The 72,089-nt window shown below is 37.7% G+C and overlaps 1 protein-coding gene across 1 annotated transcript; it reads right to left on the reverse strand.

Moving 5' to 3' along the window:
* Positions 1-6,685: 6,685 nt before the first annotated feature.
* LOC149528017 (uncharacterized) lies at positions 6,686-41,692 on the reverse strand. The gene is made up of 3 exons (XM_089810956.1): positions 40,142-41,692; positions 7,178-7,262; positions 6,686-7,053 (listed from the first exon to the last, which is right to left on the reverse strand). The coding sequence occupies exon 1, from the start codon at positions 41,377-41,379 to the stop codon at positions 40,564-40,566; it is 816 nt and encodes a 271-aa protein (XP_089667082.1). The 5' UTR covers positions 41,380-41,692; the 3' UTR covers positions 6,686-7,053; positions 7,178-7,262; positions 40,142-40,563.
* Between the last annotated feature and the right edge of the window lie 30,397 nt (positions 41,693-72,089).

The raw sequence follows: 72,089 nt of genomic DNA on the forward strand, positions 1-72,089 counted from the left end.
CAGGTACCACGGAAGCCTCCTCTTCCTTGTCCACGTCCTCTACCTCTTCCTCTTTGATTTCCAAAGTCTTGATCATGGGAGCGGTTGAAACCCTCATTCCTCTAGTTCCTGCTAGTACCCACATCTTCATTTTTCTTTTGGGTTTCATTGCGGCCTCCAGATGACCTACCGCTTCCCCTTCCTCCTTGACCATGCCCTCTTTGTCTTCCTTCAAACCTTTTATTCAACTTCTCTTCGACTCGTAGGGAAAATTGGTATGCCTCTTCAACACTGGTCATTCTTACCTGACTTAATTCCTCCTAGATGCTAGGTCGCAACCCACTGATATAACGAGCAACCTTCTCCTTATTTGCTTCTGCATGGCCCACTCTAATCAAGGGTCGGTAAAATTCCTCTGTATATTCTTGGATTGATCTTCCTGCTTGCTTTAACCCATGCATCTTCTTAAACAAATCAAGCTCGTAGTCCACAGGAATGAACTGCTTCTTCAATTTGTCCACCATGCGATCCCATCTTGTGATCTTCTCCTTTCCTCTTCTATTTCTTTCCAATTGGACCTCTTGCCACCAGATTTTGGCATGGCCTTTCAATTTGGCCTTTGCAAACTTAACCCTATCTAGGTCCCTGATATCCTCATACTCAAAGTATTCTTCCAGTTCATTGATCCAATCGATCAACTCATCTGGTTTCAGATTTCCTGAAAATACACCCACTTCAATTGTAGGTCTTTTCCCAAACTTAGTAATGGCCCTAAAAAGCCTTTCCTCTGCATGATTCAGAACTTTCCCGTCAAATTCCCCTTCTAGTCCCATTACTTCTTCTTCATTTCATCCTCGCTGTCATCACCTGCGGCAACATTTTCTCCTCTACGGAGCTCCTCTTGCAATGCCTGTACATGCCTTTGGAGGGCCCTAACCTCCTCAGGATTAATAGCTCTGGCCCTTCCACCACACTCTCTTCGTGGAGGCATCTTCTAACTCAAACCCACAACCACACAGTCCTGGTGCAAACTGCCTCACAGTCGGCGCTCTGTCTACACACTCAGGAAAACCGGCTCTGATACCACTTGATGGGGACACAACCCAAGAACCAAATAGTCACAACAGAAAAGGGAAAATTATATTAACTGAGAAAATAAGCTAGTATAAACAGTACAGGGAAATAAACTTCAAAACATGCCCTAAGGGCTTACAATAGCATAAATCTGGAGATAATTTCTCCTTTCAGTACCTCCTCTCAAACTCCACCCCGAACTGCCTTTTACAATGCCAAAAATCTCCTTAAATAGACCCCAGAGGGTTAAGGACTAGGAGTACATTCTAGAAAGTGCTAGTAGGCATCCACCGACCAAATAGAAGGTTCCAGAAGCTGCGTTAGAAGTTGGTGCAAATCTATTAGAATCCAGAAACGGTAACCGAACTTCCGGGAGGCATAACTTTTGAACCGTAGCTCCGATTGACGAACCGTTTACATTTTTGGAAAGCTCTCGAAGCGCTCTATAGTCCTATGGACAAGCTTTTCTCGTCCCCCATTTTTTGGCCCTTTTTGAGGTGATTTAATGCCCCTAACCTGACTTTGAAGCATTCTTAGGAGGTCTCCAAAATTCGAAAAAACTGCAATAACTTTCAAACCGTGGGGCTTTTTGACTTGATTCTTTTTCTAGAATGCTCTAAATCACAATTACATTCATCTGGCCAATTCACACCTTCTAGGTCACCAAAATGATGGCCAAATTGCATGCTCCTATTTTTTCAAGATTTTCTAGCACACTGATAGTTGAACTGTGAGAGTTGGAACCTTTATTTGACCCAAATGGGTGTCCAAAAATGAAAACACATGAAACAGAAACTAAGTCTAAGTACATTTTTTTGGGTGACACAGGATTGCCCTTATACCTCTGGATGCTCCTGCATCAATTTCTTCTTGTTAGAGCTCTAATTTTGATTCTTCACTCGTCATCTTTAATTATGAGTGATTCAACATCTCATGCTTCTCTCTTCACTACTTTAGGCATCTCTTAAAGTATGACTTTCTACACCAACTTGTAAGATATTCTGATCAACACATTTGATGCAGAGCTCCATCTTTTCTTAAATAACCTCGGCTAGGATAATCACCCTTGATTTTTCTCTTAGATACTCATGTGCATCCTTAGATAAAGCCTTGGCGAAAATATCAACTATTTTCTCTTTAGTGTTCAGTTACTCCAATCGTACTTCTTTATCTCAAACTAGTTCCCTCAAGTAGTAATACTTGATAGCAATATGATTGGTCTTTGTGTGCACACAAGGTTCTTTGATATATTTGTAGCGCTTGTGTTATCACAATAAATAACAACTAGATCAGTGATCTCTTCCTTCATTCCTTTCAACAATTCCTTGATGGTACTCCTTTGGGGGAGTATCTTATGCAATGCTAGCACAGTTGGGGAGATTGTTAGCATGAATGACATGTTGCATTCCCAACTATTTATTTCATTGATGTCAACATAGTATGTTTCTATAAAGACTAGCAAAGTAGCACATATAGAACGAGGTCATACAAACTGTGTATTGATGATGATGTCAAGTGTAGTTGGGGATATGTTCTACAGTATATCCTGATGATGTGGACAAGTGCACGTATAGAAAGTCAAAGATATGTGAAAGTTATTTGTAATTTATAGAAGACAATGTTGAGACAAAGTACCTGAGAAGTGGTTTTTGATGTTTGGATTGTATCCTTTAACAAGGATAGAATCATGATGAGTGAAGTTATATAGTGACAATCGAAAACCTAATGATGATGTCAGCAAGTGCACAAGGTTCAAGAACACATGTGAAAAGTTACAATTATTGTATGTTTTCTAATTGTGAAAAGATGTAATGAATTGTATTATCTTAATGAGGTCCTATTATAATTAATTGTGAAAGCCTCAAGGCCAACTCAGAAAATTATTTTGAGGACATAGTATAAAGGAAGGTTATTTTCCTTGTGATGACAAGTGAGTGAATGTCTATAAGTGCAAATTGGGTAAATGATATGCAAGGTTGATAAATGCAAGTACATGATCAAAGGGATTAATGTGATGCGAATTTGAAGGTATGGTATTAAGACCTGAAAGGTATTTGGTGCAGTATTGGCACATTAAGAGTTCAAGTTGTGAAGTTCAATTTCATCTCTATTATTTTGAAAGAAATAATACAGAGGCCAATTGGACAATGAGTTTGATTGTTTTTCCCCTGAATTTGTTTGAATAATGCGTCCATCTATCTTCTATAACTCCTAACAGGGACTGATATGTACTGAATGTATTTCATTGGCTCCTAATAAAGTCCATTCTCTTATAAGGGACTTATATATTAGTACATCATTTTGTGGGTACTATCCCCACCTCGGTTTTCCCTTTGATCAAGGGTTTCCCTAGTTAACATGTCTAGTATTATTATATATGTGTATCTTCTTATGGTTGTTGATTATATTGTTCACATGTTTAAACTTTAATAAGTTTGATAAAAAGATATATTGATCTAATAACTAGGTCATAAACCCTCCTTAAATAAATGTTTGGGTGAACCTTCTAGATCCAAGTCAATGATCTAGAATCAATCCTTTTGTCGCTTAGTCCATGCATTTTTTTAATCGGTGGATTGCCTCACATAGGGATTAATGATTTTCCTTTGAACATGCAATCACCTCCTTGATTATCTCCTCAACCTTCAAAACATGCTTCCAACTCAATAAAAATATTTTACATAAGATTTTGTGCCACTCTAAACAAATATGTTGAACTATGTTACTCAAGACTTACATCACATTAACACTTGACATAAATTGTTCCTTCATGTTGTCCCTCAGCCTTAACTATGTTCATCATAAAATGAATTACTCAGCCTTTGCATCACTCGATGTCAACTACTATCCCTAATAAACTCAACAATCACTGGAGTACTCAACGACCATTAACTCACTCGGAAATAAGTACTGCCCGACACATGACTTAAAATATTTACAAGTCTCCAATAGTTAGCTTGGCCTATATAGGATGACTCGGTCACAGTGATGACTGAATAACCCTGCCTTGTGAATGACTTAGAGATCAACATTATGATCCCATTTAGAAAATTCCATGAAGCACTTTGTAATGCTTGATTGTGCAAACTCCAGTCAACTGAGATTTGACCCTTTTTTCGAGCCTCTAAAATATTCAAAACTGACTGTAAATTTTTTATACCTTACTACTAATACCAAAAATTCTCAATAACTTCACAAATAGACTTTATATTGCAATGAAACTTTACTATCAAATTGAACCTACAGGGCTGAAATCAAAACATTTTGAGCTCAAATGACCAATTGATTAAAAATAGTAACCCTCAAGAAATAGTAACAATGCACTGAGATAACCCTTATTGAAAGACACATCATAAATATTTTTGTGTGATGTGAAATTGCCCTTACACCTAGGATACTCCTATATTAGGAGACTTGGTGAAATTGTTTCCATAATGCTATCACGTAATTGATGATTCATTGTTGGTCAACTCATGGAAGATTACTTAATATTTCTTTGGATAGTTGCTTGGTTTCTTCAAATTCCTCTATTAGATTAGATTCCATTTCATGTTAAGTAGAAGTTGGAGTAGATGAATAAAATATATTGTTGAATGGTGATTAATGTCTATACCATTTGGTACTTACTAACTATGATTAACAAGGTTAGTTTGGGCCTAAATCACTAGTGTTTAACTTTTATTGGAGAAGTTCAATTAGATTGCTCTATCATGAGTTATTTAGATGAATATTGACAATGTGAAAACTATTCCTACATCCATAGAAGCTAGCACTCTCCTATGCCTAGTTGATATGACAAAGAAAAGATTGGTTAGAGGCTCATCTCATCATCATCTTACATTTATAGAATTCAATAGAATTTCCATTTCAAGTTGTGTGGTTGGAAGCTGTTTGATTTGAAAACATCGAAAGAGTTTATTTCAGTTGAATGAATGGCATAAGGCCCTTTGTGATAAGCAACATATCACATCATTAAAACTGAGAAAAGACCACAATTAAGTAGGAAACTTGAGGTCATCATATTTGATCACACAATTCATCTACATTGTTTAACATATGATCATACTTATTCAAGAGAGAGTTGGAGATTTGGTGTTTCATCTCAAAAGATTAAGTATTTGATTCTATATGTTGTAGTTGAACAAATCATACATCAACACTCCCATTTTATGTTGAAAGAGTCAAATGGTCATCCATTTTGTGGCCAGCATAGAGTTTCATCATAATGTATACCCCCTTTTGAAGCATAACCTTTTGCAACATGTTGGGTTGTTTGTTTTCCAATTTAACCATTTTCTTTTTATTTGTTTCTAAAGAACCCCTTGCAACCAATAGGTTCAGAAACAAATGGAGTATCCACCAATTCCATTTACCATTTTTAAAAAGAGTGTCATACTCATTTTGCATATCTTTCCTTCACTAATAGATCAATCTCCATACTTCATGAGAATTTCTTGAGAAACCATTTTGCCTTTTTTGTTGGGTCTCAAATCTTTCAAAGCTTGGACTTGTTTTGGTCAATTATAAGGAGACTCTAGTTGGACCGAAGTTTTTTCCATTTCTTTGAAAAAAGCTCCATTAGTGGCTAATTGTTGTGAAGTCCCTTGTTCATCAAAATAATGGAAATCATTATTAGAGCAAGTTTTTTCTTTTAGACCTAGAGATGGAGCACCTTGATTTGGAACACCTTGGGATAGAGATTCTATATATGAATCCAACATAAGTAGTTCAGTATGTCATACAAAAGCATCATACAATGAGGTATGAAATGTATTATAAAATTTGAAACATAAAGACATGTTGATTATTTTATTTTATCTTTTTATTTATATTAATTTTCTATCTTATCCCATGAGAGTCTACATTAATGAGCTTCAAGACTACCCTTTCAACCAAACCATTTACAATACAACTATTAATTTGATTGTTGTGTGAGAATGACCTTTGCCAATACAGCTCTTCCTCTATTCTTCCATTGATCTCTACCCTTTCCTTTATAACTATGACCACCACTAAAAGAGCTCTTAGAAGCTTCCCTCTTTGGTGAGCAAGAGAAACATCAATACCAATCTTGCCAATTCTTCTTCCAAAACCTTTCATACATTCTACCAACTTTTCATCCATTGATCACAAGTGATGGTCTTCAATCGGCTACTTGCTTGAAGAGACTCAAAATAAGTGAAATATATTGGAAGAACTATCTTTATCAACATCTCGTTTCATGGCTCCAATTTTGAAAACCATACTCACGACATGTTCATTCTTCAATTTAAGGTTAAATAGATTCAAATGTAACTAAATAAATTCTAATTTAGAATGAGAATTAGAAATCTCTCATATTTTTAAGGGAATCAACATTTTACGTGTCTAAGCACAATAAACATATCCCATTGTCTAAAGCTCTTATCAAGGCCAAGGTTTTCTAATTTATATATTTCCATGTCTTTCTCTTTAATAGTAGCTGGTCCTGTAGGTTGAACTACAAATATTACAACATAGATGAGTGAAAATGTGTCAATTTTCTCTTTGCTATACTATTTTATACAAGTCATTTTTTCTACTTTAAATTTCTCCAATCATTAATACAATAAGATTGGATCGTGAATTGCCAAAAAAAATTACACAGTATAAAGATTCAAGACTGTTTCTTAATTCTTAAATTTGTAATATAAAAGAAAAGTAAAGAATCTCTGTGACGAGATGAATAACAGTAGATCAAATAGATTTCACCATCTATTTTAGATTTGCTTGTCTTCATAAGCAATTTCAATCTTTAGATTTGCTCGTCTTCATAAGCATCTGCAAGAAGCCTCGTATAAATAGAAAAGAAACAGAAAAAATGTGTGCCAATTAAAAATGGAGAATATATTTGAATGCAGCGAGACACAAAAAACAGAGAAAAAAACAACAATCGTGGCTAAATTGTGATTGTGAACTGTTATCTTCTTTGGAATCTCAAACTTGGAAGGTAGAAATTAGTAGGAAAGTGCGACTCCAAACCTGGAAAAAATAGTACAATTACACTTCAAAGGGTGGCAAAATCACCATGTTAATAAATGTCATACAAACAGAGGACAAATCAATGACATAGTTCACAATTTCAACAACATTTTTCCATACTAACCTCTTTTCTTCATTAATGAATATTGTAAAGCGTGCACAACCATAGTATATAGAAGAAAATAAGAGAGTTGAAACTTCTCTGCTTCCTGAAATACAAAAATCATATTAATTAACGAACCTGTATCACTCTAGAAATTCGGAGTCCAGACCATATTAAAAATGAAATAGACCAAGTAACTGCACAGGTACACTTAGCTTAGAGTATGACAAAATGAAGATTAAAGCACATCTCTAAGTTCAACTCAAACAGATAGGAACTTGTGATGTGAATATCAGGATTTAACTATGTGATTTTGAGTCAAACTCGATAACCCATGTTTCATGAGTAGTGATTCAACATGAATCCATCTCTCATGAGAATAAATGGAACACTTAGCACTCATTGGATCTAGGTGATGCTCACAGGGGTGAAGCACCGGGACTTCCCGGGAGGTCACCCATCCCAGTACTACTCCAGCCTGAGCGCGCTTAACTACGGAGTTTCCTCCACAGTTAAACCCAAAGCTTGCAACCCCATTTGCAAAACCTTCACCAAGTGTTGTGCCTTATGAACCATTCATTAGAAAGCCCCTTAAGCTCATCAATTGATAAGTAGGACATGATTTCCACAGCTAGTCAAATTGTGATGTGAATATCAGGATTTAACTATGTAATTTTGAGTCAAACTCGATGACCCATGTTTCATGAGTAGTGATTCAACATGAATCCATCTCTCATGAGAATAAATGGAACACTTAGCACTCATTGGATCTAGGTGATGCTCACAGGGGTGAAGCACCGGGACTTCCCGGGAGGTCACCCATCCCAGTACTACTCCAGCCTGAGCGCGCTTAACTACGGAGTTTCCTCCACAGTTAAACCCAAAGCTTGCAACCCCATTTGCAAAAACTTCACCAAGTGTTGTGCCTTATGAACCATTCATTAGAAAGCCCCTTAAGCTCATCAATTGATAAGTAGGACATGATTTCCACAGCTAGTCAAATTGTGATGTGAATATCAGGATTTAACTATGTGATTTTGAGTCAAACTCGATGACCCATGTTTCATGAGTAGTGATTCAACATGAATCCATCTCTCATGAGAATAAATGGAACACTTAGCACTCATTGGATCTAGGTGATGTAGGAAAAAAATGTTTGTAACTTAGATAATTGTAATGAATTAAGTAACAAACTCTTGAACATCCATTAACAGAATCAAAGGCACCTATCATACGAGAAATTTGAGCAATTACTCTAAACTAGTCCAGGATTGTTATCAAGAGAATGACTTGGATTAAGGGGAATTGTTGATGTCATCCCATGAAAATATATTCGTTTTTGGCAACTTTAAGTACTATTAACCGAGGCAACAAATGACACCCAGTGAAGCAATTAAATCTTGTGAATTTATTGTTCTTAATAATTCTTTTATGCTACTGATCAATGTAATATCAAGGCTGTAGATAAGAAGTAATTTCCTAACTGGGGCAATTAGTTCTCACATATGTTATTAGCATATCGCTTGCTTAATATTAGCATGTATATTGAAAACCATGCTTCCAAACGTGTTCAAACATATAATATGTGTTTGGGGCATATAGTTGATGTTTTGTCTTCCTGAAGCTTGTTATTTGCATTGTGTTCAAGGCTAATAAATCCTCTTGAACCTCATTTAGCTCAGAGGGAGCTTTGTCTGAATATAATGAAGGAAAAAACCATGCAGTTCAAATGTTGCTTGTAGTTACCACGATTGGTTTTCTGAATATCAATGTATTCATACTGTCTTTTCATAGTTGAACATTCTCCATGTCAGTCTGAAGGCATTCTTTTATATATTTTTGAATACAAAATGTTAAAATGGATCCGTGTTATGTTCATTTAGGAAGGAGTGACGTGAATCGTGAACAGCTTATTAAATCAAATTCATACTCCTATTACTTCAAAAGCAAGCAACCAGAATTATGTTTTATGATCATCTACTGGTGTCAGTGAAGATTGTGTTGAAGTGAAAAAAAAATTTCTGGAGCTTCTTCGAGTTTGAACCTGTAGGAGGATTTGAATTTAAGGAGCTAAGATCTAAACTACCTAAATCAGTCATTATTTTAATGCATTTAATTTCATAAATACCATCTTAGTGAGATTAAACAGCATTTGGAAGATCCCTTGAGTAGTAATCTCCAGCAGGTTTTCGATAAAGAATGTCTTGAAGTCTTTAAGACTAATGCAAGTGGAAAGGAATCAGCAGTTAATTTTGTCTATTATATACAGAAGTGAAATATGTGCCGAGGACAAATCTTGTTAATGGTACTGCAAAAGGGTGGGTAAGAAACTAATTGAATTGAAATCATCATTATAAATAGTCTTGTTGGGTCTCTGCTTATTTTGATTATGATTCAGAACAGAGCATATTCGGCCGTGTTTAATATAATTAGTTTAAGCTTATTTCTGAACAGTTTGTCACGTTCCTTAGGCAATACAACAAGAGGCATGGATCATATGAAGGAGTGAGGCAACAAGAAGTATTGTAGCAAAGATTATCTTCTATTGCAGAGCATCTTCATTAAACTTATAATTTCCATGATCTCTCACTTGCATAGGCTCCATATTTTGCGGACATTGTTTTACTATTTTGATGTAGCTCTAACTTCAGACCTGCAACCTTCAAAAATTCTTCACAACAGCACTCTATCTCTAAAGCCCAATCAACTAAATTGAGGACTCTACCCTTCTACAGCAAAGGCATATACAGAAGTAAAAGTAAAAGAGCTCAGAAATTGGACACTAACTTCTTATATTCAGGTAGTATCACCAAAAAAAAAAAGTCATTACATGGAACAGTCCACACAAATAAACAAAGCTGAGAAGTATCTGAGACTTCTGTCTACATATCCCCTTTTTCGGTCTCCAGAAAAACTCCTAAAATTTATCTCTCTTTCTCAAATTCTATGTAACCTCCTCGTTACTCCCACAAATTGTTAAAAGACGCTAAACCAACTCAACTAAAAAAACAAACTAGAGACCCTTTTTCCCTCTCTATAAAAACCCCTAAGATTTATTTCTGTCTTTCTCCAATCCTATGTAAACTCCTCGTTACTCCCCCAAATTGTTAAAGACTCTAAACTAACTCAACTAAAAAAAAAAAACTAGAGACCCTTTTAAAAATACAAACAGAATAGTCATTAGTTCATGCATCAAAGTAGAAACAGTCATGAACTGTCAATCATGAAAAAGCATTAAACTACTCAAACCTGAAGTCTAAAAAGCATATGGATCAGTCTTGAAAGACTGATCTATTCACAACCGATTGGACGTATAAAGGGAGCTCTTAATGCTCCACATTCTTATGGATCAGTCTTGAAAGACTGATCTATTCACAACCGATTGGACATATAAAGGGAGCTCTTAATGCTCCACATTCTTATGGCTGTTAATGCTCTGCATCATCCTTTCTTGCTCTAAAAAGAAGATGGGGATCTCTTGTCCCTTCTGATTCTGGTGCATGAGGTGGGCAAGAATTGCTATACTTAAGTAAGTCAGCTTCTGAAACCCAAGAGTTGGAAGGCTGTGGTTCCATGAGCACCCGCTTCCTTAAAAATAGCGCAGGTGCCACTGAGATTTTTTATGAATATTTAAAAAGAAGCAGTCCCAGGAAATTTATATGTGATTCCCCTTTAAAAAATCAAGCTCCTAAGTTCAAAGAAGCTGGTGGTCCCATGAATTTAAGAGTTAAATCAGCTTAAGATTACAAATTTATGGTAACATTATTTTATTACAATCATTCAAATTTTTTATTTTATAATATGCTACTTTGCATATATAATAAGCAAATTGCTGACACACATCAATATTTTCTCCTAAGCTGGTGGGGCTCTTTCCAGACACACCCCTTTTTCACCTGCTCAAAATAAAACATCTAAAATGTAAGAGCTCCTATCTTTTATGAAGAGATTCCAAATAAAGCTGTAGCCCCCTCCAAAAAAATTCATGGGACCTCTTGTTCCTTAAATATAGAGCTCAAGCCCCCTCTATGGGATCCCTGCCTATGAATAAGGCAGACCCTCCCATTTAAAAAATTACAACTTATACGAACTGGGTTGGGTAGCCACCAATTTGGCATCTAGTACTCAATCAATCTGCTCTTTTTTCTTCAATCTCAAATGCTTGGCCCAATTGTTACTTTCCAACTCATTTTTCTCATCTTTCAACTGTCTTTCACTGGTTTTAGCATAGTGTGAATAGAGGTTAAGAAATTCAATTTGATATATATTGTCATTTATCCTATTAAAGATTTTTCAAGGTCCAATTTTCTTGGGCTTCAACTTTTCGTAGGCACCTTGGGGGTACCTTTACCATGATCAATTCTCCTTCTTGAAAGACTTTTCTTCTTCGATGCAAATCAGCTTTTATTTTATATCATTCATTCATGGACTGCAACTTGAGCCTAACTTGCTGAGCTATATCTTGAACATTCTCTAAAGATTATGTAGCTTATTGTTTATCATGTGGACTTTGTTAGAAACAATAGTCCACCAAGGTAACTAGGGGGTGAATCAGTTATCCAGTAATTAAAACATTTAACCACCTTAACTAATCTTAACCATTCAACCAAAGTAAACAACAAGCATACAAAGATGAACATACACAATTACACCAGATCTGTTAACTAGGGAAACCCTTGAACAGAGGGAAAACCCCGGTGGGAATGATGCCCACAAGAGGATGTACTAATATAAATATTCCTTGTTAGAGGATGGACCCTGTTAGGAGCCTATTACAACATTTAGTACATATGAGTCCTTATTAGGAGACTCTGAATCCTTGTTAGAAGATTCAAACCTTGTTAGGAGTTGTGTCAAACCTATTAGGAGTTGTAGAAGACAAAAGGACCCACTGTCCAAATAGCTTCTAGGGCAAGATCACCAAACTCACTGTCCAACTAATCTCTCAACTATTCTTTGCAGAATAATTGTATGTATTGTACTTTAACTCTTTTCCTTTGTCCTATCAACCGGACCAATCACTGCCAGACCTTGTAGATCAGGTCACAAACCTCAGATCCAAGTATCAAACTTCGGATCATACAATAAAACCTCGACAATGAAGTTTCCTTCACCTTCACTCTTCTTTGCTTATCTTCGCATTCCGCTCCTCGTGCTACTTACAATCATTTTCTTTTCTCCATATATGATAAAGTAACATGTCCTCCCTTTATACCGAATCCATACAATGATTCCCTAAATCAGCTATTACACCTTTTCAATTAATTATTATAGGACCTCATTAAGAACACATTACACTTAGTGATAACATTAATCTTTTGCCTTGTAACTTGAATAGCTTTCCATACACGTAACATTATGACAAGTGAGCTTAGTTACGTCATCTCCAGAATGTCTTCTTCACATACTTAACTTCGGCTTCTCAGAATAACAACTCTGATAAGAGATATAACAAATTTACCAGAACATGCCTTTATAAACTCTATCTCATAACAGTCTTTACCGAAATTTGCATAACTTCTTCCAGACTTAATATCTTATGTTTTCGAGATTAGTTGCGTATACTAGACACTTAGTAGTATCTCCCTTTAACCTCGCTTAGTGAAAATTCTCAATTGATTATCCGTACCAACTTGATCTTTCCGTTGTTCTTCTGTCAGATGCCATAGAAAACTGCTATGTTGACATCAGCGACAAATATAGTCATGAATGTAACATATCATCATGATAATGATCTAATCATGTTTCTACAATACTCCCCCATAGGAATATCATCAGCATTCATGCTTCCAACAAACTTTTGGTAAATTAACTAAGTTCACAAGTCCTTTAGGATTTGCACCATATACAACTTGAAAAGGAGACTTACCTATTGATCTACTTATGCTAAAGCTATAAAAAAACTCAGCTTGAGGTATCACCAAATCTTGCCAAGGATTCTCTCCAATGAAACACCTCAATATATTAAGGCTTCTATTCACCACCTCTGTTTGACCATCAGTTTCATGATGGTATGCAAAGCTGAAGTGCAAGCTACTATCCAACTTCTTTCATAAGACCCTCCAAAAGTAACTTAAGAACGTGGTATCCCTATCACTTGTTATTGTTTTTGGAACACCATGCAACCTCACATCTTTGAAAAACAAATATGCCACTTGACTTGCATCATTGGTCTTCTAACATGGTACGAATTATTTTGGGTCATTTCGAATGAGATATTCCAGGAATTACAAAGAGAAGAAATAGATGAATGGGATGAAGATGAAGACATAATTGAGTTTGATGGAACAATTCAGTTGTGTTTCCCCAAAGAAGGGAAAGGCATTGCACATTGCAATGCATAAAGTGAAGAATAAGAAGCTTACAATAAGAAAGAATGCAACCTGTAACAAGAGGAGGCCCAAAATGTTGTAACAGTGGAAACAATCCCTACTAGAGAGGAAGTTGCAACAAAGATAGAGATCTTTGGGAGCCCCATGTTGGGACTCAAAATTGAAGCCCTAATTTTGAGTACCATCCTAAAAATTGAGCCCTATAAGCGCATCTTAATGCATGATTATCCGGCTGTCGTTTTAAGGTCTAAGAGGTGTTTTATGTTTCTAATACCTTGTATTCAGCATATCCATACGTCCCGTGAAGGTAAATTGTCATTTCGAGTCATTCAGTGAAGTCTCGTTTTGAGCAATGTCCAAATCTGCATTTTTGCCCAAGTGTCAAACAATGACAGGTAGCCTAGTTTGCATTTGAATATCTCACACCCAATAATGTTCCATGACTCGTCATTTTGGGAATGTTTGGTACGCATATCAAAGAACCTATGTTTCAGATTTCAAGTCGTTTAGACATGTTTTGACTAGGTTGTTGAATTCCTCGAAGTCGGTTGTTTACTGTTGTCATGTTGATGCTAATTGTTCAAAATTCTGGGAGGCCCTATTTGACCAATTATAACTTTGACCTAGTTAACCAAAATGAGAAAATTCCTTTTGCATTACATTCTAGAGGTCAGAGACTTATTATGTTTCAGATTTGAGCTTATGACAAATCTGTTTGATCAGTTTTCAAATGTGATTCTAAATGCAATTTCTAAAGTTTTGCTAGTGTCAAGAAATGTAGATTGATTAGTACCCTTGTTCGAGATGCCATAACTCTAAATCCGTGATAGGTGAGATCAAATGGATTGTACCATTGTGTTCTACTCTGAAAATTCTTCTAGTGTGTCAATTTGCAAGTCTTGACGAATCCATCTGCACACTTTCCTGGGTCTTTTCCATTTGCAAAAATCACTTTTCTGCCAGTGTCTAGTTTTGCAAATCCAAGTAGCCCACTTTGACCTCTCGCCAAATGCGCCTAGGTATTCGTCATGAGCCCAAATCACAGACTTATACTCACCTCGCGACACTAAACTAACACCCCATTTTTCCTTCCCCCAAATGTAAGTTTGACCTGTTTCCAAAGCCAAAAATGAACGTGTTTTACTATTTTCTAACATGTTTGCTTGCAAGAAGTTTCACAAATGCAACTTTAACGGTTGATATCTTTTGACCCCAAAGTCATCATGGGACGAGATCTGACAGGGCAAGAGATTGTTGAACAAAGAATCAATATGTTTGATTTCAAGGCCCAGTCATGTATTTCAATTAGTTTTTAAGGTCGATCAAAAGACCTCTTGGTACAAAATTTGCAATTGGCAAGGAAGATTAAAAATGAGTCTTGAGTTGATTCAATGTTTCAAAATGTTTTCAATTTGCGAGGTGAACTCGTTGGATCAACTTTATATGTCATTTGTTTGAAAACAAATTTATTTTTAGCCGGACCCACTTTGGGGCCCGGCTAATTCTGTCAAACTAATAAGATCTTGGGGAATGAGGGTGTTTTGGTATATGAGCATAATTATTGCAAATCAGATTGATTCATGGGAATAATAAAAAAAGACATAAAAGGAGATGATTTTTAGTTTGACATGATGTTTCTTTTTACATCATCATATACCAGTGATCATCTTGTTATGGAAAGGGTTGTCCGTTGCCCAAACTGACTGATTTTAGCTCAAAGAATATTGTCAAACACTTGTATGCTGATAATAGTGATGCCCAAGAATGGAAATGAATCAAACATAAATACTGTAGCGCAGCATCGTGCATGCATACTGTAGTAGCCAAAATGTATTCTCCAATTTAAGCACAAATAGAACTCCAGAATGAAGCTCTCCCGAATGCCAAATTCAGTGGATATTTCACCACCTCAAATAGTTGCAACACTGAAGAGTTGGCATTCTCCAATGGCTGACTGAAATCAGAAACCTTAGTTTCTTCTCCCAAGTTTATATCAAATGCAATTCACAATAATCGGATGATAAACAATGAAGCTCTCAGCTCTATTTATTCTTTTCCTTCACCCTTCTAGAAGGAAATAAAATATTATTTAATTGTATTCTCTAGAAACTTCCCCCTTTCCAATACAATAATTAGTTGTATTTCTAGAAAATGCCCTCTAAAAGCTTCTCCCTTACAATACAATAATTAAGTGCTTCTAGAAAATTAAATTAATTAAATATAAAGTCACCTTTTTATTTTAATTTATTTAATGACTTTATAAGAAATTAATTTAATCAATTTCTCCTTATTTCTCCACTTAGCCTTCGGCGAATGTCTAGGCTAATAACTCCACTGAAATGCTAAAAAGATGGGGACATTACAGTACGCCCTCCCTGAAATTGTTTGTCCTCGAGCAACTTCAAGTCTAGATGCTGCAAAATCTTCTCATTCTCTCATGTTGAATCCTTTACTGGTAGGTCCTTCCATTTCACCAAATACTCCCTTATAGTGCGTCGCCTCAAGTTCCTTTCTCTGAAATCAATGATAGCCTCTGGCACCAATACCAATTTTCCCTCATCATCCAAGGGTGGAAGCATTGTAGAAGGAACAATATGATGTCCTAGTGTCTTCTTGAGGTGTGACACATGAAAAACATCGTGCACCTTGCTCTCCGCTGGCAAATCTAACTCATAAGCCACCTCTCCCACTTTCCTAATAACCCTGAATGGACCATAGTATTGTGGCTTAAGTTTCTCAGCACCACTCTTTTTGAGGGTGGATTGACGATAAGGCTGCAACATAAGATACACCATATCTCCAACCTCAAAAGTCCATGCAATCCTCTTCTGGTCTACATACTGGTTCTGCTGATTCTGTGCTTTGGTTATATTATCCTTGAGAGTCTTAACAATGTCTTGACTCTCCTGTAACAAATCACTTGCACTAGGCACTCTACTGTCACTCAAAAGAAGATCCATAAAATTGGGTGCCTCATACCCATATAGGGCCATAAAGGGTGGCATCTGAATAAACATGTGATAAGTGGTATTGTAGCAATACTCACAGAGATAAATCCACTTTACCCATGTCGTATGTTGCCCTACTATATAATTCTTGAGATATCCCTCCACCCATTTATTTACTATCTCCATCTGACAATCTGTCTGAGGGTGGTAGCTAGTACTCGGAGTGAGCTCTATTGCACACAACCTGAATAGCGCCTACCAAAAATGACTCATAAACTTGTTGTCTTTGTCACTCACAATGCTCTGAGGTAAACCATGTAATATGAATATCTCCTTGAAGAACAACTCAGCCACCTGTGTAGCAATGTATGTAGCAGTGATCGGAAAGAAGTGTGCAAACTTCATAAGGCGATCCACAACCACATATATGCAGTCCCTGCCTTGGGCTCTAGGCATTCCTGTGATGAAGTCCATAGATAAACACTCCCACTTTCTATTAAGAATCAGAAGTGACTGAAGTAAACCAGCTGGAAAAGGAGTGTTCCTACTTATTCTACTGGCAAGTGGGACACTCACTAACATATTGGAAGTACCTCTGCTTTGAGCCCTTTCCATGTGAAGTACTCTCTAATCTGTCGGTATGTCTTGTAGAAACCAGGATCTCCTACCATAGGTGAATCATGAAAAGATTTCAGAACCATCCTCCTCATTGTTGAGCCTGGAACCAAAAATATTCGCCCTTTGTAAATGATGAGCTCATTCACAAGGGTGTATCTACTGTCCTGAATAGTTTCATCTATGAATCCGACGGTCCACACATCTTTTGCATACTCTGCAAGGATCAAGTGTCTCCAATCCTCTAATATATCTATCAATAAACTCAAATGGGGCCTACATGATAAAGCATCAGCAACTACATTCTATGTCCCCTTAAAATATTTAATATCAAAGTCATAGGACTGCAACTTGCTCACCCACTATTGCTGCCTATCATTGAGATCTCGCTGCCCCAAAAAGTGTTTTAGGCTATTATGGTCGGTTTTGATACAAAATTTGCTACCTACTAGATATTGCCTAAATTTAGCCAAAGCATGCATAATGGCTAACATCTCCATATCATATATGTTGAAGCTCCGCTCTGGCCCTCTTAATTTCCTGCTGTCATAAGCAATAGGGTGCTTCTCCTACATAAGAACCGCTCCAATGCCCTCTCTGGAAGCATCATAGTGTAGCTCAAAAGGTTTGCTGAAATCTGGTAATGCTTATACTGGACAGGAATTCATCAACTCCTTAAATTTCTCAAAACACTCCTGTGCTTTAGGAGTCTACAAGAAAGCTCCCTTTCTCATCAAATCTATCAAGGGTGCTACATGCCTGGAATATCCATCCACAAACCTCTTGTAGAAACCACATAATCCTAGAAATCCCCTCAACTGTGTAAGGTTTACCGTTGAAGGCCACTCCACAATGGCACGAATCTTTTCAGGATCCATGCGTACGCCTTCTATACTGATGATGTGACCCAAATACAACAACTCTGTCATACCCAAATTGTTTACCGCATGGGGTAAATAGATTAATGCATACAGACAATAGATAAGAACAGCAAAACTCCTTATATTATTCGCATATGCCAAAAGATTGCATTATGCTTTTGACGATTTACAATGATCCCAAATAGGGTATAAATACTTTCCGTCAAACCTTCCCGAAGGGGTCCATAGGCTACATAACAATACTAATCTACCCGTCGGCTACAAAATCTTTACCGACAACATCAACCTGTCGGCTACACAATTTCTACCAATGACGTCAACCCGTCGGCTACACAATATTTACCGATGACATCATCCCCCCCAAAAAAAAAAGTCGTCTTCGGACGACAATTACAAAATATCTGAGACAAATTAACAAAAAAAATACATTAACTGACTCACTAAAACAAGATAAATCTGCTTCTGTCACATCACTTTCTCATTCATCCCGTGCCTACACCAAACTGGTCTCCAACCCACGTTGCATCTGTAGCCTCTACTAACACAATACTATCTCTTTAATCAAGTTGACCTTGATAGTCACTCGTGCCGCTTTCTCTGCTTCCAACTCTTGGGTACCCTAAGCAAAGTGTCGTTGTACTGCCTCCAATTGGATGATCAGCTCCTCCCGAGCCTCACGTCCAAAACCTACTCCAAGATGCTGTCTGTAAATGGAATTGGAAACGGATCCTTGATTGTGACTGCATTCAGGCATCTGAAATCAACACATCCGGATCTGGGTGGTGTCCTTTAGTGAGATTACTATGGGCGACCCCCATTCACTGGTCTGCACCTTGAAGATAATGTCGGCATCCAGCATCCGGTTGATTTTCTCCGTAACCCTTGCCGCATAGTTCATGTTCATCCTGTAGGGCCTCTTCCGTACAAGTACTGCTCCTTCGATCAACGGGATGCAGTGCACACACAACTCCGGCGGTACTCCTTTCAAGTCCTTGTATGTCCATTCAAACACATCCTTATATTCCAAGAATATCTTGAATGTCGCTGCCTTCAATACTGGATCCTAGTTATCTCCCACCAGTATGTTTCGTGGTTCGGCTTCGTCTCCCAGATTCATAGTCTGCAGCGTGGCTTTATTATATTTGATAGGCTCCCCCTCAATGAATGCATCGGCGGGTGTCTCATCCAGTGGCGCATCCCCCTTTTTTATTTCTCTGAATTCTCTTGGAAACTCATCTCCATTGTGGCCTTCCTCTATTGTCAGTACATTGCAGCTCTGGAACAATTCATAGTTCTCTATTTGCCAGTGGTAGAGACCGTTGACCGAATCCAAATCATCGTCTGTTAATCCTCCTTCCAATCGCAGGACTCCCTCCTGATCCAGTTCCATACGTTGTCTTCCTTCATCTTCTTCAGAATCTGATGACAGAGCTTCTTCCCCCACCATCTAGGTGTGCAAATCAATGATGAATTTCTTCCCTTTGCTTTCAAGTGATAAGATGTTTTTTTTCCAATCATGTTTAATTTTGGCTTGAATAAGCCATCTGCGGCCCAGAATGGCGTCGTATCCTTTTCTTTTCAACGGGATCATGACAAAGTCAAGCGGGAACCGCTGTGTGCCAATTGTCACCAGTTGTGCCATCAAGACGCCAAGAGGTTTTATGCCATGTCGATCTGCTATCAACAATTGGAATGTAGGTGGCCACAGCGTCGGTTGTCCCAACCTCTTTCAGGTATCCTCGAGTAAGACGTTCACATCGGACCCTCCATCAACAATTGTGTCTGTCAGCACACTTCTGAGAATCGCCATCTCGATGACCACTGGATGTTGTCCGAATGTGAGGGCTAACAACATTGGGTCTTCTCCACCTGCAGCAATTTCCTTCCCTCTTCCTGGTTCTCCTGGTAACTTGGCAGTTGGTGCAATATTTGTGAGTGCAGACCGGAGCTGAGGCATTGTGATCAACAAATTGTTGATTTTGACAAGTACCTCCATTTGTAGTATCTATTGTACAATGTTCTGCTCAACGCAATTCCTTGGTGAGGTGCCCGTGGTGTCCTTCAACTGAGATGTCTCGACGTGTGTTGCTTTCTCGATTTCCTTCCGTACTTCTTCTAGCCTCTTCTTTTCTTCTGCAGGGTCAGGGTATAATTTTGCTTGTTTTCGTGTGATTGCCAACACTTCTTCGTTTGTCCCAATGGTGATCAGATTTACTCAAGACTTCGGGCACTTGGCATCTTCATGATCGTCGGGTCCGCACCATCTGCATAATAATTTTGGTGTGTTTGCCATTGTACAATCCCTAGCAAAGTGGCCCCACAAATTACAAGCTCGGCATTGAACGATCGGTCACCCGTTCGCATCGTACTGAATTCGACTCCGGCTACCATTGTTATTGTTATTGTTTGCATTGTTGTTGTTCTACCCACATCTATTATTTCTGTACCCTTCCAACGTGGCACCCTCCATACTTGTGTTCCTGCTCCCTCCAGATGTGGAGGCCTCCTGTGTTAGGAACACTTGTTGAGGTCCTCTGGTTTTCATGTTGAAGGGGCATTCTTTTGTGGAATATCCCATGATCTGGTAGATCTTGCAGAACTGGTACTTTGGACAGGATCCTTTTGTGTGACCTTCTGCCTTACATTTCGTGCACTATAGCTCACTTCCCTTTGTTTCTTTTTGCATGTTCTTAAATTCCTTTATCATCCAGATCATGTCCTTCTGGAGAGCTCGGACCTTCCTGCTGCTGTTTTCATCATCGCTGCTCTCTTCTTCCGAAGACGCATCACCATCTGACTCGGACGAGCTACTCTTCTTCTTTGTTTTCTGCTCACTTTCCAAGTTCATCGCCCGATTGTATGCTACAGTGTATGATGACGGCGGCACAATCTTCATCTTCTTCCTCAACTTCGACCGGAGACCTTCAACGAACCATCTTTTTTGTAGCCCATCTGCCAGCTTATTTTTCATTTTATTTATTAAGTCTTCTAATTTGTTGGCGTATATTCGGACAGTTTCATTCTTCCCCTATTTGGTGTTGTATATCTCTGCTACGATCTCATTGCCGTCGCGCAACAATTGAAATTCTGTGATAAACTCCTTAAATGTTGTCCCAACTGGTTAACTTTTGGGGATCTGTATCAGCAAACCAATCAATTGCAACACCCCATAGGGTTGCCGGAAATTGCATAACCCATTCGTTTGTATCTGTTATGCCATTTGTCGTCCAAATCATTTCGCATGTTTTACAATGTCGGATCGGATCTGCCATACCATCACCATCAAACTTTGGTAGCTTTTCCTTTGGTCCCGTCATTACTACTAGATTTTGTGTACGGGCATTCAGTCCTACAACACTGGCACTGTTTACTCCCACACTGGCGGTCTGCTCTCCCACACCAGCAGTCTCAACAACTGCGAACCTTGGTGAAGAAGGATCTTCTAAAGTTGTCCCTTCCGGAAGTGTATCCCGGACGAAGAGTTCACTCCACGCTCGTGCTCCCTTGGCACTCCGAACCGTGCGAGTTGATTCCCTTCCGTCTAGATTCTCTTCCCTCAGCAAATACAAGTTCAAAAATTCCTCTCTTGCTTCCTCCACTAATTCCACCCGCTAGCGAGTCTCCTCCAACAATTCCTCAGCGCTATAGTGTTCGTCGGCAATCTTCTAAAACCTCCTTCTGCCTAATATATCCAACACCATGACCAGGTGAACCAAGTGCTCCTCCCAAGATCTATTGTACACCAAGATATCATCGAAGAAAAGTACAAATCTCCTCAATTGAGGAGATTTAACCCTATTCATTGTTGCCAGTAGCAGATGCATTAGTTAGCCCAAATGACATAACTACAAACTCAAAATGGCCACAATGGCATCTAAAAGCTCTCTTCTCGATGTCCTTCTCTCTAACTCTGATCTAGTGATAGCCTGATCTCAAATCTAGTGTTGAGAAGAAGCAAGCTCCATGAAGCTCATCTATCAACTCATCAATCCTGAGAATGGGGTACCTATTTTTAATTATTTTCCTATTAAGCAACTTGTAATCAATGCACATCCTCAATGTCTCATCCTTCTTCACCAACACCACTGAAGAAGCGAAAGGAGACTTGGTCTAACGTGGCCCATAGCAAGTAACTCCTTTATGGTTTTTTCAATTTCATCCTTCAACCTCTTTAGATGCCTATAAGGTGTAATCATGATGGGCTCAGCACCCTCCTCTAACTCAATGATGTGCTCAATACCCCTGTCTGGTGGTCTACCTAGTGGAATGTCACTAAACACCTTAGAGTGTTTAACTCTAAGCTTTTGAATATCAGGAGGATATTCAATCTTCTACTGTCCTTCCTGTGATGGCATTAACATGCACTCTGCTACCCACTCTACCTGATCATGTCAACTCAATCTAGCCATCCTCTGAAAAGAGACCATTCTGAAATCATTGTCCCTAATTGCCTTGTGTCTTCCCATTCACTTTATACCTCATCTCCATCTCCTTGAGATTAAGAGTGAGCTCACCAATATCATGCAACCAACTGATCCCAAGGACTATATCTATATCTCCCATAGGCACAACATAGAAATCTGCCTTAAAGGCATAATTATTAACTTCCAATGGGAGTCCAGTGATCTTACAATCACAATTGAGGACATAGCCATCAACTATCCTCACTCTAATTTCCCCAAACTCCTCTGTTTGTATGCCATGCTTCTCCACCAACCTAGCATCAATGAAATTATGAGTGGCACCGGTATCAACCAAAGTTATAACTCACTGTCCAACAAATACTCCTCTCATTTGAAATGATCTTTCCTACTTAATACTAGTGAGACGAGCTTCCCTAGGTTGCCCATCTCCTTCCCCATCCTTGGACTCCATTTTAGTCAAGTTTTCAACCTTGTCTTCTTCTTTTTTCACCATCTATTTCCTCTATATCAGATTGCTGGTCTGAATTATCTGATTTTGATTCCTCATAGTATGCCCACATAACTCTGATAGCCTTGGCCTTTGGTTTAAGAGGATAGTCATGGTTTGCATCATAGGGTCCCTTCTAGTAGAAACATAATTTTTTCTTCCTCAAATCATTTAATGTTTCCCTATCAAAAGGTGTTGGAGTTTTATCTTTAGAATCACTTTTAAAATCTTTCATCTCTAGTTTTTTATAAAATGGCTTGTTATCCTTACTAGAAGATACTCCTTTTGACGAAAATTTGTTTGTTGGGACTGCATGTTCCATACTTCTTGCCTTTTTCATAGCTTCTTGTAAAGAAATGGGATCAAATGTCTTTATCCAACCTCTCAGTGGTTCAGAAAGGCCTTCAATGAAAAGAACTATCAATCTACACTCTAAAATGTTTGGCACCATGACTGCCAACCACTGAAATTCACCAATGAAATAATCCAAGTTGTCTGTTTGTTTCAACTGTGCCAAGTCCCGAAAGTAAATCTCTATATCTTTCTTCTCGAATCTGTCCACCAACCTATCCATAAAGTCCTGGTACTTTGTCACTTGATTATGCTGAAGTGTTACCATACCATAGTACCACCAATCATGTGCTACTCCCTCCAAATGCAAAGTGGCGTATTTGATAGCTTCAATCTCTGTCATTGGCCTTAGTGCCAAGAATGTGTCAAGGTCATGAATCCAATCTTGAGTTGTCATCTTACCACTCCCATCAAATGTAGGCATAGTAAGCTTTCCTATAGCCCTCTTTAGCTCACTATTTTAACCCCTAGGCCTCCTATCTTATCTGAGTGACCTGTAATGTTCTCTCTTCTAATTTACAAAGTGTTCAAAGGTCATCCTCTCCCGAACTTAAGGAACTAATAATTCTCATTCATCATTTGCAGCCATAAGGATATCTGCAAATGTCTCATCCTCAACTTCCTCCATTGGTTCCTATATTGATTCCTCTCTAACAAAGGTAGGGCATGTGGACCTGTATGTCATTCTAGAAAGAGTTCTATGAGCTCTAGGTAATCCCATTGCACTCCAGTTATCTCCTTGTTCTTAATTCCGTCTATCCTATGGGTTCATGCGCTCAACCATGGTGGTGAGTGCTTACAAAGCCTATGTCATTCGCTCTTGTCCTATAAACATTGCTCTGAAAAATTCTCTTGTTTCCTGATCCTCATTCCTGTTGTCTCTTGGTGGGCTACGCTCTTGCCTGTCCCCCATGGTGTTTGGCTACCTGTCAAAATCTTGTTCACTGTCAACAAAGCTCGCCTGATAGTGAAAAATCTGTGAGAGCCAACCCCAGCTGGCTTGTAATTGCTAAACCCTCAGGATGGCAGGATTCAACTCTAATACCAATGTAATATCCCTTGCCCAAACTGATTGAATTTAGCTCAAGGAATATTGTCAAACACTTGTATGTTGATAATAGTGATGCCCAAGAATGGAAATGAATCAAACAGAAATACTGTAGCGCGGCATTATGCATGCGTACTATAGCAGCTAAAATGTATTCTCCAATTTAAGCACAAATAGAACTCCAGAATGAAGCTCTCCTGAATGTGAAATTCAATGGATATTTCACCACCTCAAATGGCTGCAACACTGAAGAGTTGACATTCTCCAATGGCTGACTGAAATCAGAAACCTTAGTTTCTTCTCCCAAGTTTATATCAAATGCAATTCACAATAATCGGATGATAAAAAATGAAGCTCTCACCTTTATTTATTCTTTTCCTTCACCCTTCTAGAAGGAAATAAAATATTATTTAATTGCATTCTCTAAAAGCTTCCCCCTTTCCAATACAATAATTAGTAGTATTTCTAGAAAATGCACTCTCTAGAAGCTTCTCCCTTGCAATACAATAATTAATTGTGCTTTTAGAAAATTAAATTAATTAAATATAAAGTCACCCTTTTATTTTAATTTATTTAATGACTTTATAAGAAATTGATTTAATCAATTTCTCCTTATTTCTCCACTTAGCCTTCGGAGAATGTCAAGGCTAAGAACTTCACTGAGATGCTAAAAAAATGGGGACATTACAGCAAAGGGTTTTATATCACTCATGTTATTTAAAAAATAACAATAAGATGGCACTATAAGACTTCTGCTATTCTTGTTGGGTGAAATAATTCCTTTGCTGTTTGCAGTGATTGAATGGAATTAAGTTAGAAGAGCTTGATAATATGAAAGTATGACTTTGCTTCCACAAGACATTTTGCACTACTTTATCTCAATGACCATCAAGTGAGCAACGTCAAATGTTGAGAGAAACATTGGGGAGTTTTGAGTTGGTGCCGTGCGGGGGAGAACCTACAACAATGATGAAGAGGCTTCCTTATAAAATGTTGGAGACTAGATGGGACCTTACCTCCCATCACTCAAGTTGGACCCATGCCAGTTGAAGCCACCTACAGTTTAGAAGTAAAACCATGGCTACAAAAGAGGCAAAAGGCGATTGGAGGTGAATGAGCTCCACAACAACTTAAGTTGAAACTATGGAAGTTGAGGGATGTGAGTACTCTGCAAGTTTAATAGCAAGAATGCCACCTGGGACACAATTAAACCTGTCCCAAAGTTGTCTACGTTTAAGGCATGAAACGAATGAAAACATGATCTTTAGACTATCTGACATATCTGGCAGAGCGCCATCCACATCGGCTTGGTGATTGCGCCATGTAAGTTTCTATGCAAGGTGCCCAATTTAACCAAAAGAAGAAAGACATGGACTATGAAGAGGGATTTTATTTGTGCATGCGAGCCGCTCACCATAAAGCTTTCCATCCACTCCACTTTCAGACACAAACAACATCACAATATGTTTTACGGAGGCAAATTTGAGAACAAGGAGCTTCAAATGCCAATTTGTGTATGGTTATCTTCATGGGTAAGAATTGGACAGCTTGCTAATTGCTGTGATTTCTACAGCTTTAGTGTTCATGCATTGATGGAAACCATGAGCAGCAGGAGGATAAGGTGTGAATGAGGTTACAATAGTGATCGAGGCGTACAAGACTCAAAGATCAGGGCTGGAGGTCCAATATCTTCAGTGTCATGTTTTCATGTGTGAGAAAAGTGACCAGTGTTTTGGAAACAGAGTAGTTTGGTCATTTTTTTTCTTCATTACACTTTTCTTATCACCTCATCACAAGTCAAGAGGAGGCCAGTTGAAAAGGAATAGAATAGAGTTTGAGTTATTATTCATACGCCATGTATTGATGTTCTAGCCCCACTTTCACGATTAATTGCACAAGCCCCCTTTTACAATTACCTTTAGAGAAGAAGACTGCCTGAATTTCAACATTCCCAAATCGATTAAAAAGGGTGGAGCTGCATTGCACTTGCAAGAATGTGAGACCTACTTTAGAGGATTGGAGATCCCCAAATTGGAGAGGAGTGTTTTGGTGTCATGAGAGAGAGGAATCAAATGCAAAGAGGAAATTGCAGTTACAAGATGCAAGGGCACGACCATTCCAAATTCCTGATAAGGCCTTAGCATTAATATTAACCATAAATGCAAAAGGGAATATATGTTTTCAAATGAAATTGGCCATGCTTTATAAACCGAGTGTTCCAGGCTTGTACCCACCAAAATGAAGGAAGATGACCATACGCTGAGTACCATTGAAACATAATGAAGATGTCGTGAATGAGAAGGCATGTTTTTGTTGACAAAAGATTTTGAAACACCAGAGGCAACCCACCATTCAAAACCCACAAGAAAATGGAAGAAAAGAATTAAATGTTTAATCCCACATTCATTGGGCATGCATAATTTTAGTTCTTTAAATATACCAATGCACAATATAATGTTGTCTTTAAGACAAGCGCCTGTTGAAGGTAGAACGAGTGCCCGCATGGGCCCACCTGAGGCTAGTCGAGAATGGCGATGTGGATGAAATTTTGACCTAACAGGCATGCAAATCCGGATGATGATGTGGATCCGCCTGACCAATCAGAATGCGCCAAGTGGTGCCAAATGGACGAATTGTAGATCGACACGTGGCAGGGGCTTCTAGGCTTGACACGGAAACTGAGGTGTTGATCTAGCGAAACAAGACACATGGCAGCTTCTCACATCCTCGTAGATGATGTCATAGTTTGGTGACTAGGATGCGAGAATGCGAGAACCGACAGGTGGCGGCGAGCTGATCAGGTGCACCAAATCATGCCATGTGGTAGATCAAACGACTGTCACTATTTCTCAAAACAAAGATGCAAGGAAGATAAGAAAGGAGAGAAAGCGAGAATGTGACACGTGGCAGTGGGCCCAGGTGGAAATGGCAGTCCAGTTGAAAAATCAAAAAGCACCATGTGGTGATGACATGGCGGGCGCGCCTAGCAGATGATGACATGGAACTGACTATACGAGAAGAGGACCAATCAGATGATGCCATGTGTAAGGTGGTCAAACTTGGGTTGACCCGAATTCAAAATTAGAGGGAAAATTTTAGAAGTGCTAAGAAAATATTTTTAAAATGTTTTTCTCTTTATCACATGCAGACATGATTTTAAATCAGAAAATTTATATTCTAAAGTTTTGACTTCAGGATAATTTTAATTTTTTGGAAAATGAAGTGCAGACCTAAAAACCGGTCTAGGAGCCTGATTTTCAATTTGATCCTTTGGGCATCTTCGGAAAGCAAATATAGGACTATCATATATTGTTGGAACTAGGAGAGAACAAACTTTCTGTATTCGAGGTTTATTTTTGCACAGGAAGTAGTGTGTTCAAGCTATTCAAGGTTTTGTACCAGATGCCCATTTTTCAACCTCATTCAGTTATGGCAGTTCAGATTTGATTTCTGATGAAATGGTGATCTGGGTGAACACTAGAGGCAATAGGGATGCAGTTAGGGACAAATTTTCTCACCTCTAAGTCAATTTAGTGAAGGTTTTGATCAACATTTCAGATGCATGTTTGATATTTTTGTCAGAATAGGGTTTTTCATCATTAGGAGGAGATATTTCAAGTTTGTTACATAACAATGATGAGATTCCTATCTGATTTTGGTTGTAGAGAAAAGAGAGATGTTTTGCAACAGCAAGGAATAAAGATTCATGTGGACAAATGTCACTTTTAGATCAGATCCAACTTCTTCATTTCCTATATCTTTCTCTATCTCTCTCATTGTAAGGTTTCCAATTTTTGGAGAAGTTTTTCATTACTGTGAGACCACAAGGATGGTTCCAGTTTTTGATATCTCTCATTAATATGATAGCATGTTAGTTGCAGTTAGTCTGTGATGTGATGCAATGCAAGGCAGGGAGAATCCCCAAAGGAGATGTCCTAGCCTTAAGCAAATAACCACACAACGGAAACAAAACAACAAGAAGCAATAATGCAAGATCTGATACCAATCACAATTCTTTATTCCTATAATAACTGATCACATGCAATATGCCCGGCTGTAAGGCCTTCCGAATTAGGGTCAAACACAAACAGCAATTACAATACCAGTTCTGCAAGATCCCACAAGATCCAGTTACCACGCACCAACTCCAGCTAGTCCATATCCACAACTGGATAAGAACACCAAGAAGAATCCACCCTTGTACCCTCACCTCCACCAAGTAATCCTCTGGTTTCTAAGCTGCAACCCTAGCTCTTCAAAATTCGCATCTACACTTCATCCCCTTCTCCAAACTAGATGAACGACTACTTAAAGACTCTACAAAACCCTTTACTTATACCGAACTAAGCCAGAAGTTGACCCAACTCATTACAAACTAAAGTATATCCCTTACATTAAATATAGGTCAAGTCACAAGTCGACTACAACACTAAATTAAATACCCATACACAAATTAAATACCAAAAGTCGGCTCACAAACAACTCGGCACCAATAGACCCAAGACCATGCCGAGCTACCAAAGACCATGCCAAGCACCAGTATATGTCGAACTCCACAACTTTAAGCCAAAATCCCTCCAAACATGCAGGATTGCAAACAAACCTAGGATGCTCCTACATCATGATGTCACAAGGTTGGATCAGAACTATATTTCCACCATTTTCTTCAGTTTTCTCTTTTGTATGAACAACAGTACATAAAGCTAATATAGATAGTTCAGATATACTTAGTGGTTTCATGAGTTATTCATATGCATCTTGAATGTATAGTTTCAAAGAAATGAATACAATGAGCAATGAACTTCTTAGATCCATTCTGATTCTCGTTTCTTATCTCTGTAATCTACAATGTTGTATGGTTTAGGGACAAAGAACTTAGACCCATTTGCATCCCCTTAAGGTTTTATGTCTCATATATTTTGCTGTTGGAACAAAGAGCCAAGTAAATGTTTGATGTATTTGACAGGGTTGCTGGTTATTTGAGAAGGATATTTCACGTGATAAGGTATTTATGAACACCAATATCTGATTCACAAAGCGATAGGATAGATATGATATCTTGATGTATGCTATATGTTACTGGTAACATAGATGTATGTGTGTGATTTGTGGAACTGCCCAATAGATAAGGCATTAATCAGCTATAGGCTCAACTTATTGTTACTATTGCATATTTGGCAATTCGCTGAAATCAAAATTATAATCATCCATTTTCCTTTCCATTTAAGAGCTGAAAGGATGCCCTCACTTAGCTTATCAATTTCTTAGGTCATGTTATTAGCTATTTCATGTCTATGATCTTTGCATAAGTACAGAAGAAATAAGGGTTTTATCTGCTTTGTTTAGATTCAATGTATGCTTTTGAACAACTGGTAACATATGAAAAATCTATAGGTATACCCGTCTAGGTTTTGCAAAGCCTGAAGTAGAAGAAAGGTCTAGCGATATAGTTGGTCTGGTGTCTAAAAGGATATGTTGTAGATGGGAAGTAGCTGCCCCTAGATGTATTCTGTTCTCATCAAGATAATTTGAAGCGTAACATTTTAAAACACCAACAACTCATATGTGATAAAAAATTATTGGTTTCAAAGAACACAACTTTCTGGAAGCAGCTAGTGGAATGTCTTGAGAATCCTATTGATAATGAAAATGGAGTAGAAGATCAGCACAACCTTAAGGATGAAATGAGGATAATTGAGGAAAAGTGTAAAGTCGCGAATGTTAATAGATTGAAACTTAAAGTTTATTCATGTAAATAAGCTTTGAACTGGGAGGTTTATATTCTTAGAAAAAGAGGAAAATGATCCAAACAGATTCCTGAGAATCTGGAGGTTGACTGCCAACTAATTCTACAGAAGTAGGAGTTAAACTGAGTTCACTATGCTTAAAAGTAGGCTTAACTGGCTCAGCAACGTGGATACTTAAATAGATAAAGTTATATTAGAAGTGGGCATATTTGTTAGCAAAGGGAATTATTAAGATGAAGGTTGGTAACGAGTCAGGATTAGAGGGTAAAGGATGGATGCGCTATGCATCTCTTTTTTATAGACTTTTATATGTCTATTTGTAAATTATATGTTGTTTCTGTAGTTTACCTTGTTAAGACAAGTTGACAGTTTTTGTGATCTTGGTCGCATGCTCGACTCTGCGGATCGGCTCTTTTCTCCCTAAATCTGAGAACTGTGGGTTTGCATCATATTTTAACTGTTCAGTAGTTTTGTTTCTATCAAACTGCTGTCATGCCTTTCTATTTTTAGATTAAAGAATAAAATTAGGACTGAATAAATGTGCTGGCTTTTAGAGCTGGAACTAGAGGTAATTAGTTGGAGTTAGTTTTCAGAAAGTATAATACGAAGAATAGGATAGGGAACAAGAGAAGGAATGCACACAACAGGAGACTGAACTGAATGGAATTAGCAGGAAAAAAATCTCATCATTGGGTTTTTTAATATATTGACAAAATGTTTGTTATTCTGCCCTGTTAATCCTGAGACATACCAAAACATTAGAAGAAGTCAAGGAAAGCAGAAAATCAAACTATGGACTACAGAGAATTTCAACTTCTAAAACAGTACTCCATATCTGCTGATAGCTTTTAATCTATGTTCCCCCGAGTTTCCGGTACGGGGACGGCGGGGGACGGCAAGATGGGTTTCCGGGATGGCAAATTTTTTTGGTGATTTTGGGGATGGGGAACGAGGACGACTATATATATATAGGAAAAATTTTAAATATACATTGAAATTTGCAAAAATACATGTCATTCATATGAAACTAAGCACAAAGCATGTCATTTAAACATTATAGAACCATAACAACATTTGAATGCCATCTAAGAAATAATATCCAATTTCAGTACTCAATTGTCAAAATGCATATCAATATCAATGAACAATATCATAATAATAAACATGATAAATTTGAAAATCTAAATCTAAATATGCCCAAAGGCTAAAGGGTTGCCATAAAGTAATAAGTATCAATGTATAATAATCATGTTCATGTTCAACATAAAAAAGTAAAAAACATAACATAGAAAAATGAAACGAACTGCTGCTCCTATTCTGCCTCTACCGCATTTGGAAGGGTGGGGCCCACCTCGGTGACCTAGTAAGGAGCCTTGAAATTATTTTTTAATATTCATTTTTTTATTTTTTTGCATAAAATTTTTGTTAATAAAAAAAATTAAATTTAAAAAAAAACATTTGGGGACGGTTGGCCGTACCCAATACGGTTAGGGGACGTCTAGGTGTCCCCTTTCCATACCGGGGACAGCCAACTGTCCTTTTTTTTCCCAGCCATCCCCAAGTTTTGGGGATGTCCCCTGGTAATTTTCCTTTTTTGAAGATGGCTAGGGGACGTAACATACCCGTCCCCCCGTCCCTAGGACGTCCTCATTTTCGAAACTCCTAGTTTTAGGTTGGGTACGCGTCCCCGGGGAACATAGCTTTTTATAGAATCTAAGAGAGAACTTTTGTATCCTCTAGGAAAGGAGAAACCACATAAGCACACAATTCATTAGAGTTACATTAATCATTGCAAAAGTATTCTGATTTGATATCTATTGATTTGCCACCTAAAAAAGAGTGAATTTTGCAAAGATAAGTTTGCATTTTTGGGGACTATTATCTCAATAGATGGACGAGTGTGGATCCAAATTAAGTTTAAGGTGGCCCACTCAAAGTATTAATGAGGTGAAGAACTTCCATGGGTTGTTGAATTTATATAAGAGATTCAAAAGAAATTTTGGGGGCATAAGTACACCAACAATCAATTGCACAATAGGAAAAGGTTTTTACTTGGACAGAAGCACCGATGTGAGTTTTGAATAACTCAAAAAGAGGGATACTAAATGTAATACCCCTTGACAATTCTGACCTCAACTTGCTGATTTATAGCTTAAGGAATATTGTCAAACACTTCAAATACAATCTCTATGCTTGTTGTTTCTGAGTTTCGGTTTGATTTGCTTGCTTCAAATGATATCAAAGGGAATCTAAAAGCCTGTAATTGGTTCCTACTATATCTAAGCAAAGAACTAAATGCATATGCAATTCTCTATTGGCTTTTCAAATGCATATATATGAATTCTAAATGAAAAATGTGCACTTACAGCCAATTGGTATTTTGTCAAACACCTGGCTTGCATACTATTATGTCAATCATGAAAGATATAAATATACACATTGCATCAAATATATGGACCTACAACTTATCACTCCTTTAGTGAGATATTTTCTAATTTGATGCTTAACATAATATTCCAAGGCTCTTGGCCTTGCAACCCCTAAGATCTGAGTTCAAATGATATTATAAATCTGATATAAAATGTGCATCTATAGCTACCTTTTGATAACCACCTTTACAATGCCAAATGACCAATTTAAATGATGCAAATTGAATGTAGAACCTAATGTAGAAATCACCCAATGAAGGAGATGAAATTGCAATCATAATCAAGCCAAGTATTATAGCGTGGATACTGTTCACGGCACTATTCATGGCACTATAGCAATGAGCAATAAATGTATTCTCCAATTTAAGCAAAAATGAAAGAATTGAAAAATCCCTTCCAATTGGAACCCTTCGGAGGATATCTCACCACCTCAATTATGCTAATTCTATGGGAGTTTTTGTTCCCAAAGGCCAAGTAGATAATATGCAGAAACTCTTGGCTCCACAAAACTCATCAAATGCAAATGACAATAATCGGATGACAAGAAAAGAACCTCTCATGCACTTTATTCTTTCCTTGTGGAAGCTCACTTACTTTTCTCTCCAGTGTGGGATAAGTATTCTTCTATTTGAACTTTATTAAAATATTATAATATGAAATTATGCCCCATCATAAAGTGCCAATCCCCAATAAAACCCTCCAACCACCATATTAGCCTAGGAGGGTCACATAATAGGCTAATCTCAATTACAAAGAGATGTCAACCGGAAGGGGACATCACACTAAAGCACATATTTTTTCTTTGCTTGATTTTGTGAAACTTTTTAAAGTGGAATGTGATCCTTTAGGAGTCGCTATTGGGGAAGTGTTGAGCCAACATGGTAAGATTGTGGCTTTCTCCAATGAAAAACTATATGAAGCTAAAGGAGTATACTACTTATGATAGAGAAGTTTATGGTATGGCGCAATCATTGAAATATTGGAGACACTATCTTTACATAAAGAGTTCATCTTGATGACCAACAATCAAGCCTTAAATATACATAAATTCACAAGGTGAACTATCTCACAAGCATTCCAAATGGGCTTCATTCTTACAGGTTTATACATTTGTAGCATAGCATGTAATGAGACATGGGTGGGTTTGAATAAAAAAATGAGGGGTGGACATGCTAATGATCCATATTTTGGCAATATCTATGCAATTCTAAGTGGTATATAAGTATTTATTCCTTTGAGGATGTCTTATTGATTGATGGAATTTTGTTTAAGGATCTCAACTTTGCATTCTCTTGGATCAAGGAGAGAAAAAAATTTGTTAGAGAGATGCACTCTAGTGGATTGGGTGAACACATTGGAGAAGATAAGACTTTTGGAATAGCAAGTGAAAAATAATTTTGGTCTAAAATAAGAAGAGATGTGAACAAGTTTATTGGTGCTCGTTGTTTATGCCAAATAGAAAGGGAGGATGTCAATATAGAGATCCATATGCCATTCGCTGTGCAAAGGGGACCATGGACTAATATTTCAATGGACTTTGCCTTGGTGCTGCCTCAAACTCAAAGAGGTCATGACTTAGTGCTTGTGGTGGTGGATCACTTTTCCAAACTGACCCATTTTATACTAAGTCGCCGATTTAGGTTCGGGGACGGATTCGGGTTCGAGGTTCGGGTTCATGGGCTCGGGCAAAAAAAAATTCTCATTTGGCTTCGTGTGTGTGCGTATGTGTGTGCGCGTGTGCATGTGTGTGTGTGCGCGTGTGCATGTGCGTGCGCGTGTGCGGTGCGTGCGCGTGTGCGTGCGTGTGCGCATGCGCGTGTGTGTGCATGCGTGTGTGCGCGCGCGTGTGTGCACGTGTGTGTTTGTGTGCGTGTGTGTGTATGTGCGTGCATCGTGTGTGTGCGTGTGTGTGTGTGTGTGCGTGTGCGAGCACGCGTGTGTGTGCGCGTGTGTGTGCCCATGTGTGCGTGGGCGTGTCTTCGTGCACGTGTGTGCGTGCGTGCGTGTGAGTGCGTGCGTGCGGTGTGTGTGAGTGCGTGTGTGCGGGTGTGTGTGCGTGTGTGCGGGTGTGTGTGCATGTGTGGGTGTGCACATGTGTGCGTGGGTGTGTGTGTGTGCGTGCGTGCGTGCCTATGTGTGTGTGCGTGTGTGCGAGCATGTGTGTGCGTGCGTGTGTGTGTACGTGCATGCGTGCGCGTGCATGTGCGTGCGTGCGCGTGCATCTGTGTGCGTGTGTGCGTGCGTGCGTGCGTGCGTGCGTGTGCGTGTGTGCGTGCGTGTGCGTGTGTGTGCGCGTGTGTGTGTGCGTGCGTGTGTGTGCGCACGTGTGTGTGTGCGTGTGCACACATGTGTGTGTGTGTGTGCGCGTGTGTGCGCGCATGTGCGTGCGTGCGTGCGCGCGCGTGTGTGCGTGTGCGTGTGCGTGTGTGTCTATATGCAAACAAAAAGAGAAACATGCATAGTTGTAAAACTAACTTAGGAAGTCATTTCATAGTATGAATATATCAATGTTACTTGATCATTGATTAATGCCAAAAGTCAAAGACAAACATTAAATACTTGCTCATTAACCAATGTTAATATTGATAAGTAGGAGATGATTTCCACAGCTAGTCAAATTGTGATGTGAATATCAGGATTTAACTGTGTGATTTTGAGTCAAACTCGATGACCCATGTTTCATGAGTAGTGATTCAACATGAATCCATCTCTCATGAGAATAAATGGAACACTTAGCACTCATTGGATCTAGGTGATGCTCACAAGGGTGAAGCACCGGGACTTCCCGGGAGGTCACCCATCCCAGTACTACTCCAGCCTGAGCGCGCTTAACTACGGAGTTTCCTCCACAGTTAAACCCAAAGCTTGCAACCCCATTTGCAAAACCTTCACCAAGTGTTGTGCCTTATGAACCATTCATTAGAGAGCCCCTTAAGCTCATCAATTGATAAGTAGGAGATGATTTCCACAGCTAGTCAAATTGTGATGTGAATATCAGGATTTAACTGTGTGATTTTGAGTCAAACTCGATGACCCATGTTTCATGAGTAGTGATTCAACATGAATCCATCTCTCATGAGAATAAATGGAACACTTAGCACTCATTGGATCTAGGTGATGCTCACAAGGGTGAAGCACCGGGACTTCCCGGGAGGTCACCCATCCCAGTACTACTCCAGCCTGAGCGCGCTTAACTACGGAGTTTCCTCCACAGTTAAACCCAAAGCTTGCAACCCCATTTGCAAAACCTTCACCAAGTGTTGTGCCTTATGAACCATTCATTAGAGAGCCCCTTAAGCTCATCAATTGATAAGTAGGAGATGATTTCCACAGCTAGTCAAATTGTGATGTGAATATCAGGATTTAACTGTGTGATTTTGAGTCAAACTCGATGACCCATGTTTCATGAGTAGTGATTCAACATGAATCCATCTCTCATGAGAATAAATGGAACACTTAGCACTCATTGGATCTAGGTGATGCTCACAAGGGTGAAGCACCGGGACTTCCCGGGAGGTCACCCATCCCAGTACTACTCCAGCCTGAGCGCGCTTAACTACGGAGTTTCCTCCACAGTTAAACCCAAAGCTTGCAACCCCATTTGCAAAACCTTCACCAAGTGTTGTGCCTTATGAACCATTCATTAGAGAGCCCCTTAAGCTCATCAATTGATAAGTAGGAGATGATTTCCACAGCTAGTCAAATTGTGATGTGAATATCAGGATTTAACTGTGTGATTTTGAGTCAAACTCGATGACCCATGTTTCATGAGTAGTGATTCAACATGAATCCATCTCTCATGAGAATAAATGGAACACTTAGCACTCATTGGATCTAGGTGATGCTCACAAGGGTGAAGCACCGGGACTTCCCGGGAGGTCACCCATCCCAGTACTACTCCAGCCTGAGCGCGCTTAACTACGGAGTTTCCTCCACAGTTAAACCCAAAGCTTGCAACCCCATTTGCAAAACCTTCACCAAGTGTTGTGCCTTATGAACCATTCATTAGAGAGCCCCTTAAGCTCATCAATTGATAAGTAGGAGATGATTTCCACAGCTAGTCAAATTGTGATGTGAATATCAGGATTTAACTGTGTGATTTTGAGTCAAACTCGATGACCCATGTTTCATGAGTAGTGATTCAACATGAATCCATCTCTCATGAGAATAAATGGAACACTTAGCACTCATTGGATCTAGGTGATGCTCACAAGGGTGAAGCACCGGGACTTCCCGGGAGGTCACCCATCCCAGTACTACTCCAGCCTGAGCGCGCTTAACTACGGAGTTTCCTCCACAGTTAAACCCAAAGCTTGCAACCCCATTTGCAAAACCTTCACCAAGTGTTGTGCCTTATGAACCATTCATTAGAGAGCCCCTTAAGCTCATCAATTGATAAGTAGGAGATGATTTCCACAGCTAGTCAAATTGTGATGTGAATATCAGGATTTAACTGTGTGATTTTGAGTCAAACTCGATGACCCATGTTTCATGAGTAGTGATTCAACATGAATCCATCTCTCATGAGAATAAATGGAACACTTAGCACTCATTGGATCTAGGTGATGCTCACAAGGGTGAAGCACCGGGACTTCCCGGGGGACTTCCCGGGAGGTCACCCATCCCAGTACTACTCCAGCCTGAGCGCGCTTAACTACGGAGTTTCCTCCACAGTTAAACCCAAAGCTTGCAACCCCATTTGCAAAACCTTCACCAAGTGTTGTGCCTTATGAACCATTCATTAGAGAGCCCCTTAAGCTCATCAATTGATAAGTAGGAGATGATTTCCACAGCTAGTCAAATTGTGATGTGAATATCAGGATTTAACTGTGTGATTTTGAGTCAAACTCGATGACCCATGTTTCATGAGTAGTGATTCAACATGAATCCATCTCTCATGAGAATAAATGGAACACTTAGCACTCATTGGATCTAGGTGATGCTCACAAGGGTGAAGCACCGGGACTTCCCGGGAGGTCACCCATCCCAGTACTACTCCAGCCTGAGCGCGCTTAACTACGGAGTTTCCTCCACAGTTAAACCCAAAGCTTGCAACCCCATTTGCAAAACCTTCACCAAGTGTTGTGCCTTATGAACCATTCATTAGAGAGCCCCTTAAGCTCATCAATTGATAAGTAGGAGATGATTTCCACAGCTAGTCAAATTGTGATGTGAATATCAGGATTTAACTGTGTGATTTTGAGTCAAACTCGATGACCCATGTTTCATGAGTAGTGATTCAACATGAATCCATCTCTCATGAGAATAAATGGAACACTTAGCACTCATTGGATCTAGGTGATGCTCACAAGGGTGAAGCACCGGGACTTCCCGGGAGGTCACCCATCCCAGTACTACTCCAGCCTGAGCGCGCTTAACTACGGAGTTTCCTCCACAGTTAAACCCAAAGCTTGCAACCCCATTTGCAAAACCTTCACCAAGTGTTGTGCCTTATGAACCATTCATTAGAGAGCCCCTTAAGCTCATCAATTGATAAGTAGGAGATGATTTCCACAGCTAGTCAAATTGTGATGTGAATATCAGGATTTAACTGTGTGATTTTGAGTCAAACTCGATGACCCATGTTTCATGAGTAGTGATTCAACATGAATCCATCTCTCATGAGAATAAATGGAACACTTAGCACTCATTGGATCTAGGTGATGCTCACAAGGGTGAAGCACCGGGACTTCCCGGGAGGTCACCCATCCCAGTACTACTCCAGCCTGAGCATCACCTAGATCCAATGAGTGCTAAGTGTTCCATTTATTCTCATGAGAGATGGATTCATGTTGAATCACTACTCATGAAACATGGGTCATCGAGTTTGACTCAAAATCACACAGTTAAATCCTGATATTCACATCACAATGTTAATATTGTAAAGAAAATCATACATTGAAAATATTAAAAAAAGATATTTTAATGTAATTTGAAATAATCTTATGGCCCACAATCCCAATTAGGGACCCTGCCCAGACCCGGATCGAACCCAAGCACGAATCCGAACCCAGACGAATCGGGATCCGGACCCGAGCTCAAGGGTCCGAACCCGGTAACTAAGGTTTTATGTATTGGAAGAAGACAAATGATAAGTCAACTGACACTTTCTTTCTTTAGGGAAAGTGTGATGTTGCATGGCAATCCTAAAACCATAACCAGTGACAGGGAAAGCAATTTTAAAGCCACTTTTGGAGACTCATTAAAAAACATTGAATAGTAGGTTACAATTAGTTTAGCATACCACCCAACCCAATGAACAAACTAAGGTGGTGAATAAGAGTCTAGGAAATATATTGAGAAGTTTAGTTGGTGACTGTACTAGACTATGGGATTTGATACTACCCCAAACTTTGCATATAATTCCAGCAGAAATAGGTCTATGGGCAAGTCTGCATTTCAAATTGTTTAAGTTACAAATCCTAATTTCAAATTGTTTATGTTACAAATCCTACAAGAATAGTAGACTTAATTGATCTTTCAGTGAACTCATATAACAGCCACGAAGCTACTGATTTTGAGCAAAATATTCAAGCAATATACCAACAACTAGGCTCAAATTTAGTGCATGATGGGCAGTATAAGTAGAGTGCAGACTTGCATCAAAGAAGGAAAATATTTCAAGGAGTGGGCATGGTCATAGTACAATTGTTTTAAGGAAAGGTATCCCCAAGGGGCCTATAAAAAGTTAAAATCTGAGAAGATTGGACCTAGAGAAATGGAAATCACATGTTATCACATTCCAAGAACACTGACTGGACCTAGAGAACCAAACCTGCACTCTAATAAAGCAGTTATATATGTTTTTGTAATGTCCTTTCAACAAATCTTATGTATCAAGGAGGGAACATGATCTTAACTGTTCAATGATGTTGAGAAATTGGAACTTGAGGGCAATGTTTATCTTTTATAGCAGTAATTAGAGTCTGACCTATTTTTTGAGGGGGGAAAGTAAACAAATGTTGATGGTAGAATGCGCTAGCTGGCACAGAATTAATACAGATTTGGATCAGAAGTCTTATGTTTCACAATGGACAAATGGAGCTGTACATAGTGTTAATTTTTGGCTGGAATAATGGAGGATGAATATGTGTACTTCCTGATTTCCTGAAATTAAAGAAGTGTCTCTATGATTTCTGTTTGGTTGATGAGGGTTATTGTTTGTTCATGCTCTAGCTACTATTTTCTTCTCTCATATGCTGTCACTGAGTTCTTGTCAATAGTGAGCTTTTACTTGCAGATCTAAGAATAAAGAACACTCTGAATCAGTTTTAAGTTAGAGAGGCCTATTTAACTTACAGCAACATAGGCTGTCTCCATTGGTATACCATTATTTATCAATCTTGAGGGATAAGATATAACACTATATGGGTTTAAACTTTAAATAAATCAGGCGAAAGTAGCATAGCGGTCCTTTTCCGTTTAGGATTCTAAAAGAAGGTTTTTGTGCAACTGCAAACTATAGTTGGGTTAATTACTGTATATTCCTTACCTACAACACGAATTTATGAGTTATAATATATATGCGGCTCTTAATGTTATGCCTGGCACAGTAGCCTAAACTCCTGCAGCTGCCAGTGCAGCCAAATTTCCTTTATTTTCTACGTGCGAACAATCAACCCAAAAAGAAAGACTTGGACAGTTCGGTTCCCCCTTTTAGAACTAAAATGGTTTAACTGTATAAATAAGGCATAGAAGATTCAAAAACTTTCTGAAAACTTACCTTGAAATTGGTCACGACTCTGTAAATTTAACTGGGCTTGGAAGTTGCCTCCAACTTGAGATCAACTACTTCATGAAAATCATGACGTCTAGTGTGCGAAAATCGAGTTTCGGCGAACAGGTTAACCAGATGGAAGCTTTAACAACCCGTTTCAATGTTTATCCCTCCAAATCCCTGTTGAGCCTCCATGTTATGGGCTTTCCATAATCATCCTGGGCAAAAACCACCCCTCCTTGCTCAGTGAAAGGTCTGCATGCCTTGAAGTACCTACCAATGGACAAGGTCTTGTTGCCGAAGAAAGAAGATTTTGGAAGCTCATTGTTATATACCGGCTTTCCAGTGGTGGAATCATAGAGTGTCCAGTCCATCTTTAGATCGGTACCGTTGATGGTCGACTACTCAAAACCCCAATTCTTAATCTTCTATGTGAATGTAGTTGAAGTATAAGCCTTGATGCCCACCGAATTAGGTGTTTCGAATATAGCCTCGCAAGAGTTCTCCTTACCAATGTGAGTGATGGGGTTGGGTGATGATATACTCAAGGAAACGGATTGGACACCAAATCCATTCTCGGGACCAACTGTCAAACAGATCTTGGCCGGAAACTGTTGTTCATTCGGAACATCAGAGCCCAACGGTGGAAGCACATCGCATGTGACATTATCCATCTGCAGGCAAACTTCAATCCAATGTGGGCGGAGATTAACAATGTGACCGAATTGAAATATGCAATTTAGCAAATGGTGACTCGACGCCTTTTCGACCTTCTCTTCAGAGATTCGAGGTTCTCTTGTCTTCTCCAATGAGAGGAGTAGCGAATAGGAGGTAATCCTCCAAAATCCCTCAAGGCTTGAGCTGTAGGAAATATTTAAGGCCCTGCTAGTAGCACTATTATACACAAAACACGATGCCAAAAAATGCATAAAACGATATGTTCCCGCAGGTCCAATGAATAACAGAGTCTCTTCTTGTGCTTGCGCCAGAATTTTGGGAATCCCCCCATTTCTTGTTGCATCTTTGTCAAACCCTTTATAGGTAGTAAAAAAGGCGCCCAATGTAGACAAAAGCAAGTTAAATACTCGCTTGTATTTCGTGGATTCAATTATACCCGCACCGGCAAAATTCCACCTAAACTCAGATGTGAAATTCGCTATGCAGTAAGCGGAAAAAAGGTAGAAATAAACCCAAAAACATGTATGACAGCAGAGGAAGCAATTTGTTTTGCATGGATTCTTCATTAGAATTCAAAATATCATACATCCCAAAATCCAATACCAATTTAGAAGGATTACGTTCACCTTCATATAATCCTAAACGGAGAACCATTAATCCATTCTCAAACACAGGATATGCGCGATACCATAGGACCGAGTCAATTCTTCGAAGATTGACTTCTCCTTGTTGAAATCCCTGGTATACACAGTCGTAAAAATGGGGAGATTCCATAACTGGAGTAGTACTGAATGTTCCACAGCTATCTTAACATTGCTACTAGAGATTTGTATGGTTGTGTACAGTGCTCTCGAGCACAGTACTCAAAATCTCCGATTGACGTTATTCTTTTCTTGACGTTTTTCTTTTCTTCCTTTCCTTCATTTTCCATGGATAATTGACACGGAAAGGAATTAGGAAGAGGACCTACTACACCCTAACTTTGCGTTGATCAAAATCTTGTGTAAAAATTTCAAATTGCCCCAATTTTTTACAGTAGGTTAATTGGCGAGTCATCTACTTATAACTAAGGTTTCAAGTCCACATCACCCGTTATGATGTCACATCAGCATGCTTTTTGCCAAGTTTCACCAATACTGAAAAAAGCTTACTGCTCATACCATACCTTTACTAGTCGTTAACAGTTGGAACAGTCTCTTTGATGGAAAAATGAGGCAAAATTCATGATGATACGTTAGGTGCGCACACATCACCCGCAGGATCTACTCCGTCTACTCATGGTTTTTTGCAGAAGCAGAAGCAGGGCATCTCGTATAACAACATTGCCTTTTGTAGAGTAATATAACAAAAAATTAATTAATAACACCACCCTCAGCAGCAGAAAGCTTTGAGTAATATACAGTGGAAGAAGCAGCGGTATTCTGTCGGAGCTGCAGGTGCAAGTAGGCACTCTTCGCTTCGGTCGGTTTGTTTGGTTGTGCCATCACTTGCATCAAGATTTCGTCTTGTAGCACTTCTTGAAGCCCGTACACAATAGCAAACCAGAATCAATATGGGGTCCACAAGGCACAGGATCAGTGCAGGGGCAGATTTAAGGGTTTGGTCGGTAGTCCTAGCAACCGGTGGGACCATCCAGTGCTAAAGGCTTTGATATTTGCAGGCTTCTAGATGATGATTTTGTTTGCTATGGTGTCCCTCTCTTTCAATGGGCTCCAGCTCGGTTCCATTTGAAGACAACATTATGTGCCTCCAATAGGCAGACAGGCAGATCCCAGGTATGCCTTTTCCCTTTTTCTTACATCTGATTTTGCACCTGTTCAGGCTTCCTTTGTTACTTCTCCTGGCATTGGTAAATTTACAACGGTAAAACACCATAAAAAACATATAACAAGGCACCAGTGGGAACAATATGGTCCTCATGGACAGAACAAATGGGGAAATCACAGAAAAATCTGCGGAGAATATACTTGTAAAAGTATCATTGACTGATCAACCTAATATAAGAGAGGAACAGTCAGAACTTGATGGGTCCACCTTGCAAAACACAGGATCTGATAGTAACAGGGTGGTAGAGAATCAGATAGTCAGGGCACCTGTAATAGCAGAACAACAAACTAGTCTGGAAGAAGCTACGAAACACAATGATATCTCTGGCAATAGTGGCTCGGTCCTGACATACGGGGATAGTTTAATGCACAGCAGCATTATCAAGTGGAATCAAGGGAGCTTTCTCATTCTTCCAAGACCCTCAGCCAGACACACGAGTTCACTCAATCTTGGAGGGACAAATGGTAATTTACCCACAAACACTCTGAGCTTATCACAAGCCAGCGGACCACCCACAGGAGGAAACTACATCTATGTGAATGCTAAACAATATAAAAGAATAATTAGGCGGAGAAAGATACGAAAGTTTAAAAATACAAAAAGAGGGAAGTTAGCAGCTTTACTTTTGAAATCGATTCCACAAACCACAGACAGCGCAAGGGAAGGAGAACAAAGTCTGAGGCCAGCTGAAATCTCTAAAACAATTAAGCGGTTTGATAATATCAGAGATATTAACGATAAAGGGAAGCCAGATAATTCTCAGGTGATAGACATAGTAGAGGATGGGATACCAAATAATTACAGCCCCACAAGGACACCTATGACGTGGTATCCAGACATCTTTGTGAACGATTTAGTAGCTATGAAGGAAAGGGTGTGGGCAGTTGAAGAGAGGAGCCAAATAGAAAGTATCACAATGAAAAGAGTTACTGAGGATAACTGGAAGCTGGCAGCGGAGGTCAAGTCACTTAGAGAACAAATTCAAAAATTGCAATTTAATATGGAAAAAGGAGAGTATGAATTAATATTGTTAAAGAAAGAAGTAGGGGAAAAGAGGACAGCAGCAAGTACTACGGGAGAAGGAGAGGCTACGGAAGCAGACAAAAACCTGCAAATGAAAAATATACAAGATGCCATGGCCAATATGGAAATAAAAGAGAATCAACTCAGAGAACAGATCGAAGAAGTTACATCATGGGCTAACATAGTAAAGGGCCAACAAACACTCCTGTTGACAACATAGAAAAACAAGTTCGGAGACATATTAGAGAGGAAAAAGAAAGAAATGAGAAAGCAACAAATATCGTCGTCAAAGGGCTACGAGACTATGGAGAACAGGAAAAAACAACGGATTTAGTTAAAGACTTCTGTAAAGACCAATTAGATTGGCATGGAACAACCATACAAGCTCAAAGAATCGGAAAATGGATTAGAGGAGGCAAAGATAGACATGTTAGAGTGACGATGAGGAATATAGGGGATAAAACCAACATTTTCAGCAAGAGGAAGTTTCTTAGAGGCACACACATATATCTTGATGATGACCTCAGCATAACTCAGCAAGAAGAAAGGATGAAGGAATGGGAAAAAGTGAAAATAGCAAGAGAAAACGGCAAGTGGGCTTGGCTACAAAATGGCAAAGCCCAAATCAGCGACAAAATCACACACAATAAATAGGAACTCGGGCCCACCTAAGAACATTTAACTATAGTTCGCTGGAACTATGGAGGTTATCCTTGGAGAAGAGGACCTGGGTTAGGGCCGATAGCTAAAGATAATGACATCATTATGCTTACCGAGACTCATGAACATGATGGATGTAGGGTTCCAGATTTTGAAGGGTATAAGAAGGTATCACTGTGGAATGAAAAGATAGATAATGGTAAGGGGCATGGAGGCATCACCGTTCTAATAAAAGAAACATGGAGCAGATTTGTAAACTTAGAGAAAGAAGATGTAAACAAGCAGTATATTTGGATAAAAATAACAGAGAATCAGATTTCTACAAGGGTGGCTATATGTTACTTCGCTCCAAAAGGCTCAAAAATATATATAAAAACATAGATTGGATCGAGAAGACCCATTCGTTGCACTCAAAAAAGACATAGCAGCCTTTAGCTCTTTAGGGGAAATAATGATAATAGGGGATTTCAATGCTAGAACAGCAAACAACCAAACTCTCAATCTTAAGGAGAGTTACAATGAAAGCAGAGATCCAGTTTGGCTCGAAGAAGAAGGGACACAAAAATGGGAAAGATCTTCACAGGATAGCATGGGAAAGATTAATCATTTTGGTGTTAAATTACTAGGCTTATGCTACCTATATAACATGGTTATATGCAATGGTATGGAAAAGTGGCCTAAATCAGGTGGAATCACATGCAAAAGATACAATGGACAAAGTGTTGTTGATTATGTTATATGCTCGCAAGACTATGTCGCAAAGATAATTAACTTTGAGATAGAAGATTGCCCCATGGAGTTAAAATCTGAGCATAACCCCATCTTGATAAGGGTGGCCACTCACTTTAAAGATCAACATATTGTCCCAAAACCTTTACAGAAGAGGAAGATGATTCCGACTGGCAAAGTTTTAATGACACAAGAAAACCATGATACTTTTCAAGACTCTCTTTTGCGGCTATCTAGGGTTCCGGGAAACCATCTTGAGTCTGAAAAACAACATTTCATGGACAAGGATAATCTTGTTCTTACTATCATTAAAGCATTGGAGGAGTGTAAAAGATCTAAGGCCACAAAAGAAGCCAAGAACACTTTTCCTGCCAATCCTTGGTTTGATGAGGAGTGCAAAGTGGCAAAAAGGAATTGGAAAAAGAACATGAACAGAGAAAGTAGAAAGGAGTATGATCAGTTGATTAAAAAGAATAAAGAAGAGTATGTGAACAAGAGAAGAATAGAGTTGATTAATCTTGGTAAAAACAACCCCAAAAAAATTTGGAAAGAACTTCAGCAGAGAAAAACTCAGATAGAGAATAACATAACAGGAACCAAATGGCTGGAATATGCCAAGACTCTCTACGAATGTGATCTAGGAGAATGTAGTACCATGGAAACAGAGACTACAGGGGAGTTATTCAGCAAAAAGGATATTATTCAAGGCATAAGGAGGTTAGCTGCTGGTAAAGTGCAAGATATAGATGGGCTACAAGCGGAATACTTAAAATGGGGTGCTGAAATCCTCACACCACACATCACTAAGATTTTCAACAGTGTCAATAGAGAAGGTTTCTTTGTAAAATGGACTACAAGTGTGGTGATCCCACTCCACAAAAGTGGAGATATAAACAATCCTTCTAATTACCAAACCATCATGATCAATCCACTATTTGGCAAGTTATTTGGCAGCTTGGTAGAACAAAAAATCAGCAACTGGGCTGAAACAGAAGGCAAACGCGCAAAAGGGCAAGCAGGCTTTAGACTGAAACACTCTACTATAGATCACGGCATCACTCTCAGACATTTGATAGAGAAAGTTTGGGACACTCCGGGGAACGAGGCTTTTTGTTATTTCGTGGACTTTAAAAAAGCATTCGACACAGTGCCACGTAATAAACTATGGGATAGAATGGTAGAGCTAGAAGTCCCTAAAGAACTTAGGTCAGCGGTTTACAGATTATATGAGTAGGTCAAAGCTAAAATCAGAATGACAGAAGGGATATCAGAAGATTTTGAAAGCAACATCGAGGTTAAGCAAGGGTATCCGCTTTCTCCAACATTATTCGGGCTCTATATTGACAAGTTAGAAGAGTGGATAAATAAGACCAATGGTGAGGGGGTGCAGCTGGCCCACTTTGTGATAAGATTGCTCTTATATGTAGATGATCTCATAATTCTTGCTAGAACAACTAAAGGTTTGAAAGAGCACTTGAAAGCACTAGAAATTTTTTGTCATGATGTAGGAATGCAAGTTAGCACTAGCAAAACGAAAATTATGATCTTCTCACCAAAGAAGAATAGGGGCATACAAGACAAGTTTCTATTTGAAAATAGCCCCCTTGAGATTGTGGAAGAGTACAAATACTTGGGCATCGATTTTCATAACAAACTCAACTGGGATAGTTGTAAATCGAAAAGGATCCAAGGGGGCTGGAAGGGGTTATACTCTTTACAAAACAAGTGCAGGAACGCAAAATTATGGGATTGGACGACCATGAAAACTTTGTTTGGTTTGCTGGTCACTCCAGTTATTCTATACGAATGTCAAGTGTGGGGCGGTAGTATGTCCAAACAGAAATGGCAGCAAGTAGAAAGAATTCAAAAACACTTCATCACATGCAATCTTAAAGTCAAGACCACAGTTTCGTATGAAATCCTTTTGGCGGAGGTGGGTTCCTTTCCATTAGAAGTCGTCGCATTAACCCGTATGCTAAGCTATTTAAAGAAAACCCAAGGTCTGGAAACACATCGTTGGCCCAAGTTGGTAATAGAGGAAAAACTTGTGAGGTGGAAAAGCACATGGATGAAACAAAATGACAAATGGATGCAAAAATGGGATATCAACATCCAAACTTGCCCGGATAACATTAAAGAAATAAAGAATTTTGTCAATGAAAAAATCCGCAATATTCTATGGACAAGACACATAGGGCGAAATTTTTTTTATTACATTAAAGAATTTAATCCCACTTCTAGTCATGATGAAAAGGCCTATATAAGGGCACCTATTAACTGGAAAGCAAAAATGTTGATGGCACAACTTAGAACTAGTTCACATCAGCTGTGATGTGAAACTGGTAGATGGCAAGTTCCAAAAGAAGAGTGGGCAGACAGAACATGTTTATTCTGTAATACGGGAACAATTGAGACAGAGCAGCACTTTGTCAAGGAATGCCTGGCTTACAATGATATCAGATTTGATTATACAAAAATACTGCAGAACAAGGACTTCAACTATTTATTCGAGGAAGATCGAGTGAAGAGAACAATGGATTTGATTATCAAAATTCAGAGAAGGAGAGACAAGTTAACCAAAATTTTGCAACTGACTAGTTTGGCTCCTAACTCGGGAGGGTGATTGCATGGGTCCCATAGACTACTTTAGTCTCGTGGATGTCATTAAAATCTATCATATCATATCATATCATATCATATCTAAAACAACCCAAAGAAAAAGTGAGACCAATAGTCTTGCATAACGGGTACCCATAGTTGAATCACTGATGTGGCATCACATCATTGGTTAATTTTTTTTGATAATTCAGGGTACATTTTATTCAATGTTGGGTAGTTAGCATCACAAGTATTGGTACAATGTTGTCAAAAAAAATAGACATTAAGTCAATAAGTATAGGTATTAAGTAACTTTTATCACAACTATTGGATCGCGTTCAAGTACTGGGTCCTCTCCCCTAGTCGCCATTTTTGTAGAGGTGATTGTGGGAGTTCTGTATATTGGTGGACAAGCAGAAACTCAACTATTACCTCCAATCATTGTTAAGATTTAATTTTACAAGTTTTATATGTATGTTTAGTTTTTCATATAGGGATATGACTATAGCACTAACTAGTTATGGGATAGTAATTTATTGTTTCAATAGAACTCAACTATAACTGCAATCATAGCTAACATTTAATTTTACAAGTTTTATATGTATGCTAGTTTTCATATAGAGAAATGACTAGCACTAGTTATGGAATAGTAATATATTGTTTGAATATTATATTGGAGGATACAAAATTATAAGATAAAATTATATTAATTAGTGATAATTGTATATAATGTAAATATATTAATTTATATTTTTGTGTCTAAAATTTTGTGTTCTTATAGTTTCTATTAAGTCCCATTTTTTATTGATCTTTCATATCTAGTCTTTCAAAAATTAGTGTCATTACTGAGGAGGTAGAAGTTGCTAAGGTTTGGCCAAGAAAATGCCAAATCATATTTGAAAGTATTTTGATCAATAGTTATTGTGGGACATTCAACTCCACTTTTTGTGCCATCATCCAACATTTATTAACTTGCAGTTTAAAAGAGTTAGACTAACCTTTAGAAAATTAACAAAATGTAGAAGTGAATTAACCTCTTGTAAAGATTAAAATGGTTAATTAACTTTTAGAAAATATGTGAAAATAAAAGATTAATTAACCTTTTCTTGGTTAAGCAATCATCATATTTTTCATATATTCTTAAGGATTAATAAACTCTCCATTTTGTAACTACGTTCTTGGAAACTTCCAAGAAAATGCTATGTTATGTGTAAATTAATGATTCCACAATCTATGTTGAGTTGAAAACACATGTGATATATGGACAAATAAACATGAATGCAAAGTGTGGTTGCATAGACAGAGTGCTTGGAACAATTTGACAAAATTCCTCAAAGAATTGTCTTACCTTGAAATGCAATAGTTGCAAGGAATAGAACAATTCTTAACGATCCATGGAGAAAAATTCAAAAAAATGCAATTAGTAGGTGGAGATATGATAGAGGGGTATCTTGGGTTCTTGGTGATCTTGCATCAACAAAAAATATGGGTTTCCTATTTTCTCAATCTAGATGTTTTGGGAGTGATCCTTCAAGTTGTTATATTTCTAGATTGTACAACTCAAGATTTGTTCTAGCAATATTTTGGATATTTATTAGCTCACATGGATATCTATATTTCAATGAGTGAGTTGTTTGTCTCAAATTAAAATGCAATTGATTCCTTTGCAAGGTTGATCTATATGGAATCTCATTCTTTTAATTCATGCTCAATATCTTCAACAATCACTACAACTAAATAATGAGCTCCACTTTTATTGCACTCATTATTTTCTAATATAATCAATGCTATTATAAGTGTATTTAACAACTTCAATTTCTATTTTACTTTTCCTAAAGATAACGTCTCCCTTTAAAATTTGTATTATATAGTTCCTTTGTTTTTCTTTTATCTTACATGCCTTTTATTTTATATAATCGATCTTCCATTATAAGCGATGATTCTTTCAAGTAAGTGTCTTTAATAAATTGTTTCCTTATCATATCACTAAATAATCCTTAGATGATAATCTATGCTTAAACTTGAACATTGCTTATAGTGTTTCTTTTTTCACAATCTAGATTGCAATGAGCATAAGAGTAGCCCTAAACATTAATTAGATGGTATAATATTGACTTTGATTATGCAATGCATCTTTAAATAGAGTAGTCTTTTGTTCTTCAACTGCATCTGTGTACTAGTATTTATTTAATTGTGAGAGAATTTCAATTATTTAAAATTATTTAATAGAGTAACCTTTGATGATGTACATCCCCGTGTAGGAAATTTCAATTGTCTATAGATTTAAGGATAATAGAAGGACCTTTTAATTTTGAGACATTTTCTAATGTCACTACAATAGTCAATTCTCTGGAGATTTGAACCACAAAATTTTGGTTGCAACCAATGAAGCAATTCCACATCTTCATACATGTAGGCACTAGCTCATGCTTTTTCTATTTGAAGAGTATTTCCATCATAGGTTTGTTTCTTAAGGAACTACCATGTGATGAGTAGAAAGCTAATTATAATGAATGTGCAAATCTGAAAATAGCATGGACATGTATCAAAGCATAAAAGATAGTATCAAACTACTAATAAAATAGTGGAAATGTTGTGGTCCAATGATCTACTTTGGCAATGGCATGTGTATAATGTTTTAGATATAAATTATTATTTTTATTTGTGTAAGATATATTTGTAAAATATGCAAAGCATCTCTTAAATAGTTTGAATCATTGAAGCATGTTGTAAAGGAATATGGGTGAAGTAGCTTGAACATGTGATGATAGATTTGTTGATGGCTTTCAAATTTTCAAGCATATGCATAGTGGGTGTTCTACCAAATTCCACAACCTTGCAAACATTCTTCACAATATAACGAATTGGCATATTTTATATTTTTAGTTGTAATCAAGATCCCTCAATGAATGCAATCTTGTAAATGGTGGTTTACAAAAAATATATGATGTTGATTTGATACGTATTTTTCAGTAGACATTATCAACTTTTGCCCTTTGTTGCAACTGTCAAGGAGGTCCCATGTATTGAGTTGATCTTTTTTTGTTTCCCCACCTAAGTCTTTAATCTCCATGAAATATCTAAAGACTTCATACTCTTATTTCTTCTATACATTCAAAATTTCCTTTACGGGTTGGTAGAATGACACCTTTGATACCAATTGCAATGTACCCTTTTGAAACCTTAATTATTTGTCTTAAACCTTAAATAATATTTCTTTATATAATCCACTGGAATGTCTGAACCATTCCTCCTTTTAAATATGACAGAAGGGACCTTCCAAATGCCATGACTCTTCATAGTTATGGCATTTCATATAATACCTTATATAGTTAATAATGTTTTATACATATGTTTTATATATTGATTGCTATTTATTTGTATATTAAAATATAGTAATATTAGTCCTTGAAAGGTGATCAAATCCTTGAAAAGGACCCCCCCCCCCCCCCCCCCCCGTGGTCTCTCCCTATAGTTTCTTAGAATAAAGATTTGGAGATCACTAATAGAAACTTTAAAATGATGGAAGAAATATATGAGATCCAGGAGGAGAGGTTTGATGAGGTCACCAGGTTTGTGGTGAGGGTGATACATTTGATGACTTGTACCCTTCACCTTTTGCATGCACAAAAAGAGGGCCTTACCTCTATGGAAAAAATGAATACTAAGGGCTCACTTTACTCGTTCTTGGCCAATGATTGGCTCCAAATACTACTCAATAAACTAGAGGGGAGGGAGAAGAACAAGGGGAATAAATTCTCCTTTTATTTTCAATTTTTGTTTATGCTATGATTACTCTTACAACACTCAACCCATGTGGGTTATGTTAATGTTGCTTTTATGGACTCTCATTCATTATGGCTTTTTTATATTTTATGCTATTTACGATATGTAGTTTTCTTTCTCGTCCTTGGGATACTTTAGTGTAGGGGTTTTTGAAATTGAAAAAAGGGGTTGGTTAATATTGGTTTCTCCTTATTTTTAGTTGTTCTACAACTTTTTGTTATTCAAATATGAAAAGTTGATGTAAAAAAACTATACACTTTCAAATCCAGATATTTGAAAGCATTAGTGGGTATGTACAGGATCATGGTGTGCCAAAAAGTGGCAATCTGAAAAATCTGTAGTTCTAAAATATCTCAAACCATTTCAAAATCTATTCCAACCCACCTTGATACTAAATAAAAACAATTAATATCTTTATAAGGTCTATTATATTTTTTGATACCAAACCTATATGGTCAACTTTAAAAACACCCTAAAAAGGTGCTTTCATGCTATTTATATGTGATTTTTACTTCAAACATGTAGCTGACGACTTTTTTTTCACCAAAATTTGATGAAATGAAAAGGGTTTCTTAAGAATGTTCTTAGCTTTCCATAAATGTAAGTTTTGTCAAGTTATGAGTTTAGTAAGTAATTATTTCTTATTTTCTAATGGAGTTACGTATAAAGTGCTAACTGACACACTACTTGAAAAACTACTATAACTTTCAAATGGTACAACATTTTTTAAATCCAAAAAATGCATCACATTTTATGTTTCTTCTACTATAAGAAAAATAAATGAAGAATTGAATTTTATAGAGTTTTGAATTAGTTAAGGTGGTCAGACACGAGAGTTTTTTTATTGCAAAAAATACTAAAGTAAAAAATTAATTAATAATTATTTATTTAGAATAAAAATACCCAAAAATATGTGTCACATCTAGGCACAAGTCTGATACTTATATCTAAAATATTGTTAAAAAATATTATCATTTGATTTTGATTAAGGTGGTTAGACATACATGTACTTCTTATTTTTGTTTTGAAATTTTTGTAATATTGCATTAAAATTCAAAATTTTGACCAAACAATTTTTATTTTTTTGAGATAAATCTTAGTAGTTTAGAAACTAGATTCAATTTTCTAGAGATTCTTTTCTCTCAACTTTTTGACATAATGTTAATAACAAGTAGAAAATTGCACGTCAAGTTGACATAACCTTGATTTTTTGATTTTCTATTGCCACTTAAGGGCATAGTTTGATTGACCATGATCCTGCACATACCCTAGCATGGATGGTGGAAATATAATAGATCTCATTGATACCCTTCATGGGAGGGAATTATCTTTTAACTCTAAATAGATGAAGAATGTAATTCTCTCTAGCATCTCGATGATGGATCATGTAGTATGATTTGAAATGTTGATGTAAAAAAACTATACACAATCAAATCCAAAAATTTGAAAACATTAGCATGGATTGTGGAAATCTAATAGATCTCATTGATACCCTTCATGGGAGGGAATTATCTTTTAAGTCTAAATAGCTAGAGAATTTAATTCCCTCTAGCATCCTGATGATGGATCATGTAGTAGAATGTAATTCTCTCTAGCATCCCAATGATGGATCATGTAGTATGATCTGAAATGTTGATGCAAAAAAATTATACACAATCAAATCCAAAAATTTGAAAACATTAGCATGGATTGTGGGAATCTAATAGATCTCATTGATACGCTTCATGGGAGGGAATTATCTTTTAAGTCTAAATAGCTAGAGAATTTGATTCTCTTTAGCATCATGATGATGGATCATGTAGTATGATCTGAAAAATTGATGTAAAAGAACTATACACAAATCAAATCCAAAAATTTGAAAGCATTAGCATGGATTGTGAAAATCTAATAGATCTCATTGATACCATTCATCAGAGGGAATTATCTTTTATGTCTAAACAGATAAAAAATTTACTTCTCTCTAGTATCCTGATGATGGATCATGTAGTATGATCCAAAATGCTGATGTAAAAAATCTGTATGGTCCAATCAAATCCAAAAAATTGAAAGTATTAGCATGGATTGGGAAAATCTAATCTGCTTGTTTGGCAATGAGAATACAAATGGAATAGGCATATGTAAATTCTTAAAATTTTGAATTCTTCATTTGGATGCACCAAATTGGAATTGGAATACGAAATAAAATAGGAATATGTATTCCAATTTTGGCCCAAAAATGAGGTTTTGCAATTCTACCTAAATAGGTGGAATTGGAATACATATTCCTATTCCCGTTTTATTTATTTTAGGCCCAGCTTGTTTGCTGGAATTAACCTGGAATAGGGAAACGGGAATAGGAAAATTGGAATAAATCTATTCCAATTTTGGCACAAAATGAGAATAAATCGAATTCTAATTTTTTTGTGGAATTCGATTTATTCTCATTTTGGGCCAAAATTGGAATAGATTTATTCCAATTTTCCTATTCCCGTTTCCCTATTCCAGGTTAATTCCAGCAAACAAATGGGGCCTTAGAAAACATAAATTTTTGGGTCCATGAATTCCCCATCAAATTCTTGCTGAACCAAACATAAAATAGGAATATGTACCTCCATTTTCTATTCCAAAATAGTTATTCCTATTCCTGCAGCCAAATAGGCCCTAATAGATCTCATTGATACCCTTCATGGGAGGGAATTATCTTTTAAGTCTAAATAGCTAGAGAACTTAATTCTCTCTAGCATCCTAATGATGGATCATGTAGTATGATCTGAAACATTGATGTAAAAAAAACTATACACAAATCAAATCTAGAAATTTGAAAGCATTAGCATGGATTGTGGAAATATAATAGATCGCATTGATACCCTTCATGTGAGGGAATTCTCTTTTAAATCTAAACAATTGGAGAATTTAATTCTTTCTAGCATCCTGATGATGGATCATGTAGTATGATCTGAAATGCTGATTTTAAAAAAAAAAAACTATACACAATCAAATCCATAAATTTGAAATCATTAGCATGGATTGTGGAAATCTAATAGATCTCATTAATACCATTCATGGGAGGGAATTATCTTTTAAGTCTAAACAAATGAAATTTTTAATTCTCTCTAGCATCTTGATGATGGATCATGTAGTATGATCTGAAATGTTGATGTAAAAAAACTATACACAATCAAATCCAAAAATTTGAAAGCATTAGCATGGATTGTGGAAGTCCAATAGATTTCATTGATACCCTTCATGGGAGGGAATTATCTTTTATGTCTAAATAGTTGGAGAATTTGATTCTCTCTACCATCCTAATGATGGATCATGTAGTATGATTTGAACTGTTGATGTTAAAAAACTAGATACATTGTTCAAATCTAGAAATTTGAAAGCATTAACATGGATTGTGGAAATCTAATAGATCTCATTGATACCCTTGATGGGAAGGAATTACCTTTCAAGTCTAAACCACTGGAGAATTTAATTCTCTCTAGCATCCTGATGATGGATCATGTAGTATGATCTGAAAAGTTGATGTAAAAAAACTATACACAATCAAATCCAGAAATTTGAAAGCATTAGCATGGATTGTTGAAATCTAATAGATCTCATCATCTCTAGATGATATACGCAATTAAGGACAGGAACACATTACTCTAATAATAGTTATTAATCTATTCATTAATAATTAATCACTCTAATTCTTCTCTCATGGGCACTACTTTAGTTTGACAAGAATCTAAATTGAACATTATCTACATGGATAAAGGTTCCATTTATTTTTTCAGTGTAACTTTGGATGAGTGAGCCTAATGTGGCCCTCCAACATTTTATCAACCAACATTCAGAGAACACAAGATATTTCAATATATTATGTGCGATCAAATAGTCATTTCTTATTCATATACAATCAATTTAAGAAAATAAGATAGTGCATAATAGAAGATAACCATCTCCCTAATAGTACATGATAGTACAAAATAAAAGATAACCATCTCCCTTCTATGTGCAATGTTTATATAATTGAATGAAGTCCAAAATTTACTTAGATAGCCATACATACTTACAATAAAAAAATATTGATATAAGAAATCATGCATTCATAATTATCAAAATTTACTTTCTTTCTAATCTAAACAATTTATACAGTAATAAACAATTTCCTTCTAATCTAAACAATTTATACTGTAATTTAATAAAAATAGTTCATAATATTAGACAATTAAACAGGTAAACAAATCATGGCAATACTTCTGCAATCAGGAGAACACCATTTTTTTTACGCTCTAATGGTTAAATTAGGATAATAATGTTTGCATATATCCAAAGCATGTCTAAAGCATAACATAATGGAGGAGCCAATAAAGAGATTAACAGTCACAAATAGTTCATAATATTAGACAATATAACAGGTAAACAAATCATGGCAATACTTCTGCTATCATGACAATAATCTTTGCATAATAGAGGAGCCAATAAAAAGATTAACACCATATTGTTTACGCTCTAATGGTTAAATCAGGATAATAATCTTCGCATGATAGAGGAGCCAATAAAAAGATTAACAGCCACTACGTACCACAGTAAAAGATTGCCTTATCTATAAGTATGCATAATGTAACATTTAGAGATTGAATCAAGAAGAGACCATAAATGATGCAATATATACTGTATTGACCAATTATATACATGACATTTAATACACATCTTAATAATACTGGTTGAATCCCCTTCAACATGTAACATAGATATAGATAGTGATTTTGCGAATTCTAAACCAAAATGAAAGGCCAAGGCCTCAGCTTTGTTATTAGTACATAGAGGGAAAGGAGATTATATTGCCGCAATCACATGACCTTTAAAGTCTATAATGACTATTCCACAGCTAGAGTTTCCTGGATTTCCTCTAAAAGCCCCATCAAAATTGAGTTTGAAATAACCCTCACTTGGAGGAATCCACTTGGTTTATGCACGGATAAGAGGAATCTTGGATAGACACAATGGAGAAGGAAGATAAGGAAAATGTAAACCCTTCCACCAATTAATAACATAGCCATCCTAAGGAGAAAAAACATGTTTACCCTTATATTTACTTACTGAAGCATTAATAAACACAACAATTGATCTGTCTAATCCTTCTAGAAATTGAGGGATTGGAGATGATGTCTATCTAAAATTTCTCTTGTTTCTTTCCCACCAAATTGCCCATACTACAAATGTTGGGATGCACTTCCAAAGGCATGAAAATGTTGATTCAAAATATAAGATTGGCCATGCTTGGAAAAAATTTCCACAAAGAGTTAGGCAATGGTATATGGAAATTTGGCTCATTAACAAGAAAATACCAACAATCTTGGGCAGAAGGGTAGTTTAAGAGGAGGTGATCTATTGTTTCTATAACTTTTAGACAGATAACATAGTTAAAGGGATCAGAAGTATTCAACCTATGAAATAACCCCGACAGGATTATTGCTTACTCCAGCACCAAAAATACTAAAACTTCAAAGGTTTGAGATTCTGTCAAATTGTTAGCAAGCAATAAAGGTATATTCCTGTTTTAAAATCCTGTAGATGCACACAGGGAATTTTTTTTTTAATACTTCTAATATGCAGAGTTGAGTGCTTGATCATATACGAAGGCACCATGTGGAAAAGCCTGTTATGAGAATGAATGATAATAATGATGAGGCGATATAGTAGAAGAGATTTTTGTCTCTTTTATCACCCTGATACTTTTGCTGCCGTTACAAAACCTGCGTCACACAATTATATGAATCACACTAATAAGTGATGCTAGTGTATGTCATAAGAAAACGGTTGCCTTTCTTATCTCCTTGCAGCTAAAAAGTTGGATGATGGGCCATTTCTCCAATCATGCAGTTTATCACATGCATTCAGTGCCAGAGTTTTATTCCAATGAGATGGATTGGTACCCTTAGATTTCTTCAACTCTTTCCTCTTTCTCTCTATGAAAATTATCAGTAGCAATGACAATGAAAGCGATGCTATTGTAACTCCAATTCCAACTCCAAGAATTACAGCCAGATGAGATGACGAATGAGTTTTCTCTGAAGCTGAAGGAGCTGATGCAGGTGGCTTCCATGTCAAGATGACACCCGCCCCTCATTAATTCGTCATCTTATGAACGGAAGCCGGTTCGCAGTCTTCGGACCTGATATTTATTCGACTAATTTCCTCCTATGGTGATAAAACCCCTAGACGCTTGCAAGCCCGTCTGTCTTTAACAATGGTGTGTTTGATTGTATGTTCTATCACGTAGGGTGTCGGACTATCCTCCGCCGCTACTGTTTATAAACTCGTGTCAAATTCTTCTCTGTCACCCGACTTTAGTGAGGCCCTCTTATCGGACGTCCAAACTGATGGGAAGATTATTGCATGTGTGTAACTGCTGTCGAATTTCCCCAACGCTGGAGTGGGTAGCCGAGCTATGAAGTTGCAGTATGCCGTTTGTGTGAAAGGATGCTTGACTGGGTGTACTTTGTAATTAGTGCGTCCCACACATTATCTACCCTTGGATTGCTGACGAAGACAAAAGGTTTCTGGACTGGGTCGCAAAAGTATCTGTCGGTTCAAATGAGGTGTTCAATCTTGTGTAGCAGACCATCTAAGCCTTGACCCGAATTTCTCCAGTTTTCCCAATAATTCGATGGATGTAATTAACTAGTCTCGGACAAATCAAGAGATGCAAGAGTCCCAATTTCCTGCGATATTTATTGATCTTCAGACAATGACGAAAATGCTAAGGAAGACGCCTGTCTTCAGGTCCGCAATGCTCAGAACCCACGAATCCAAATTGCCCGACGGTTATAGTTTAATCCGTCTGATTCAAGAATCCGTGCCCTGCGAATTTTAATTAATTCTTCATGTTCCGTGAAATGAACTTGATGATATACTGAAACGCTGCCAACTGCTCCTGTAAAATAATAAATTCCACTTGCAAAATAGCTTAAATCTTTGAATATCAATTCTCAGAGTGATCCTCCAAATTTCGGCCTTAGACCACCTGATTCTGCCCCTGATGAAATGACTGAATGTCACCTCCAATCTGCAATAATTCAGATGATATTTCACACCCTCAAAATTGCGCACCGATTGAGAGTTATCGTTCTCAATGGCCAACTGTGACAATTGTAGAAACCCTAGGTTCCACAATGCACTTGTGATTGAATCACAATCTGAAAATCAAAGAGAGATAATCAACTGCCTGATTCGAATGGAGCCCCGGGGTGCCTATTTATTCTTTTCTCTCCACCTTCTCCAGAGACTTCTAGAACATTTTTGATCTTATCCCTCAAGTGACTTTATTAAATATTTTCCAAGTCACTTTATTAAATACAAGGTTATCTTTTAATATTTATTTATTTAATTAAAATAATTAATTAGTCGTCCTTGGACAACCAAATTAATTAAATTAATTAAATCAAACTGTCACCAAAAATTGGGGACATGACAGTCCGCCCTTCCTGAAATTGCTTGTCCCCAAGCAATGGCTGAACCATGAACCAATCAGTCTTCCTGGATCCCAAATGTAAATCTGTGTATCATCCCAATCCGCATCATACTCCCGTGGAGAAATCATCAATACTAGTAACTGAGAAACTGTACTCAACATCCAAACAACTGACACTTTTGATGAAATCATCTGAAAACCAACTGTAGATGTCAGTAGAAGAAACCATTCTGCGAAACTCAAGCCAACTGAAACATCAACTCTATCAAAACTCAAGCCCCTGTCAAAATGACTCTTGCACCCAACTGCACTGTAGATATGACAACAACTATAGGCACCTGAATTACTGCCAGCAAATTCAATCTCTGAAAAACTGCTCCGGGTGTGTCGATGCTGCAGGCTGAGTAACTTGCTACTACCAATTTTATTTTCAAAAGATAGTGCCAATCTATCTCCTAATGGATGATAAGAAACTGGAGCCAATCTACATCTGCGTGAAATAAAATCTTCTATCTTTGTGTCAAAAGAGAAATGATGGGCGTACCCTACCGTATAATGCCAGTAAGAACCTCCAAATTCTGTTGCTAGCTCATCATCACTGAACTGGTAATCAACATATGGCTCCAATCTCTGACTCCGAGTGACTGTAGGTCGTATAGGTCCCTGTGCATTCTGCTCAACAAACCCTTCCTCGAGATCCCTGTGAGGTAGCATAGTAGCAAGGACCCCTATAATCTTCTCAACCAATCTGCAAATAACACTAGTATCTTGGATGAGAACACCTTCTGTCACCTTATGCGAGTCTAACTGAACACATGCACTATCCAACAAATACTTCATGAACGGTTCAGTGCAGTAAAAATTATATGAGGAAGCATTAACATACTCCCCTTTACACCACAACTGGTCCTCCTGTAAGGGTGGCATATTCAACTGTACCACACTATCAACTATTTGAGAAGAATCAACCTGGAGACTTGACTCTACCGGTATCCCAAACTCATTAAGACCAACTTCTTCCAAACCCTGAACATGTGTGTCAGTCTCAACAATAAGCTCCTCAAAAGAAACTGTAGGATTGTTCTTATCGTCATCTACCTCAATAGACAAATGAACTGGGTCTGGGGCTGGTTTTGACCGCAAATGCTCCAACTCCACGGTCACCTCCTTCAACTGAAACTGCGACTTTTGTAGATCTTGCTGTGTGTCCTCTAACGCCTCAGTAGTCGCTATGAGCTCTTGGGAAAGCTCACTCACCTCCTCTTCACGATCCAAGAGTACCTCATATGCTGTACTCCCCCACTCAACCAGGTGATCACGGTCGGCTACCAATCGTAAGTAATCATGCTTCAAAATCCGAACAGCTTCACGCAAGGCATGAATCTCTGCCAAAGAAAAGTAACCACCGCTGGACTCATCTATCATAGAAGTACCCCAACCAGTAACGACCAACAACTGACGAGCAGTATCAAAATGCTCACAAGCGATAGCAATGTCTCGCTCACTAACTTTCAATTGGCTAGTCACACGATGGCTCTGGCTGAACTGTCTCCAACAAGCTTCTTCTGGAGCTCTTAAAGGGGTATCCTCAATATTAACATCCATATCTCGCGAATCATCTCCAAGGTCCATATCAATATCCAAATTGTCAAAATCTGTAGTTCTGCTGTCAAGCTCTTCTGCACCTAAAGAATCTGTCAAGGAAGCTGAATCTTCAAAACTGTTCACTTCATTCTCTCGAATTTCATCAAGGTCAAAACGATCCTGGGACTCATCTGTACATGCTTCCAAATATGAAAAATCTTCAACACTTTTCAGCAAGAAGGGTCGTCTACATATATGAACCAAGCCCAATACTGGTGTATAAAAACTAATACCAACATCGGATGTTCTGCTGGCACAAGGAAAGACAACACCATATACTTTGCTAATCAAATCCATGATAGCACTCAGACAATCATTACTACCATTAAGTGTTAAAGATCTCCAGTTAACTGAATCCCAAATGCTGCTGAAACGTTCTCGAGTCCATATCCATAAACAAGAAACAGCTGGTAACTCAAGCAAACTCCTTACCTGAGTAATGTGACCAATACCAACTAACTTCACATACCTGTCTGCCATTGTCCTTGTATCCTGGATGTGAATGCAAGATGAACTCGTAACATTATCAGCTACCATATATGATCCGTCAAATGTAGAAAGCTGAGTGTTAGACGTACCAGATGAAATTAAACTTAGCTCCATGTCATGCTCATTCTCATGTCTCTCCTAGTCCTGTAATGCCAAAGTTGCTCGAGTGTCCTCAAGCTCGCAAGAAAGCTTGACAACTTCCTCCTCCTTCCTCCTCAAGGCATCTGAATAGTCTTTGGCAAGGCTTAGAAGATGATCACGGTCTGATAGAAGATGCAAATAGCTCAACTTCGTCGTTCCCATTCCTTTACCAATTGCATGTAAGTCACAACAAGAAGATTTTTCCTGAACTCCCTTATGTCTTCCTTGTAACTGAATCATCTGGATGTGTTCTTCTAACATCTCCCGCATCCTGTCATGATGAGATAAAGAAGCCACAATACTATCTTTGTTTACCTTCAGCTGGCTGGACAAATCATGTGAAGTACTGCCATTCTCATCCTCATGTGATGAAGCATCTAACTGAGCTTGGTACTCTCTCTCAGCAAAATCATGAATGCTCGATGTCTGCTCATCTCCACCAGGTATCTCATCATCATCTGAACTCACTTTACTGTAATCATTGACTGTCGGAACCAAACTACCCTGAGTACATGAGACATCACCTTTGGGAAACTCGTATTCAACTGTCTCAACTTGAGTGTCAAGTTGACAGTTACTATCCATCAGCGTAATATCCTTCACCACTTCTTCCTATGATCGAACTGAAGCTTCTGACTAGTTGCACACTTGTTTCTCGAACTCCTCATTAAGGTTCCTAGTAGCATTTCTCATTGTATCAATCAACGCTTTGTGAGAAGATTTGTCAAAACGAAATCCAGTTGATTTATTCACCTTAGCTGGGACAGACAGCCTGTCAAGCATACGATGGTGTTTAACCAACAGTTCAGACATGTTATGTTTGATTTTTCTGAGCTCATCCTGAATACCTGAATAGTCCTCCTTTCCACACTTCCGACTCTGAATACTGCGTCTATTGCTTGTCCGAGATTGTGTCCTTGGAGACTTTGTGCTGTACCTGTCCATCTTGGTTGAAGTAGAGTGCTGATCACTCATGTAAGTCGGTTCTCACCCCACAGGATGGCAAGAAAACCGCTCTGATACCACTGAAATAACCCCGACAGGATTATTGCTTACTCCAGCACCAAAAATACTAAAACTTCAAAGGTTTGAGATTCCGTCAAACAGTTAGCAAGCAATAAAGGTATATTCCTATTTTAAAATCCTGTAGATGCACACAGGGAATTTTTTTTTTAATACTTCTAATATGCAGAGTTGAGTGCTTGATCATATACGAAGGCACCATGTGGAAAAGCCTGTTATGAGAATGAATGATAATAATGATGAGGCGATATAGTAGAAGAGATTTTTGTCTCTTTTATCACCCTGATACTTTTGCTGTCGTTACAAAACTTGCGTCACACAATTATATGAATCACACTAATAAGTGATGCTAGTGTATGTCATAAGAAAATGGTTGCCTTTCTTATCTCCTTGCGGCTAAAAAGTTGGATGATGGGCCATTTCTCCAATCATGCAGTTTATCACATGTATTCAGTGCCAGAGTTTTATTCCAATGAGATGGATTGGTACCCTTAGATTTCTTCAACTCTTTCCTCTTTCTATCTATGAAAATTATCAGTAGCAATGACAGTGAAAGCGATGCTATTGTAACTCCAATTCCAACTCCAAGAATTACAGCCAGATGAGATGACGAATGAGTTTTCTTTGAAGCTGAAGGAGCTGATGTAGGTGGCTTCCATGTCAAGATGACACCCGCCCCTCATTAATTCGTCATCTTATGAACAGAAGCTGGTTCGCAGTCTTCAGACCTGATATTTATTCGACTAATTTCCTCCTGTGGTGATAAAACCCCTAGACGCTTGCAAGCCCGTCTGTCTTTAACAATGGTGTGTTTGATTGTATGTTCTATCACGTAGGGTGTCGGACTATCCTCCGTCGCTACTGTTTATAAACTCGTGTCAAATTCTTCTTTGTCACCCGACTTTAGTGAGGCCCTCTTATCGGACGTCCAAACTGATGGGAAGATTATTGCATGTGTGTAACTGCTGTCGAATTTCCCCAACGCTGGAGTGGGTAGCCGAGCTATGAAGTTGCAGTATGCCGTTTGTGTGAAAGGATGCTTGACTGGGTTTACTTTGTAATTAGTGCGTCCCACACATTATCTGCCCTTGGATTGCTGACGAAGACAGAAGGTTTCCGGACTGGGTCGCAAAAGTATCTGTCGGTTCAAATGAGGTGTTCAATCTTGTGTAGCAGACCATCTAAGCCTTGACCCGAATTTCTCCAGTTTTCCCAATAATTCGATGGATGTAATTAACTAGTCTCGGACAAATCAAGAGATGCAAGAGTCCCAATTTCCTGCGATATTTATTGATCTTCAGACAATGATGAAAATGCTAAGGAAGACGCCTGTCTTCAGGTCCGCAATGCTCAGAACCCACGAATCCAAATTGCCCGACAGTTATAGTTTAATCCGTCTGATTCAAGAATCTGTGCCCTGCGAATTTTAATTAATTCTTCATGTTCCGCGAAATGAACTCGATGATATACTGAAACGCTGCCAACTGCTCCTGTAAAATAATAAATTCCACTTGCAAAATAGCTTAAATCTTTGAATATCAATTCTCAGAGTGATCCTCCAAATTTCGGCCTTAGACCACCCGATTCTGCCCCTGATGAAATGACTGAATGTCACCTCCAATCTGCAATAATTCAGATGATATTTCACACCCTCAAAATTGCGTACCGATTGAGAGTTATCGTTCTCAATGGCCAACTGTGACAATTGTAGAAACCCTAGGTTCCACAATGCACCTGTGATTGAATCACAATCTGAAAATCAAAGAGAGATAATCAACTGCCTGATTCGAATGGAGCCCCGGGGTGCCTATTTATTCTTTTCTCTCCACCTTCTCCAGAGACTTCTAGAACATTTTTGATCTTATCCCTCAAGTGACTTTATTAAATATTTTCCAAGTCACTTTATTAAATACAAGGTTATCTTTTAATATTTATTTATTTAATTAAAATAATTAATTAGTCGTCCTTGGACAACCAAATTAATTAAATTAATTAAATCGAACTGTCACCAAAAATTGGGGACATGACAACCTATGAAGCCAATCACTAGTTAAGATTCAGTTCTTTAATGAGATCCATGCAAAGCATCATGCTTTTGTCAGAACTAAGCCATTCTAGCATAATTTAAAATCATAATATGTGGCCTGATTAAACTAGCTTTCTTAGAGAGCTAAGTATCTATGTTTAATAGAGTATTTACCATCTTTAGCAAGAACCCTTTGGCAGGTCTAGGATAGTAAGAACTTTGGAAGGTTCCAAGCTATCTAAATATTTCTCTTGTAAAAAGTTGAAACCATTTGGCAGAGGATTTTTCATATATTTTCCAAACAATTTTAGCACCAAAAGCCCTATTCCTATTAGCAATGTTGGGAAGTTTGACACCTCCTATTCTAAAAGAGGTTGACATGGCATGAATAAAAATTACAAGTATTTTCTTTTTTTTCATTCATATTGTCTGACCAAAGAAAGGTGCAGATTAAAGTTTCAATTTGAGAGATGATACCTTTGGGGGCTTGTAGAACAGAGAAGTAATAATTAGGAATGATAGAGAGAACAATTTTGATAAGAAAAATTCTACTCAAAAGGGATAACCAATGAACCTTCCAAGCACTAATTCTACTTTTGATATGATCAATCACAGATTTCCAGTAAGAGGGTTTGTTTAATCCTATAAAAAAGGGAACACCAAGATTAGTAGAAGGCAAATGAATAAGGGTAAAACTAAGAAGATGGATTATTCTTTGAGTAACCAATTGGGATGTATTAAAAACATAAATTGTAGATTTAGTTGCATTGATGCATTATCTCAAAACTTGTGTATATAGATCAATGACATTCTTCATGCTTTGTGCTTCTTGATATGTAGATGATCCAAAGAGTAGAGTGTCGTTAGCAAAAAGAGAATGGTTTATGGAGAAAGATGTACCCACAATATTGATACCTTTCCACAACCCTATTTTATTAAAAGAGTTAATAAATCTGTTGAAAGCCTTAACCATAATTATAAACAAGAATGAAGAAAAATGGTCACCTTGATGAACTCCTTGGGAAGAGGCCAAGAAACCTGCTGGTGCACCATTAATGAGAATAGAAAAATGTGCACCTAAAATGCAAGCTTTAATCTATTTACAACACCTAGAAGAAAAATCAAACTGACAAAGGACTAGAACAACAAAACACCAATTCAGTTTATCATACACCTTCATCATATCTAATTTGGCAACAAAGACCACAATATTATGTTTTTTGATGGTATGAAGGGGCTCATAGGCTCTTATGGCTCCCTCAGTTATTTCTCGATTAGGAATAAAAACCCCTTGTTCAGTCGATATAATTTTTGGAATAATGAACTTAAGTCACAAATAAATAGCCTTTGTGATAATCGTATAGATGGTGTTACATAAAGAAATAGGGGGAAACCAACAAAAAAATATAGATCATTAACATTTGGGATGAGAGCAATATTTGTACATACTTACAATAAAAAAATTATTGAGATAAGAAATCACGCATTCATAAGTATCAAAATTTGCTGTCCTTCTAATGTAAACAATTTGACAACTAAACAAATCATTGCAATACTTGTGCAATCAGGAGAACACCATATGTTTTTTTACGCTCTAAAGTTTAAATTAGGATAATAATCTTTGCATATGTGTAAAGCATAACATAATAATAGAGGAGCCAATAAAGAGATTAACAGCCGCTGCGTCACCACAGTACGCTTTGAGTGTAACAGAGAAGCGTAGTCACAAATATAGTCGTCGTTGTTGCACCAATATTCCTGCTCACGATAACCCTTGCACTGAATGATGATGGCGATAATGATATAATGACAGTGATTATATTGTTGCCGCATCATTCAATGCAAAGATAACCGGGATCAGGATTAGAGCAGGGATTGTAATACAACTTCAATATTGTTGTTGTTGCATTTGCAATGTTGTGAATTAGAAGCCCCAAATTAGGTCCAATTTATAGAGTGGAATGGCCCTCTGTCTGGACACATTGCATTGTGTATTTAAATATAAAACCGAGAACTATGTAAATACATAGACCAATCTATGTCTGCAAACAATGAGAGAAGGCGTGGTCTGTTCTCAAACAACAAGAAAACGCGTGGTGATCTTCTCCAATGCTTTCAAACAATGACAAAACGCGTGGCGATCTTGTCGAGTGTTTTCAAACAAGCACACAACGGGTCGTCTTCCCGGCCAGCATTCGTAAGACGGATAACAAAAAGCCAGTTCACAAGCTCAGTTTTTTTTAATTAATATATAAATCTTGAACATGTTTTAACTCTTATCTTGGAAGACAATGAGGACCCAAATAAATAAATATTCTTATATTTGTCATTTTTATCATTTGGTCTTATATATATGTCTCTTTTAGTTCTTCAAAGCAATGCATATCGTATCAATTGTTGTGTTCCTTAGGTAATATCTTTTTGGCTATTTGTCAAACTATTCACACGCATAGTTAACACCTTCATGTCTTTGTCTATAGATTTAAATAATTACTCTAATATCAATCTTTTTTTTAATTAAAAGATTATGATTTGAAATATTAAAAACAAATGAAGATGGATGGAAAAGTTTTCGATTTTGGCCAGATGGATTGTAGATGGAGTATGGCTAGGGCTTTTACACAAGTGGTTTTGGCTTGCCACAAACCCTTCAAAAAAAAATAGGTTTTACACCCAAACAAGTGGTTTTGACTTACCACAAACCCTTCAAAAAAAAAAAGGTTTTGCACTCAAACAAGTGGTTTTGGCTTACCACAAACCCTTCAAGAATTTTAGGTTTTTCACCTAAACAAGTGGTTTTGGTTTACCACAAATTGTTCAAAATAATATTGAGTCCATATGAAAAATAATCCATCTAACAAGGCACGTGGGTACCCACCCGTTGTACTCACTAGTTCTCTAAGAATATTTTTTAGATACATGGTTCATCAATATGTCAAACTAAAAGAAAAATATATATATTTGGGATGTTGGGCACAACCGATAATGCACCTCTTACTACAACCATCACTATTTTGATCTTCATGGCTTTTAACACATTATTTGGGATTGAAGATACCATCCCACAACTAATCCAAACTCTATGTACTAAATACATATGAATTATTTGTAAACCAAACCAAGCCTATGTGCCTCCTAAGGAATAGAATCAAGGTCTAATGATTCTCTCCTCGCTAACTTATTAACACATACAACTATATGTCATATTTATCACATAGCTACACAAGCCAAAAGTAAATAAATAGATCTTACAACCCATAGTTGTCACCTCTGAATTCTCCCTTGACTGCAAGTACCTCATAGACATCACAATCTTCAATAGTTTGAGTCATTCTTTCTTGGCCAAAATTCTATTGTTCAATGACAAATCCAAATGGATGCAACTTTTATTGACATGCTTGGTGTCTCTATTGCCAACTCCAAAGAAACTCTTCTTTATATGATCTTGCATTTCTTCTCCCAGCCAACAATCACACTTTTGTGACAACCTTCTTGTTATTCCCAATGGAAAGCATAAATCAACATGACTTTATTGGCTTGTGGCAATAATTCTATGTTGGAGACTCTCCTTATAAATCTGTTGGTAAATAGATTTGTTCTTTCAGATTATCACTCTTTAATGCCCAATTCGGAACAATATCTAATCACAAACAATTGGAAAGCTCTTTGTGAATGTACTAGCTTTCCTTTGAATTGGTAGGTACAACTCCTTGAAATAAATTTGCTATGAACTTTGTTTTCTTCCTAAACTACTTTGGGCTATGTTCTTAACCCAAGAACAGTAGAGGGATAACTAAGCTAGACCTAAATAAAATCCAACTCATGCAGATAAAAACTTCTCAACACTGGAATAAATTCATGTACCCACACATCTTATGAGTCCATAAATCTCATCTGCATAATTAACTGATGTTGAACTAAGCAAATTCAAATCTAAACTATAACTAATAAATAAAAAATACTAATAGAATCTCTTTGTCAAATGAACTATAACAATACTTATCACATTCATCCATTGCCCTTAGATAGGGGGGGAGAAGCTCTGTTCTTCCTTTATTCCTAGTAAAATGAAAAGAGAAACATGAACTCAATACAATACCTACTGGAACAAAAAATGATTGACATAAAATACCATTCAATTGTCTCTGCAACAAAAAGTACTTCACACCAAAAAATTTGCCGACCTTTTATTAATCTTTTCGATTCATACATATAGAGTATTTTGAGATGAGTACTACAATGGAATTTTAATCAATTCATCTTCTGAGGGTGACAAATGGCAACGTGCTAGTTTGTCATATTACAAAATTACAAAAGAAAACAAAAAGAGGGCATCATATGAATCATTTAGGCTTCTTCCCCTTTTCTATTTTTTCTTTGTGTGACTTGGCAGCAACCATTACTGGGATCAATTCCTCATGATTGGACACATGTATATTGGTGAATCTCAAAAGCCATTTTGCATGTTCCCTTGCCAACTCTTTTATGCTATTTAACTGATCTGGCAACTCCATCGCAGCAACATGTATCCATCCATTGAGTGCTTGGAGTTCTTCAGTTCCATTCTGGCTATTGGACACCACTATGGACAAATTATCCAAATAGGTTGAGAAGTTGCTTTTCATTACTTCCACTCTAATAAGGTCTTTTCCTTGACCACTAGTTTGAGAGTCAGTGTGTAGCCATCTCATCAATTCAAATCCTCTATCTTGGGTCTTTTTTATCTTATCTTTTGTCTCTTTGAGCCCTTTCTTAGCTTATTGGATCATTTCAAGCTTGAACTGCATACTTTGGAACCATTCAAACAAATGTTCATTACCCTTTTTTAGAATCTTGGCTTTGACTGCTTCCTTGGCTTTCGTCTACAAGATCATCTTTAAGAGGGAGAGGCATTCATCACCCCTGACTCTTTCTCCAGTCAGAGTGTTACTATTAGATAATATGTTATCTTTTTCTATTTCCAATTTGAGGATAACATTTCCAATTTGATCTATGAGAGAAACTCCTTCTGACTTGAGTTTCTCAATCCACTCTCTTCTGATTTGGCCATAGTGCCTATCTTCCTAGAGCTAGGAAATTAGAGCTTGCACTTTGGCTACACTAGGAGTCTGAGTCATAGACATTCCATAAATAGTTTCTAGTGGAGTGACTAGCTACCTAATAAACTTATTCAACTCTTATATTTCTTCCTTCATCTTGATTTTAGACAATTTCAGACTCTCTAATTGTCCTTCTATTGCTTCATTGCTTGATCTCCACAAACCAACCTTTGTGTAATGCCTACCTTCCCCAAGGTTTATTGAATGTAAAGTAAAATCATCAGGATTCATATCTTCAATTCTCCCTCTTTTATTTAGCTTTGCTATCTCCATTGTCAGGTGCCCTATTTCTAGATCTTGTCCAAGTATGGACAAAGTCTTCTACTTCTTAACATTTACCAATGCAGTCTCAGAATGAACCACGAGGGATATAGTGTCTTTTGCAAAAACACTCTCATCTTTTCTCTTCCTTTTCCTCTCCAAAGTATCTTCTAGCCAAGAATTAGTTCCTATCACCTTGGAAGCTGTTCCGAGTGATTTGATGTTGAACATCTTTTTCTCTGGAGTCATGGCTATAGTGGTTGAAGAGAAAGGATTCTTTGAGTCCTTGGAGATGAGTCTAGAAGAAGCCTAGCCCTTTTCCATCTCTGAAGTCTTCCTCATCTCTTCATCTGATTCAGTTGACTCACTGGTGCTACTTTTTCCATCCCCTAAGTCTACTATCTGTATGGGAGAACCACCTGGTCTCAACAGGGAAACATTTACTGATGGCACCGGGCTATGATGAGGGGATGCGATTGGAGTGGTATGCGAAGAAGGAACAAGGGTAGTGTGAGGAGATGGAGTGGGAGTAGGATGTGGGGAACATACTAGGGAAGGAGCACTACCCTTCAGTTCTTCTGCTTTCTTCTCTTTAGTGCCAGTCTAGGTTCCTATAACTGGCAAGGATCCCTCATGACATGTTGGGGCTATAGGAACATTCTTTTCTGGGGGTTAATCATCTCCTCCCATAGGTTGAGTTGGTCCTTGGGTGGAAGCGGTGGTCATGCCTGCTGCAACACTCTGTGTTGTAGCTGCTGGAGAGGCTTGAGTGGCTCTACTCTTACTCTGGCTCTTTCTAGCTGTCCACTCAACTCACTTCCTAGTTCTTTTGATTATCCTTGCCATTATAATATTGAGACTCTCCTCCACATCCACATATGGCTTAGAACTAATAGGAATTCCTCTTAATTTAGTAAGATACGTATTGCTATACATATTTTGACCATCATTTTATAATCCCTCTATGTTGAGATCAATGCCATATGTCTTTATTTGTTCCACCATGAGTCTGGAAAATGCATGATCACGGCTCTCCAACTCATCTCTACAATCTACCCAATAATCTTGTAGAGTGGTGACATGTTTGATCACACTCCCAATATGAAGCACCCCCCTTGCATATCCATTTGGGTCAAACATGGGCCTCATAACTTCATATTCCTCCAGTTTGTACTTACTCTCAAATGCCTTGAGCATGTTTTTAGCATTACACCAAGAATCACAATTGTAATCCCCAACCTTCATGGGGAACTCATATCCCTTCTTCCTTAGACTGGCACTCAACACGTTCACTTGGATAGCTTGTCTTATGATCTCTATGAGCATGATCATGTTGCTTGGGTATCTAGGCAATTTTAGAGGAAATCCATTGAAAGCTGCAAGATGAAAATATGAAAAGGATTAGAATTGAATGAAATAGCTACCAAACTGGCTGATGGCTACCATCACTTATGGGCTAAACCTCCTCTCTAGGCATTCTTGTAGCTTCCTACAAATCCTCTTTGTAAAAGAGTCATCAACCTTGATGTACTTTGCATAACTATTCTACAACTACAAGCATGGATAAAATTCATAACTTTTTACATCATCAGGAAAATCCTCCATTCTGGGAAGGCCTAGCCACAATTGTAAAGAAGCCAACATATAAATTAGGAAAGAGGACATGTAGAAGGTATTGTAGAACTTTGCAACACTCAAAGCTTTGGACAAATGTTCACTCACCTCATATGCCCAATCAACATAATGTGTGTCTGAATAGATGATTTGCACAAAAAACAAATATTGTTCTACAAAATTTAGTGCTTCTACCTCACCTTTCAACCGATGTAAAAGAACTAGGATGTCCATGATTTTGGGCTTAAGATTAGTGCCAAAAAGAGTCTTAGGAACCTTAAGTTTCTCTGTTATTGGGTGGATTGGCTTCATCTTCAACCATCTTTGGAAATCTTGCATGTCGAAGAAGTGGACTAAAGTATCTGTAACATTTTGCAATGTTCACTTAATCTCGCCCAGTCCATCAAAACCAGCAAATCTTGTTGCCATCTTAACTGAGACAGAGACAGACTACAAATCTTAAAATTGAAAATAGTTCAAAGAGTAGGGCCTTGTAACTGTGAGAATTCTAAAATCACTTTTTGATTCAACAACATAATAGTTCAAATAAGAAAGCGGTAGTTTAAAAATTAGTTATGTTCATCTCTATATAGAAATCTCAATCCACCCATTAATCTTCAAGATCTGCACCACACGAGTGAATTAAAGGATAAATCTGTTAGATTAGTAAATTCTAGTGTCTCTAATGGATTTTTACATGTCATTTCATTGTTCCCATTGGCCCAATGGTTACTTTCCTTTATTACATACTTTCCCGCTCTACACCAAGTTGCAGAGAATCAAGAACAGAGTACTTCGTGGGGAAAAATCTACCCAACCAGATTTTGCTCAAGATTCCTTCCCAAATGTGATCAACTAGCTTCCATTATCCATTTTAAGCATCTTGTGATTGATCTATGAGCCCAACATGCT

The sequence above is a fragment of the Cupressus sempervirens genome, chromosome 11 (genome assembly GCF_028749045.1).
Source record: "Cupressus sempervirens isolate cs-2001-9-10 chromosome 11, ASM2874904v1, whole genome shotgun sequence".
Taxonomy (NCBI): domain Eukaryota; kingdom Viridiplantae; phylum Streptophyta; class Pinopsida; order Cupressales; family Cupressaceae; genus Cupressus; species Cupressus sempervirens.

Excerpts from the sequence above, each read along its gene's own strand:
- LOC149528017 (XM_089810956.1), bottom strand. The coding sequence starts at position 41,379 with ATGAAGAATCCATGCAAAACAAATTGCTTCCTCTGCTGTCATACATGT.